Source organism: Simochromis diagramma, unplaced genomic scaffold (assembly GCF_900408965.1).
Source record: "Simochromis diagramma unplaced genomic scaffold, fSimDia1.1 OVJJ01000315.1, whole genome shotgun sequence".
In the NCBI taxonomy this organism is placed as follows: domain Eukaryota; kingdom Metazoa; phylum Chordata; class Actinopteri; order Cichliformes; family Cichlidae; genus Simochromis; species Simochromis diagramma.
In genome coordinates, this window is record NW_024386863.1 from 236,445 (window position 1) to 303,605 (window position 67,161).

The window sequence follows — 67,161 nt, forward strand, 5'->3', positions numbered from 1 at the left end:
CTATAAAGTACTTCCATAGATTTCATGGTGTTTTAGAAGAGTTCATTTGTCATAGTTGTCAAATGAAAATATTGACCTAGTTCTGTCCATTGATGTCATAAGATGGTTAGCTTAGCATGAAAACTTTAAATGGTAAACCTGCTATTAAATACAAGTACCTCTGTGAGGTCATCAATGAACACTGAAACTAAGATCAGGCGCAGCAATGCAAAGTGGGGAAAAGACTCAGTGAGAAAAAGCCGTTTGTTTTGTTTGTGTGCAGCTGTGATCAGCTGAACTCACGTCACAGTCACTGTCAGTTCAACAACATGTAAACAGATGTTACTTGAGCTCTGTGGCTGATATCCACACCCTGTAAAGCTTTGATGTCTGCTAACCTTGATGCACTCTGACCACGCTCTGCACCAGTCCAACATAGAGCACCTCTGTAACCTTCACCACAGTGTTGTAAACTAACCAGTTTGACCTGCACTGACCTGTCTGATACTTTCATGCAACCTTTGAAAAACAGATTTTACCCGTCGGCCTCCATTAGCATGGTGGTCTATCTGGGCCGGAACAGCCACTCAGGTCCAAGCCCAAATGAAGTGAATCGCACAGTGGTAAACATCACCTGCCATCCTGGATTCAACTCGTCGACTCGTGAGAACGACATTTGTCTTCTGAAGCTGTCGGCTCCTGTCAGTTTCACAGACTACATTCGGCCGATCTGCTTAGCCTCACAAAACAGCACCTTCAACAATGAGACCAGCAGCTGGGCCATCGGCTTTGATTTCATTGGTAAATCATAAAATGTTTATTGTATTTTACAGCATTGTGTTGGACTCTTTAGAAAAGCCTGATGTTTAAATTCTCTCCAACTAGTAATCAGCAATAACCTGCAGGAGGCAAAAGTACCAATAGTGGGAAACAGTGAGTGCAAAGCCAGATATCCAGGGGTCCCAGACAGCATCATCTGTACTGGAGAGACAGGTTCATATTTGGTGAGCACAAGTTTATTTCTTATAATCTGTTGCTGACAGTCACTGAGATAATCTCACCTTTAGTCACACTTTGGTTTGCTTGTTTTGCTGTAATGGACCATAAATATTCATATTCATGTTTATCAAAGGTTGTTTTTTCTAAAGCCTCTAATTTATTTGATGAAACTGATTCCTTTAAACGAGCTGTCTGAAACTTTCTGTCTGTGGAATCGTCACTTTCATTGCACCAAAGCAGCTGAAGTGGATTCACAGTGGTTCATGTTTCCTAAGTGGACAGACTGATATCCATGAAGTGTTACTGACTGTGTTATACTGGGACGATCAATTTATTTATTACTTAATTTATTTCAGCAGTTTGTAACAAAACTACCAACAAAGTTCAAACTTTAGTGGGTGACAAAGGTCGACCTCTAACAGTTACACATCTGTCCTGATAACTTTCATCAATGTCTTTCCACAGTTTAGTTTTGGGGCACCACTGATGACTCAGAGTGGATCCGTCTGGCTGCAGAGTGGACTTCTCATTGTGCCTGGATGCTCTGAACTTCCTTCAACCTACACTCCTGTGTCCCAGTACCAGCAATGGATCAGCGACACAGTTACAGGGACACCACCAGGCTTTGTTACCTTCCCCTCCCCAGACAGTTCATTACAAACCACTGCTCCTCCCACCACTCCTCCCACCGCTCCTCCCACTTCCCCTCCCACTGCTCCTCCCACCGCTCCTCCCACTTCCCCTCCCACTGCTCCTCCCACTTCCCCGACATGTGTGGCTGTGTTTTGCAGTGGTGAAAACCTGATCCACTTCACTCACTTCACCTCACTGTGTGTTCTCGTTGTGTTGCTCCATGTGTTTGCTGCAACTGTTGGAAACTAGATCAACACATTTACTCAAGTTCAAACATGAAGAACTTTACCTGACATGTTACTTTATAACTTTAGGAACCTTTGATTCCACCTTATTTATGCACATCAGGAGGGTTTTCTTATTAGCAAAGTTATTATTTTTATGTGATTATTTTCTCCACACATCTGTCTGTATTTGCTTTACTGTCATTATGAAATGAAGCCTTCTTACATAATTCTGAGCAGTGAGATGTGGTTATCACACACTTATTTCTGTTGTTTGCTCAAAATCTTAAACTAATCTATTAAAATCTTTGAAATCTTCTTTTGTGGTGGAATGTTTTGTATATTTCCCATCTGTCCTCAGACTGTGGTTAAAGGTAACTACACTGCCTATACCACATGCAAAGAAGGCAGGAAGTAGCACTAACAGGTCTAACAAGGCCACTACTTGTGCTACACCAGTGCTACACGGACACTGAGGGAGTTCTCTCACACACAGGTAAGTGAACATGTCTCGTTCCTCGCCCACTTAGAATAAGACACTGCCGAGACAGAGAGTGTAGTGGTAAAGAGAACGGCAGAGAGACGCTGAATTTAATCCTTTAAACGATCTTATGCTAAACACGCCACCTGGAAATAATTTAAATTTAAAAATAAAGGCAAAAGGTGATTCAAATGCTCTCCAGCTTCTTGGTGAGGGAACATTTACAAGGTTTATTTGCATGACGCACAAACAGACACAATTGAAAGGTACAAATGTGCATGACACTGATTCAAACGTGGTGCAGATGTGTGTCACAGGCTGATCTGGCTGTAGGCTGTGGCACTTGGCCAGAGGTGGCGCTGGTTGACTCGACTCCATGTTAGTGCACAAAGTAAACAGCTCGCTGTAGTTGTGAAGCAAAAACGCTGAAACCGGAGAAATAAACCGTGCGAGGGGAAGGATAACGACGACAAGAGTCTCCCGATCGTTTACTCTTGCTGTCCCGTGAACAACATCGGCGTGGTGTTACTTGTTTGCTGTTTTCGCGATCGCGTCGCGCGTGAGGATATCACCAGGTAAACTCGCCACATTTTTATACATTTTGTTGTTCAACAGCATCAAGACTGACGGAGTGTGTTTGAGACAACCTCACAAGTGTCACAGGTGACACATTTGGCGTTTTCTTGCTGGTTTGTCGGTAGCAGCTCCTGAAACGCAAGACTGCCACACATCTGTTCGACCAACGCCAGTTGATCTAAACGCCAGTAGATCTGGAACACCGGAAGTTACTAAACTTCATGAGTGTATGCACTCACTCCAAGAAGCGTATAATTATAAATATCCATATAAATATGCTACGATGAGATAGCTGACTTCATCTAACTAGCAAATGTTTTCCAGGCTACGCTGGGTTATGCATACACTCCAGCCAGCTGAGCCGCGCATGACTTGAGGACGCGGCCGGGAATCCCGTCCGGACCAGTAGCTTTGCGCGCGTTCACCTTCCTGAAGCACCTCCGCACATCCTCCTCAGACACAGTGTGCGCGCTGACGTCATCCGCGGTGCGCACACTGTCCGGTCTCATGGTGTTCGCTGCGTCGAATCTAGCGTAGAATACGTTTAGATCCTCACACAGAGAGGCCGTGGTCTGCGGTGTGCTGGTTTTCCCTCTAAAGTCTGTGATCGTGTTTAGTCCCTGCCACATACTCCGAGGGTTGTCAAACTGTTGCTCCACCCTGTCCCTGTACTCACGTTTGGCTGCTTTGATCGTCTTCCGGAGTTGGTAATGTGCGTGTTTGTAGTCCGATGTGTTCGCGGAGGCAAAGGCGGTGCTCCGTGCCGCCAGTGCTGTGCAAACATCTCCGTTAATCCAGGGTTTTTGATTTGGGAAGGATTTAACTGTTCTGGATGGGACGACATCTTCCACGCATTTCCTGATAAATCCACAGACTGAGTCTGTGTACTCATCAATGTCCCTAGCAGCCACGTGAAACATTTCCCAGTCCGCGTGATCAAAACAGTCCCGCAGCGCAGACTCCGATTGGTCCGTCCAACAGTGCACCGCCCTCCGGGTTGGAGCTTCCTGTTTCAGCTTCTGCCTATAGGCGGGCAGGAGCAGGATGGAGCGGTGATCTGATTGGCCGAATGGGGCGCGGGGGAGGGCTTTGTACGCATCCCGGAAAGAGGTGTAACAGTGGTCGAGTAGCCGGTTTCCACGTGTGTTAAAAAGGATGTGTTGATGGAGTTTTGGTGAGACTTTCTTCAGGTTTCCCTTATTAAAGTCTCCGGCTGTGATAAACGCTGCCTCTGGGTGTGCGGTTTCCTCACTGCTGATCGCGCTGTACAGTTCCCTGAGTGCTCGGTCAGTATCGGCTTGTGGGGGGATGTAAACAGCCGTAATAATCACTGCTGTAAATTCCCTCGGTAGCCAGAATGGCCGGCACTTAATCATCAGGTACTCCAGGTCCGGTGAGCAGAAGGATTTGACCGGGTGCACGTTCGCATAATCACACGAGCTGTTGTTGATCATGAAACACACACCACCGCCTCTGCTTTTCCCAGTAAGATCCTGTGACCTGTCCGCGTGATGCACGGAGAACCCCGGCAGTTGTATTGCGGAGTCCGGTACCTTGTCCGATAGCCAGGTTTCTGTGAGGCAGATCACGCAGCAGTCCCGCATCTCTCGCTGGAATGAGATCCGTGCCCGAAGCTCGCACAGCTTGTTCTCCAGAGACTGCACATTAGCCAGTAATAAACTGGGTAACGGTGGTCTGTAAGTGCGCCGTCTCAGTCGAACCAGAACGCCAGATCTTCTCCCTCTGCGTCGGCGTTTGCGGCCTCCAGGGCCAGAGAACAAAGGCGTCTCAGGTGAGATGAATGGGGGGTCTGCGAACGCAGCGTCCGTGTTGCAAAACTTGAACTCCGGAAAGTTATAAGAAAGACCGTCTTTTATGTCCAGTAAGGTTTGTCGGTCGTACACAAGGAGACAAGTGCTGCTCGTGAAAAAATAAAGGAAAAGTAAAATTAAACACAGAAGAAAGCCGTTGCTTGGGGGAGCTCGCGACGAGGCTGCCATACTCGGCGCCATCTTGAAATTACTATTCAATTCAATTTTTCAATTCAATTCAATTTTATTTATATAGCGCCAAATCACAACAAAAGTCTCCTCAAGGCGCTTCATAGATACAGAGAAAAACCCAACAATCATATGATCCCCTATGAGCAGCACTTTGGCGACAGAGGTGAGCCTGCCGGACACTGGCGCCACTGGGCCCTCTGACCACCACCAGTAAGCAAACATGGGGTTAGTATCTTGCCCAAGGATATTTGGCATGCAGCCAGGAGGCAGCCTGGGATCGAACACCGACCTTCTGATGAGTGGCTGACCTGCTCTGCCACCTGAGCTACAGCCACAGTACAATGTTGCTGTTGAGGGGTTTCTGCTGCTCCTGCTGCTGATAGTGCTGGAGGGCAGGGCTGTGTTGATCTGAGACTGTAGACATTAAAAAGTCCACAGGAGAGATGGTAGCTGATTAAACAAGTGTCATGAGATAATAACAAAATGCAAAGATTGGTGACAGCGCTTGGAACCATAAGGCAACGAAAAACTGTGAGAAATAATTTAGGTGATTCACTCTTTGCTTCTCTTCTTCCTTCCATCCCATCATTTCATATATCACTCTGCACTTGCTGTCTATCTGAGAACAAGGCACAACTTGCTATTGCAATAAACTATAATCTAATTATCCACACCTAACAACTCCAGCACTTAATCTATAATAAAATGATGACAGAAAAATGTTATAGCCCTGCCTTTAGTAGCCTCATACAGCTCCTACTGTTTCCTCCTCATGTCCTTACCAGCCATGTCTGCACAATGTTATATCATGAGTAATATTTTTTTTAAATCCAGCTAAATAAAACACACACATGCACACACGCACAGTGACATTTTAGACCTTCTTCAGAATACTGAATATACTATGGGCATCATGGAGCTGATCCAGAATCCTTACATTATTATTTATTACTAGAGCTACAATAATAAAGCAATGAGGAGGGGGAAGTAATAAATATGAAATAATGTCATTATGATGATTCCATTTGTTTCACTATCCACTCTGTGCAGGGCAAAGCTTATTACATGTTTAAACTGTAGAGATACAATCTTTTTACTGCTGTAAAATCCAACTTTTGTCTTATTTAAAATATAAATCTAATATAATCTGCTTCTTAATGTATGTTCTTTAAAATACAGCGTGTGTTTTTTAAAATATTATAATAATGCATAATTATGGGGACATGCATATTAGATCATTTTTTAGTGAAATATAATCCCTCCAGAAAGGCAGGAAAAGCCCGGAAACTTACTTTAAAACTAAATATGTTCCCTAACACGGTGACAGAGCTACAGACCCATGACAGCCTTACACAGGTAGCCAGCAGCTGTGACCAGCACTACCTGTGCAGTTAATAAAAGGACAGGTAATGTTTGTCGCGCTGTTGCACACACAGCACGCTCGTTTGTTTCAGTTCGTCAGTTGCAACAAGACAGCTTACCAACGTGTACGTAATAAGCCAATACTCCTGTGTGCTACACACTACAGTGTACGCTGTACACCTACTTACTGGTTTTGTCGCATCAGTCTGTGTCTCTGAGTTAACTTGTGTTTCTCCTACAGCTCCGGACCGCTAAAAATGCGCGTGCTCTTTGTGAGCTCGTTCCCGGCTCGTAACCAGCGCGTTCTGCCGTCAAGGGCGATCATTGGTTAAATGTGATCATGTGACTGATGCAAGCCAGATCCTTTTATTTAGCAAAACTGTGATTAATAGTTAAATATTATTGTTGAGGGGCACAGGCAGGACTCCGCACGCACACACACATTAAAAAATAATAATAATAATTTTTTTTTAAAAAAGTTGCCTCAACAAAAGGGCACTTTGGGCACCCATCAGGAAAGGGGCGGGTGCTCAAGCCCCTCTAGCCCCCCCCTCTGCACGTGCCTGTTTGAATGTGTTTTCCTCTCCCACTCTCACTACTGAGTCGTCCGCCATTTTTATGCGAAAAAGTATTCTTCTTGTTCTAAATTTACGCAAAACTACTGTCCTGTGTAACCCGCAATCAATTGTGGGATATGTTGGGCCACAAAGAATACACCAGACCCATCCTTTAAATCTGGGGAAAGGACACATCTGTCACCACATTGGGAGGACTCTTTGAATTAGGACGGTCTTCGTCGTGTCGCTGTGACATAATTGCCCACAAACGTGGCCTTCGAAGCATGCAACCCCTGAATTTGGACATAGCATGTGTATTCAGCCAGCGTCTCCCTCAGTCCTTTGTTGGGTCCTCCCTCATGGTTTTGTACCTCTCCCTGGGTTTCCCCTTGTGCTGTGATTTCACAGGTTTTGTCAGTCAGCAAATAAAAGTGGTTTTGAGTGTAACTCCTGTCTCCACATACGAGTCTGCATTTAGGTCCTTTTCCTGCACACAGCCAATTTATTACAGCAGATGCCATTTTTGTCACGTGTACCAAGACAGAGTAGAAGGCACTGACAACTGCTCTCTTTCATGGAAGTTCAACACTGTGACCCAAAGTGACTGCCAACACCCAACTAATTAACTAAGTAATTAATTACTTTTGAAAATAAGTAATCAATAAAGTAACGGTATTTCTTTTTTGGGGAAGTAATCAGTAATTAGTTACTGATTACTTTTTTCAAGTAACTTGACCAACACTGGTTCTGTTTATGCACGGGACCTGCTGCAGGACAGCAAGTCAGTGAAAGACTATGTGAAAGAAAGTAAACATCTATAACGACTGATAAATCAGTGTGGAGGAAGGTACTGTTCGCTCGCCAACGATCGGAAACGAACCAGAAACCAAGTTGAAAGTCTTTTGGATGAAATAGATGACGTGGTGGATTTTGATGAAGGAAACCACTACACCAATGAGGCGGCCCACAAGAAACTTGAAGAAGAAAGGCAAAAGAGGAGAAAGGAGGAAGAACTAAGAAAAAGGGAAGAAGAGTAGAGGATCATATTGAAGGAGTGGTGTACATTCCTCAGCCTTGCTTCCCTGGGATTATTTATTGCAGGAGCATACATTTGCTTAGCTAAACCGACTCCACTCCTCCTGGTTACACTATGAAAGCTGAGCTTTATTTTACTTGGTGGGATTTCTAGTTCTAATATGGTCTATGTACTTACTTACTTACTTACTTACTTACTTACTGAATGTTTGCTTATGGAGTTGCTATAAAACAAAAAGAAGCCCCCTTTCTGGTATTTTCAAAGGAAGGCGATTGTCTTATTCGTTCTGAAACTTTCTTTTGTCCCCGTGCTCAAAACCAAGAGAGAGAGAGAGAAAGAAAAAGATGGACTCTGCACCCCTGTGTCACGCTGAGGACAGTTTCTCGGACAGTTCCTCGGATGAGGGCACAATAGTACCCGACATGCCCGGTTACTATTGCCCATTGGAGAAGCAACGGAAAGACACCGAGCTTGAAGGGTTGGGCGTCTTCTTTATTCGTAGATACCGTGAAAACTGCGGTGTATCATCTACTCAACCTAGTGATCAACAAGTACCGAATGCAACGGGTGTAAGACCAATCACCCGTGCCAGAGACAACACGAGTGTCTGCTACTAAAGATGAATGCATGGACTAGTTTTTCCAGGTCCTGTTGAGACATCAGATCTTTTATCCTTGAAATATTCTTGAGGTGATAGTAAGCTGACTTTGTTATTGTCTTAATGTGTTTTTCTAAGTTTAGGTCTGCATCCATCACTACACCCAAATTTCTCGCCTGGTTTGTGGTTTTTAGATGTATAGATTGAAGTTCTCTGGTGACCTGTAATCGTTTTTCTTTGGCGCCAAAGACTATTACCTCAGTTTTGTTTTTGTTTAGTTGGAGAAAATTGTGGCACAACCAGTCATTAATTTCCTCAATGCATTTACCAAGAGCCTGTACAGGGCCTTGGTCTCCTGGTGACATTGTGATATATATCTGTGTGTCATCTGCATAGCTGTGATAGTTTATTTTGTTGTTCTTTATAATCTGTGCCAGTGGGAGCATGTAGATGTTAAACAGAAGGGGTCCCAAGATGGAACCTTGGGGAACTCCACATGTGATACTTGTCTGCTCGGATGCGAAGTTACCTATTGATACAAAGTATTTCCTGTTTTCTAAGTATGTTTTGAACCAGTTTAGTACAGTTCCTGAAAGACCTGTCCAGTTCTCCAGTCGTTTGAGTAATATGTTGTGGTCAACTGTATCAAATGCTGCACTGAGATCCAGTAAAACTAGGACTGACATTTTTCCACTGTCTGTATTCAGACATGTGTCATTAATAAAAGGCCCTGGGACCATTTTTTGGCTTTTGCATTTTTCAATTCCAAGCCATTTGCACTGTGTTGAATGGAATATAGCCAAATTTTCCAAAAAACAGTTTGTTAAAATTTTATTTTAAAATTTCAGTCTGACTTCCTTAAATTAGCTTCAGTGGCTAAGCTACAGAAACACATCCTCTAAAGTCCCTAGTGGTCGATTTGTGCCCCATTGAAACCCATTATAAACGCTATTTTTCATTGCACGATCATTATAACTAAATGAAGGGCCATCATCCAAGTGAAGGTGACATTTTGGAGTCCGGGCCTTAAAATTTTAATTTTTTTTATTTGTCCACCAGGTGGCGCCCTTTTTTCATTTTTGAGCATTGAAAAAACTCAAGATAAAAATTCACGTTTTGAGCGTGTCTTTCTGCTTTAAAAAGTGGGGAAAAAAGAGTGGTGTTGTGTATCACTATCGATGACCTTTATATTTTTTTTAAATATAAAGGTCTTTATGCCTTAAAAAAGAAAAAAAAAGACACAAACACACTTTTTTTTTCCAAATGTATTCAAAAGCTTTCAAAAGCATTTTCTCTCAGACGGCCACACTGCAATACGAACAAATTAAATATAAAAGCATGGACAAAAAACAAATTAAATTTTATTTTTCCCTTCAAAATCATTTTTTAAATACAGCTGCGGTTGAATGACCTATGACCTGGAAGTAGTCATTGATGGAAAGCTAAGAAACCGCGTTTCTAAATGGATGCGCATTGAGCAGAAAATGGAGCTTCTCTCATCTCACACTGTCTGGATCATGAAGCGACACAAATTATCTGCAAATTGTGAGTGAAGAGGAGATTGATGGGAACAGCCACAGGATGATTTCGACAAACTCATGGTCAATGACTTTGCTCCGGAAGCAGCGTACAGCCTCTGACTCACCGTGTGCCAAATGCGCACAGAAACTCCCCACGCTCGCTGTCGGAGGTACGAAAAGTGCTGATGTTTTCGTTTGAAAAAGTGAAAAATAAATATCGTTACATTACCATTGAGTTTGAGGGTTACAACAAAAAATGATATTTTTAAATTTTAAGTCGGTACGTTGACGACACGACGACTTCCTTCCGGTCTATGTGCCTTGTTGTTGCGCTCAAGTTGTTTACCTACTTTTGGGGATGTAAACACAGCGAAATTCTCTAGTTTTATAGTCAACAACAGCAGATCACTTCTAAACGTCGGTGATAAGGTTGCACATGTAATCTTGGAAACTTTTAAACCCGACCAAGCCAGCCCGCCTGTCCGTCTATTGTTGTTCCCCGCAGACATGCGGCTAATCGATGCGCTAAGCGCAGAAGCGCCAGGTGAAACGCGCTGTATTTCGGCTCTTTTTTGATAGATTTCAGTGCGTGTTGTACTTGTATAACTATGCATGTGACAAAAATAATAATAATAATCTTGATTCTTATTGTTCACACGTGCTATCGTCCTATGTGACCTGCCGTGCCAAATTAGATGGAACAAGTTTCCACTAGGTTGTGATTATGCGCAAAGTAGTATCTTTGTGTCAGGAATAACAAAAAGAGTGAAAAATTAGTGTCGTTACTGTCACAGGCTGGGTCTCTGACCCAGCACTCTGAGTTTTCTTTGTATTTTTCTTATTTTTTGATATGTTATTAGTTTTTGTGTTATTTCCTATCTGTCTTTAGTTTGGGTTGTTATTGTTTATTGTTCCTTGGTTTTCTATGTTTTGGGGTTTTGGTATGTATCATCATGTATTTAGGTCTGTTAAGTTTGTGTTGCCATGCTTAGTTTTAGTGTTCCTGTTTTATTTTGACAGTGTCTTGTGTTCCTTGTTCATTATAGTTAGCTTTCCTTTCTTGGTCCTGTCATTAGGGTTATGTCTGTCAGCTGTTCCCCCATGTGTCTCCACTTCCACTGATCACCTCATGTGTGTATTTAAGCCTTCTGTTTTCTGCTTGTCATTGTCGGTTCATCTGTTTACCTCACCTCAGTCATAGTTCTCGTCTGTTATTTCCACGTTAGTCATAGTTATAGTTTTTGGTCTTAGTACCTTTAGTGTTTTGTTTCTTAGTGTTTTGCCAGTTTGTTTTGGTTTCCTGGTTTAACCCTGCCGTCATTTAAATAAAGCCTCACCTTTCTGTTAAAACCTTACTACTCCTCATCGTCATCTGCTTTTGGGTCCTGTTTCCACACACATCGGCGGTGACAGTTACATTCAGTGTGAAGGCTACAGCAGAAAATTATATGCTTGTTTTAACGTAGTATCGGACGTGTCGTGCTGGAGACACCGGGACCCAAACACTATCCCACCGCTGCAGCTACTGCCTGCGGCTGCTGGAGCCACTGAGAGCCGCCGCCGGACGTACAACTTTCTCGATTCCCGGCAACATAAATAATCATGTTCATCCTTGTAAAATAAATGTTTTTCTGGTTCAAAGTGATCTTGTATTGTTATTTAGACTTTTTTTTTATTTTAGAACAAAACGAGGTAATAAGCATTTAGTGTAAGCAAAACATGATAAACCTGATATGGCACTATATGACATTTAGTGTGCTTCTGCCAAAAAATATTAATGTATCAAAATGAATGTCAGTGGTAATTTTAGGTCCATCTAAAGACCTAATTATAATAACAATCAAATATTACTTCAAATGTATTTTATGGAAAATATTTTGTTTTTTGTTTTTTTGGGGCTAAAAAAGCAGTGCGCTCATGTAATGAAACTGGGATTTAAAGGGTTAAAAACCCCGAAATATAATTAAAACTTTATATGAATATTTCAGGAAGAAGTAGTTTTAAAAGACTTGTCCTTTTCAAGATTGTCCTTTTTCAGTATAGGTTTAACTACAGCAGTTTTTAGTGGTTTTGAAAAAACTTGTTGGCAGGACATCTAAACAGCAGGAGGAGGAGTTCAGTTGACCTAAGATGTCCTCCAGGTCTTTGCTGTTAATAGGTTGAAACTGTTTCATGGTGTTTAAACAGTTTTTTGGTGGACACAATACATATTCTGGATCTGCTGTTGATGTACCAATTGCTTGTCTAATCTTTTGGATTTTTTCTGTGAAGAATTTGGCAAAGTCATTGCAGGCCATGGTCGAATGAAGTTCAGCTGCCACTGACACAGGAGGGTTTGTTAGCCTGTCAACTGTAGAAAATAAGACCCGAGCATTATGGCTGTTTTTAGTGATGATGTCAGAGAAGTAGGACCTCCTTGCACTCCTCAGTTGTAAATTATAATTGTGAAGTTTCTCTTTATAAATGTCATAATGAACCTGGAGGTTTGTTTTTCTCCATCTGCGCTCAGCTTTCCTACACTCTCTTTTCTCATTTTTCACCAGTGTGGAGTTTCTCCATGGAGACTTTTTCCTTCCAGAGATAACCTTCACCTTAATGGGAGCAATAGTGTCCATTACATTTAACATGTTAGCATTGAAGCTATTGACGAGCTCATTGACTGAACCTTTGGACAGGTCAGGTGTTAATGGGAAGACCTGGTTAAAGATCTCACTACTGTGTTCAGTTATACACCGTTTTGTGATCACTGTTGTTGACATATTTATGTGGGCTGAGATTTTACTTTCAAAGAAAACACAGTAATGATCAGACACGCCCACATCAGACACAGTAACCTTTGAAATGCTCAGGCCTTTGGAGATCAGTAGGTCGAGAGTGTGTCCTCTATTATGTGTGGCCTCTGTTACATGCTGAGTCAGCCCAAAGTTGCCCAGAGTGTTACTCAGGTCTTTAGTCCCTTTGTCCTGAGGGTTGTCCACATGGATGTTAAAATCCCCAGCAATAATTACACAGTCAAAATCAACACAGATCACAGACAGCAGTTCACTGAGGTCATTAAAAAAGTCTGTGCAGTATTTGGGAGGCCTGTAAACATTAAGAAACACAACTTTGGATGGGACCTTCAGCTGTAAAGCCACATATTCAAAAGACTGAAAACTTCCAGGAGATAGCTGCTTACATTGAAATGATTCATTAAATAAGACAGCGACCCCTCCTCCTCTCCTGCTCGCCCTGACCTCACTGATAAAACTGTAGTTAGGAGGGGTCGTCTCGATGAGAACAGCTCCACTGTTACTTTGGTCCAACCAAGTTTCAGTTAAAAACATAAAATCAAGGCTGTGCTCAGTGATTAAATCATTAATTAAAAATGTTTTCCCAGCTAAAGAACTAACTGATAGGTTTGTAGCTTAAACCTATTCCCTGGAATGTTCAATGCAATTCAGTTACACAGCAAAAAGCATTGAACACCAAGCAGGTAAAGTTCTTTATGTTTCTCATATACGAGGGAGGCCCGAGCCAAGTGTCGTTCCTTCCACTTGACATTGGTCGCTCTCATCCGCTCCCCCGTAACACTGCTCTTTTATTGAGGTTACATGAATATACATAGGTTCATTAACATATGACGTCTACATACAAAGAGTACATTGCCTGTGCACTGTGTAAGTATGTGTGTGTGTGTGTGTGTGTGTGGGGGGTGACCCCATAAAGACTTCCCTAAACCTGCTGGTCTGGAAGTCCAGCAGTTCATCTAAACAAAAGGCACTTAGACTAAAATAGATATAGATATGTTTATCCAGGGCTCTAGACTAACTTTTTGCCATGGGTGCACCGGCGCGCCTAACTTTTTAAAGTTACTCACATTTTTCAACCGCATTACTTAACACCGCAGTTTTACATGTGCACTTTTTTGGGGGGAAGTTGCAGTCAATACAGACAATATTCATTTCTAAATGATTAACTATCAATCTTGTTCTTAAAGTGCTTTGGCAATATTGTAAAAATTGTTAAACTTAATCATCATGTCGGCTCCTCTGACGACCTGTGAGAGAGGGGACACTTGGGCAGTGCATTTATTGCAGCATATAATGTGTTTCCTGGATACACTGGGCTTTTTCAGCATTCAAAGTTTGATGACACCATGTCAGAGCTGGCTATGAATTTCAGACAGATCAGGCCTTAACAGAAAAGTTAGCAATAGTTCTTTTCATCTTTTCTCATTACCCACAACTACATCCACTCTGTCAGGCCTAGGCTGCTCCCATTCGATTCCGGTTTTCAAAGTCCCGATTCGATTCAACTTAGCCTCAGACAGTCAGAAATATTATAATTCTGATCATTTATCAGTACTGACTTCATCAGAATTGTGAGCATCACAGCAGATGCCTTTGTGTGAAAGTAACTGAGAATAAAACACAGAAAAACATGAAGGAGATTTTCCCGGTCTGGCTTTTTATAGCAGATAACCTTAAAAATATTCTACAATGTTCTGCATATAAAGTTTACATTTCTTCAGTATTGAACAACAGAAAAAACAGGCTTTTTTTCCCGAGGTCATTTAAGTGAAAAAAAGAAAAAGACAGCAGCCACAGCGCTGTGAACAACGGTAGACTGGTGGGTAATAAGCGAATGAATAATACAGAAAACAGAGATTGGAGACGGGAAACTGTTCTTGAAGTACAGAGAGAGAGAGAGAGAGAGAGAGCTAGCTGTGCATGAAGTGTGATTTTAATAGTCGTGGAAGCAAAACAGCAAAATTCATGACGACATTGATCAAATGTGAAGCGCAGTTTGCTGCTTCTTTTGCTGCTGGCTCGGTGAATTTTGGTTGGAGAGACAAAACCTGCAGCTCAGAATCAGCGCAAAAAGACGTAAACACAGCGCGGACCGGACGCATCAGGATCGCTGAGCTCCGACAGCGTGTCCGTCTGCGGGCCGTCGGGTGAGAAAGCCGAGAAAGACAAAGCTGATTCTGATGCGTCGGCTCTGTGTTTACGTCTTTGTGTGGAGTCCGTGTGCCTGCTCTCATCTGCTGTTTGCTTGTTGTTGAAATGGTTTTGTGAGCTTTAATCTGAGAATCTGGCGTTTCTGGCAAAACACAGTTATATTTAAAAGTCAGGATTTAATGAATTGATATCGCTTCATTCAAGCTACTCACCTCCCACTTCCACCTGCACTTTCAACTGGACCACGGCCAATCAGAGAGGTCCCGCCCCTTACTATCTCTGATTGGTTTAATCAGAATCAGAATCAGAATCAGAATACTTTATTGATCCCTGGGGGAAATTATTTTTTGTTACAGTGCTCCATTTTAAACCAACATTAAGACAAGACAGACAATACACTAACTAAGAATAGTACAATATATACATATATACACATACATACTTCACTCATAAATAAATAGCTGGAAAAGAAACGTGTGTAGCTGTAGCAGCAAACAGTGTGTTAAGTGGATGCGTTGTACAGGGAACCACAGGCAGGAAAGATTTCCTGTGTCGTTCAGTGGTGCATCATGGGTAATCTCAGTCTCTCACTGAACGTGCTCCTGTGACTGACCAGCATGTCATGGAGTGGGTGGGAGGTGTTATCCAACATAGTCTTTATCTTGGACAGCATCCGCCTCTCCGACACCACCTTGAGGGAGTCCAGCTCCATCCCCACAACATTACTGGCCTTACAGATTAGTTTATTAAGTCTGTTGGCAGATGTTGAAGGACCTCAGTCGCCTCAAAAAATAGAGACGACTCTGGCCCTTCCTGTTGTGGAGCAGGGAAATTAATTTACTGCTATTGTTAAATAATCATCATCATTACTAGTGATGGGCAGATGAAGCCCCATGAAGCACTGAAGCTTTTCATCCAATTGGTTCGCCCCAACGCGAAGCTTCATGAAGCTTCATTTGCTCTAGCAGGACACCTACTGGACGTAAAAAATAATAGCTGGCATGAATATGAAGAGTGTGGCATTTTGCACACAGCCTGTAAATGTCAACAACAAAAGGAGTGTGTAAATCTCAAAACTGGATTATAGATGGCAGAGAGTTGGTGTCGTCTCTGCCATCTATAATCCAGTTTTGAGATCCCTTCCCAGACGCCTTAACGCCCACTCACATCCTGGGCCATCTGACCTCAGGAATTTGCATGACAAGGTGAGGCCAGGTTTCACAATGAACTCACCCGAAACTCTGGCTGATTGGGGCCCGCACCCAATTTCACACCTTGGCTCAGGTGATTAGAGGATCATCAGGGGTCCTTTTGTCCCTCTGTGGGGGGAAACTCCCACTAGGTTTATATCTGGGACTCTCCACCATTTGACCTTAGAACTGAAGAAGCTTCTCGGATGAGAGGTGAAACGTCTTCAAGCAACTTAAAGAAGTCCAGACGCTTTTCTTTGCAAGCTCCTTTGACTACGATGACCTGGATGACTGAGAACCTTCACAGACATATTGTTTAATGTTGGTTAAACAGTCAATCAGATTGGAGAGCTTATGAGCTTCAGCAGGCTTAAAAGAATAATATAGCTGAATATTGTCAGCAAAGAAATGATAAGATACTTAAGGAAACTGCTGTATTATCTGGCTTAAAGGAAAATTGTATATTAAAAACAGAATAGGTCCCAGTACAGAGCCCTGAGAAACTCCACACAACAACTCTATAGATTCCGACGTGATCTGGTTTGCAGACACACTAAAAGTCCTTTCAGATATATCAAAAGAAAACCAGTGTAGAACAGAGCAGACATCCCAACCAGGTCTGTCTGTCTGTTTATCGGGATGGTATGGTTGACTGTATCAAAGGCTGAGGTAAGGTCTAACAAGACTAGGACTGTGTATTCTCCGTAGTAACTTTCAGTAGTGCTGTCTCAGTGGAATGCAATTTACGGAACCCAGACTGAAAACGCTCATTGAAGTTATAGTTCTCCAAGTATGCTGTGAGGTGGACAGCTACTGCCTTTTGACATAAATGTGAGTTTGGAGATAGGTCTTAAATTTTGAAGTAGTGTTGGGTCCAGATTGGGTTTTTTGAGCCTTGGTTCCACAATGGCATGTTTAAAAAAGCTGGGGAACACCCCAGTCTAAAGAGAAACATTAAAAAGGTTCACAACCCAAGGACCAATGGTGTCAAAAGCATTGATGAAAAGCTTAGTGGGGATAATATCTGATGGGCTTGAGGACGGCTTCATTTTTTTCAACCAGGGCTGCTATTTCATCATATGTTTGTCAAGGGCGAGAATGCGGTGGACTCAAGAGCAGACTCAATTTGCTTAGAACTGTGTATAATTTATTGAAAAGAACAAAATGTGAACGGAACTGGGTTTAACAGAAACCATACGCAGAAACTAAGGGAAATCCGTGGGCGGAGAAACCGGCGTAGAGCACGGGGAGACTTCTAACGGGAACTTCTGTAAACACAGGAGAGAGATGTTACTGAATGGGGAAAAAACGAGTAAGGGACAGAGGTACGGAGTGCCAGTGGATAGTCTTGGGCTTACTTGGAGACCCTAGTTATTAGGCGGGGAAAAGGCTGCCGTGGGTGTATTCCAGAGAGGGTCAAGAGTGGAAAGTCCGGTCCAGATTCCAAGGAGGTGGAGAATACAGACTGAAGGGCAGGCTGAGGAGGAGTGGAGTATATAATCCTCGGGTTCAGAGCAGACGGAAGAACAGGATGGAGACCAAACCAGCACTACTGGTGAGTGCGATGGGTGGAGAATCTGAAGAATACAGGAAACAAAAACACATTAACCCATGGTCCAGATATACAGAGTCAGAGCTCAGAGGAGGCCGAGTTTACCACAGATGGTAGCAGGACGAACTGGCGAGGAGTGGCAGGCCGTGCTGGCTTAAAAACCCTCTAGGTGGAGCCCCGGAGATTGACAACAGGTGATGAGCTGGCCAACTCCACTCCCGGGGACAAATGACAGGAACCTGGACCACGCCCGACCAGACACTCCCACAGCATATGACAATGTTACAGTTGTAAAAGTCGAACAGGAGTACAAAGGGAGTGCCTGACTCGGAGAACAAGAAAACTTTGGGGAGATTTCAGCATTGATTTCTTTAATCTTGTCAACAAAAAAATCGGAGGAGTTTACTACTATCTACTTTAGAGTGTACATCTAAAGGTACCACATCTGGGGAGACAATAGCAGTAATTTTGTCAAAAAGAAACTTGGGATTTCTCTTGTTTTTTGATATGAGTCTAGAAAAATATTCTGATTTAACAGTTTTCACCGTGTCATTTAAGGAGAGCATTAGATCTCGAAGATGGAGCCTTTGTACCTCAAGTTTGGTTTTGCGGCATATTCTCCTTAAGTTTAAGATAGACTCATTTATCCAAGGGCATGTCTTCTTTTGTAAGGCCGAGCTTGTTTTAATAGGTGCCACTTGATCCAAAATGGATGTGCATTCCCTATTAAAAGACTGAATAAGAACATTTACATCATTTCCGGTAAAAAGTAGAGACCTGTCAAACATAATGGAGAACCTCTCAGCAGTAGTCTCAGTTATTATGCGTCTATGAGTTTTTAACTTCACAGGCGTTTGTTTGGAGCTAAAATTGAGTTCAACAAAGAGACAGTTATGATCACTCAAATGTACATCCTCAGCAAACACATTGCCAATTTTGAGGCCCAAGGAAATAACAAGGTCCAAGGTATGGCCTTTTAAATGGGTTGGACCGGAGACATGTTGGACAAAGTTAAAAGACTCAGATACAGTATAGATAAAAGTTCAGCTGCAGAGTTCTGGCATTCACACCCACATCCTGGAAGCATGGGAGAGGTCGTACCTTCTGTTATTGTTTCATGGTAGGATAAACATATCTATATCTATTTTAGTCTAAGTGCCTTTTGTTTAGATGATGTGTTAAGACGGTGTTAAGTAATGCGGTTGAAAAATGTGAGTGCGCCTAACGTTTGTGCCGGTGCGCCTAACTTTAACAAGTTAGGCGCACCGGTGCACCCATGGCAAAAAGTTAGTCTAGAGCCCTGGATAAACATATCTATATCTATTTTAGTCTAAGTGCCTTTTGTTTAGATGAACTGCTGGACTTCCAGACCAGCAGGTTTAGGGAAGTCGTTTATGGGGTCACACTCTGACCCCACACACACACACACACGCACACACGCACACACACATACTTACACAGTGCACACGCAAGGTACTCTTTGTTTGTATGTAGACGTCATATGTTAATGAACCTATGTATCATGAATGTTAAACTCCCCAAGAATTAAAACTTTCTCCAGCTTGATAATAGAAGATAAGAAGTCTATAAAATCCTTTAAGAACTCAGTAGCAGGGACAGGAGGGCGATAGACTAAAACACAATAAAAGATGTTCATAGAACCCACTTTAATTGTTTGCGACTCAAAAGAAGAATAGTTTTCAGTTTGCATACCTCTGCAGGTGAAACTGTCCTTAAAGACAACAGCAAGTCCTCCACCACAACGACCTAAACGGGGGGTCCGTTTAGGTCGTTGTGGTGGAGGACGGACCACAACGGACGATTTGTTTGCAATGGAGCGGGCATTCAAGTGCGCAATCCGATTAAAAGCTGGCAGCGCAGGTTTTCCACCAGCTTGTCGGGGTGGAACTGACAGCAAACACCGTGTCCGCACGCGAGGTCTCCAGCAGCGCCACGGAACCGGCGGGACCAACCACCGGTTGTGCGATGCAGGCTGTGAGGGCTCGTAACAACTGGATAAAACATTCTCATTACAATAGCAGAAACTATGGTGTGGTGACAGTTCATGATCTCTAATGAGTCTGACAGGCTTACCAGGTTTTTCAGGAATGATTTGGAGGTCTGTATACAACTGCAATCAGTCACCCGAGCTTCAACTTTTAAAGCCACAAACTCAACATCAGTTACATTATGGATGTGCTTCAATATCACTTTTCACACAAACAGCAACTCCACCAGCACCTCTTTTTGCCATGTGGGGACAGTTTGTGTAGAACGGGTGTTTTTTCCAAATGGAGACTCTGGGACCAAAGAGTCCCACAGGTGTGCTCCTGTTAGACTCAAACACCTGCTGGACACAGTTCATGGTGACTCTGGATGTCATTATTGTAGCAGCCAGTACCTCTGTGCTATGGGGAACAATGGTGGAAGCTTCTGACTGTTTGTCTTAGGAGCTGACACATGTGTACAAACTAACAGCTTCTGTCACGAGTTCATCACGTGATTTGATGAGCAAGCTCAGACTCATTCTAGAACATCAGGCTGTTGGCTGAGAGCACAACGGAGGTGAACGACACTTAAAGTGTTATTGATTTAAATGTGTATGTCCATATTTGTAAACGTTTTTAGGCATGTCATTTTTTTTTTTTTACATTAGTTTTCTTTTTCTGCTGGCTGTTATTTCTTACTTTTCTAAAGTTTCTGCCAATTGTTCTTAGTTGAACAACAAGTAGTTTTGAGGAAACCTCAGCTTGTTCAACTGTTTTCAGCTGGCCATTTTGCTTTTTCAGTATTTCTGCTAATGTCATGTTTCGGCTGTGTGGCAGGCAGGGATTGGACCCAAACGCAAACTCACGGGGACAGAACTTGAACTCAAAAGCACAGCTTTATTGCTGGAAAAATAGAACACAGGCAATACAAAACTAAACTGGGAAAAGCTAATCATAAAGTATACCAGGAGACACGGGGAGAATCACACACAGCATGAGGGACGACACGACACTGACTCAGAGAAACACAGGGTTTAAATACACTGGGAAGTAACGAGGGGAATGAGACACAGGAGGGCACAGCTGGGAGAAATCAGGACTGACGACACAAGCAAAGCAGGACACATTCACATAAGACACGGACCTTCAAAGTAAAACAGGAAGGATCACACAGAAACGCGAACTTGACACAGTGGAGACAACTAAGAAACACAGAGACATAAACCATAAGGCAGAGGACTCTAAGAACCGAGAGACACAGAGGGGAACTCAAACATGCAGACACAGACTACACAGAACAGAGGGGACATAGAGAAACATGAAGGGCAAGGGATCGAAACTAGAAGCCATAGAATAACTCACACAAGTACAATAATACAAACATCACAAAGAACTAAAAACGCTGGGTCAGGAGACCAAGGACCGTGACAGTTAAAAGAAAATTTTCTGGTGATTTTTGCATTCACACATCATTTTTGCAGAAAATTGAAATTTTTTTAGTTATAGTTATTATAATAACTCCATATATACTGTCACAGCATGAGATTTATAGAGTACTTGTATATTTTTCATATACAAGTACTATATGAGTAAAATCTTCAGTGTGACATTAACAGGATGCAGGTAAACAGACAAACAGCTGAGAGTTTGAGTCATTTATTCTGGAACAATGACCTCCAGTAAAAATCTGTGATCTATGGTAATCAGATGAGCAGAAACACCCCAATCATTCAGAGACATGGATTACATGGATTACATGGATTACATTACGTTGATTAAACAGCAGAGGTAAAGCAACAAACAGCAGAATCGACATTGGACCTGATCCAGGATCATCCTAGTGAAACCATAGCAACCACCAACAGCAGTGAGATGGTCCTGGATCAAGTTCAGAGCTCAGACAGTGATCATCATCATCCTCAGTCTGAACACATGAAGCAGCTGCTTTTACAATTTTAGACAGAACCAGGACCAGGATGCAGACTCAGTTAGTGGGAACCAGGATACGACCTGGAGAAAGAAGAACAGACAAGAACACAGTTCAATTCAATTCAATTCAATTCAATTCAATTCAATTTTATTTATATAGCACCAAATCAAAACAAAAGTTGCCTCAAGGCGCTTTATATTGTACAGTAGATCGCACAATAATAAATACAGAGGAAAAACCCAACAATCATATGATCCCCTATGAGCAGCACTTTGGTGACAGTGAGAAGGAAAAACTCCCTTTTAACAGGAAGAAACCTCCGGCAGAACCAGGCTCAGGGAGGGGCGGGGCCATCTGCTGTGATTGGTTGGAGTGAGAGAAGGAAAACAGGAAACAGACATGCTGTGGAAGAGATGCAGAGATTAATAACAGATATGATTAAATGCAGAGAGGTCTATTAACACATAGTGAGTGAGAAAGGTGACTGGAAAGGAAAAACTCAATGCATCATGGGAATCCCCCGGCAGCCTACATCTATTGCAGCATAACTAAGGGAGGATTCAGGGTCACCTGGTCCAGCCCTAACTATATGCTTTAGCAAAAAGGAAAGTTTTAAGCCTAATCTTAAAAGTAGAGATAGTGTCTGTCTCCTGAATCCAAACTGGAAGCTGGTTCCACAGAAGAGGGGCCTGAAAACTGAAGGCTCTCCCTCCCATTCTACTTTTAAATACTCTAGGAACAACAAGTAGGCCTGCAGAGCGAGAGCCAAGTGCTCTAATAGGGTGATATGGTACTACAAGGTCATTAAGATAAGATGGGGCCTGATTATTTAAGACCTTGTATGTGAGGAGCAGGATTTTGAATTCAATTCTGGATTTAACAGGAAGCCAAAACAGGAGAGCTCTGCTCTCTCTTTCTAGTCCCTGTCAGGACTCTTGGTGCAGCATTTTGGATTAACTGAAGGCTTTTCAGTGAGTTTTTAGGACTTCCTGATAATAATGAATTACAGTCGTCCAGCCTGGAGGTAATAAATGCATGAACTAGTTTTTCAGCGTCACTCTGAGACAGGATATTTCTAACTTTAGAGATGTTGCGCAAATGGAAGAAAGCAGTCTTACATATTTGTTTAATATGTGCGTTGAAGGACATATCCTGGTGAAACATGACTCCAAGGTTCCTCACAGCGTTACTGGAGGCCAAGGTAATGCCATCCAGAGTAAGAATCTGCTTAGATACCATACTTCTAAGCTTTTCAGGGCCGAGTACAATAACCTCAGTTTGATCTGAATTAAGAAGCAGAAAGTTAGCGGCCATCCAGGTCTTTATGTCTTTAAGACATTCCTGCAGTTTAACTAATTGGTGTGTGTTATCTGGCTTCATGGACAGATAGAGCTGGGTGTCATCAGCATAGCAGTGTAAATGTATGCTATGTCTTCTAATGATGCTGCCTAAGGGAAGCATGTATAATGTAAACAGAATTGGTCCTAGCACTGAACCCTGTGGAACTCCATAATTAACCTCAGTGTGTGAAGAGGACTCTCCATTTACATGCACAAACTGGAGTCTATTAGATAGATATGATACAAACCACTACAGCGCAGTACCTGTAATACCTACAGCATGTTCTAATCGCTCTAATAGGATATTATGATCAACAGTATCGAATGCTGCACTGAGGTCTAGCAGGACAAGCACAGAGATGAGTCCACTGTCAGAGGCCATAAGAAGATCATTTGTAACCTTCACTAAAGCTGTTTCTGTGCTGTGATGAGCTCTGAAACCTGACTGAAACTCTTCAAATAAACCTCTGCAGATGATCTGTTAGCTGTTTGACAACTACTCTTTCAAGGATGTTTGATATGAAAGGAAGGTTGGAGATTGGCCTATAATTAGCTGAGACTGCTGGGTCTAGAGATGGCTTTTTGAGTAAAGGTTTAACTACAGCCAGCTTGAAGGCCTGTGGTACATAGCTGATTATTAGAGATAGGTTGATCATATTTAAGATCGAAGAATTAATTAATGGCAGGACTTCTTTGAGCAGTTTTGTAGGAATGGGGTCTAAAAGACACGTTGATGGTTTGGAGGAAGTAATTATTGAAGTTAACTCAGAAAGATCAATTGGAGAAAAAGAGTCTAACGTAACATCAATGGTACTAAGAGTAGCTGTAGATAATATTACATCTGTGGGATGATTATTGGTCATTTTTTCTCTAATGATAAGAATTTTATTTGTGAAGAAGTTCATGAAGTCATTACTAGTTAATGTTAAAGGGATGGTTGGCTCAAAAGAGCTCTGACTTTTTGTCAGCCTGGCTACAGAGCTGAAGAGAAACCTGGGGTTGTTCTTATTTTCTTCAATCAGTGATGAATAGTAAGATGTTCTGGCTTTGCGGAGGGCTTTCTTATAAAGCAGCAAACTATTTCTCCAGGCTAAATGATGATCCTCTAAATTTGTGACACGCCATTTCCTCTCCAGATTACGAGTCATCTGCTTTAGGGTACGTGTTTGAGAATTATACCACGGAGTCAGGTACTTCTGATTAGAGACCTTAGTTTTCACAGGAGCTACAGTATCCAGAGTCGTACGTAGTGAGGAGGTGAAATTATTAACAAGATAATCGACCTCTGTTGGGGTAGCGTTCAGATAGCTGTTCCGCTCTGTGTTGGTACAGGGCATTGGAGATGATAGCAGTGGGTGGATTATATTCTTAAACTTAGTTACAGCGCTTTCAGAAAGACATCTACTTTGATAAAGTCTACTCTTCACCGCTGTGTAATCAATTATTGTAAAAGTAAATGTTATCAGGAAATGATCAGACAGGAGAGGGTTTTCAGGAAACACTGTTAAATGTTCAGTTTCTATGCCATATGTTAGAACAAGATCTAGAGTGTGATTAAAGTGGTGGGTGGGTTCTTTTACATTTTGAGAGAAACCAATTGAGTCTAATAACAGATTAAATGCCATGTTGAGGCTGTCATTTTTAGCATCTACATGGATGTTAAAATCACCCACAATAATTATTTTATCTGAGCTCAGAACTAAATTAGATATAAAGTCTGAGAAATCAGACAGAAACTCTGTGTAAGGCCCAGGTGGACGATAGATGATAACAAGTAAGACTGGTTTCTGAGTTTCACAGCTGGGGTGGCTTTCAAATGAATTAAAGGCCTGTCTGAGTCTTTTGTCTTCCACAGTGGAAAATGGCTGAAAATAATAAGGGGCATCACTTTATCCAGCTGATAATGTTATGCTCAGCTTTGCAGTCTCCAATATCATTGCAATGCAGCCAGATGTTCATTTCAGGTTTTTTGCTAATTTCTTCACTTGTTCCTAACATAGTTGCATTCAAATCCAGTTCCCAAACAGGAAGTGACACATTGCTGTGCTCTTTTCTTTTTTAAGGGGTAGGCGTCCTGAAGAGTGGTACAGGCAGGTACACAGAGAAACCGGTTTGTTCTGGTACGCATCACACTGCCTCCACTGGGTTTTTGGATCATGAGCTGTTCCACACCTTCTCCATACCTTATTCTTCCATCATTCTGGGAGATGGTGATCTTGGTTTCATTTGTCTAAAGCATGTTTTTCCAGATCTGTGCGACACACCTTCCTGCTGGAAAGTGTTGTTCACTTGGTTCATCCACCGCTGTTGTTTGGTCGTTTTTTTGTCGGCGAACTTAGACAAAATACTGTTACTGTTAATTCTACTCTCTGCAGTGTTTAAATGCTTACATATACACACAGTTACTGTCCCTCCACACATACGACTCGGTTCTGCTTCTATGCCCCAGCTTTGTTTACTTTTTCCCACCGAGGCTTCTAGACTTCTGATTGGCCAACATTTCTACACGGTTAGGAATATATTGTTAATATATCTGTTGCTTTGGCATGTCCCTAGCAGCGTTTTCTTTCATTTTTGCGTTTATGTGTGGACAGGATTATTTTTTAAAACGAAAACGGAAAATCTCCGTTTTCAAAAGTACCGATATACGTGTGGACGTAGCCTCTGAGCACTCAACGCACTTCATACAACTTGCCTCATTCACAAAGGCACCTTTTTCTATGCTCATTCTCTGTAAGTGCTTTCTATCTAACATTCACAAACATTCACACTCTGATGGATGCATCAGCAAGCAACTTGGGGTTAGCATCTTGCCCAAGGATATAAGCCATGTAGACTAGAGCAGACGGGGATCGAACCCCCAACTTTTTGATTAGCAGGTCTACCACCTGAGCTACAGCCGCCCCAGATGTACAGGGGCTCTGTATTTCTGTCAAATATGCTGCCCACCACAGCAGCTATGGTCGCTGCAACAGGAACTGCTGTTGTGTGCATCATAGGCTAGACCAGCGGTCCCCAACCCCCGGGCCTTGGACCGGTACCGGTCCGTGAGTCGTTTGGTACCGGGCCGCGAGAGTTGAGGCTGAGGTGTGAAATGTATAGTTTTCAGGGTTTTTATCGGTTTTCAGCGTTATTTTGTTATTGTTTTTATCGTTTACTCGGTTTTCCTGGTCTTTTCACGTGTGTTATGAATAAATTTATTTTTTCCGGTACCCGTGCTAGTTTCATTTTGTTGTATTTATCCGCGACACCTTGAGGGCCGGTCCATGAAAATATTGTCGGGCATAAACCAGTCCGTGGCGCAAAAAAGGTTGGAGACCGCTGGTCTATACCGTCCAATTTAACAGCCTTGCACTTCCAGTCTTCACAGGTAGGCAGGGTCCTCCGATGCAGCCCCTGAATATGGGCACTGCTGATTAACGCCCCACTAAACAGAGGCATATGGAACCTTAGGTGTACAGAAATGTAATTTAAATAACAAAACAGAAACAACACAGTGTAGTTTGGAGAAATTTCACCACAACTCACTCAATGCATCACAGCACTAGTTTTGCTAGGCTAATGTTTCTGGCTAGCTTGATGTTCATCGTTAGCCTGACTGACGTGTCCTTGTTTCTCTGCGTCCTGTTACAGTGGCTCAGAGGACGCTTGTAGGGCAGAGCTGCCATTTACTTTTCACGTTCACATTACTCTTAACGTTTGCCTTGTTGGCAGGAAGTCCAGGTGTTTGTTAGTCAGCTGATGTGGTCTTATTTCAGCTGGTTTGCCGGCTCTCTCAAATTCAAATTCAAATTTTATTTGTCATGTAGACAGTCATACACAGTACGATATGTAGTGAAATGCTTGGACAACTGCTCGTGACCTAAAGAAAACAAAAAAGGAAAAGGCTATGAATAAGATAGGAAATAAATATGAAAAATTAAAAAGGGTAAATTTAAGGAATAAAATATAAATTAAGGTTAAAAATGAAATAACTGTACAACAAAATACACAATACACAGTATAGAACTATATAAGAATGTATGAAGAAATATAAATAAATATATACACAACAACAGCAGCTGTACAAGTATTAACTGGAAATGAAGAATATGGTGACCAGTGTTGTGCAATCCACATTATGTCTTGTGCAGTGCAAATATGCTTAAAGTGATTTAAGTGATGAGGTGAAAACAATGTCCAGAAAGTCCAGTGTGTGTGTAAGAACTGTATGTGTGGGTCAGGACTGTGTGGTGGTGTGATTGTGATTGAGAGACCGTATCACCTGCGGGAAGAAGCTCCTCCTCAGTCTCTCTGTGTTGGTCTTCAGGGAGCGGAATCGCTTTCCTGACCTCAGCAGAGAGAACAGTCTGTTGTTGGGATGGCTGAGGTCCTTCACCATCTTCCTGGCCTTGGTCCAGCACCGCCTGCTGTAGATCGAGTGCAGGTCAGGGAGCTCGGAGCGGATGGTGCGCTCAGCTGACCGCACAACCCTCTGTAGAGCTCGTCTGTCCTGCATGGTGCTGTTCCCGAACCAGGTTAAGATGTTTCCCGTCAGGATGCTCTCTATGGTGCAGGAGTAAAAGTTCCTGAGCACCTTGGAGGGCAGTTGGAAGTCTCTCAAGCGTCTGAGGTGGTAGAGACGCTGACGGGCCTTTTTCACCACGGTGTTGATGTGACAGGACCATGACAGGTCCTGCGTGATGTGAACTCCAAGGTATTTGAAGCTGTCCACTCTCTCCACTGGGCACTCGTTGATGACGGGGGTCTGGTAGTTCCTCTCCTGCTTAGTGCTGAAGTCCACTATCAGCTCCTTTGTCTTACTGACGTTTAGAAGGAGGTTGTTCCTCTGGCACCAGTTCTCCAGATTCCTAATCTCCTTCAGGTAGGCCGTCTCGTTGTTATCAGAGATCAGGCCCACCACGACGGTGTCGTCAGCAAACTTGATGATGGTGGTGGAGCTGGTAGTGGCCACACAGTCATATGTGTACAAAGAGTACAGCAGGGGGCTCAGAACACACCCCTGGGGGGCTCCAGTGCTGAGAGTGGTGGAGGCTGAGACCCAGATGGTGCAGTGGACACATGTGTGACTGCTGTGATTAAAGCATCTTTCTTTCAGCTTAACGAGTGAACCGTCAGCTCGTTCAAACACACGTTAAAGTCCGTTTGGCTCGACACCACCGAACAGAGGCAGCAATATAACACAGCTCACATTAACAGTGCAGTGAATCCTGCTTGTGCCGTGATGTTCAGGACTGCAAACCGAGCAGCATCACTGACTTTCATCGTGTTGTGTTTGTGGATATATGACTGACTTTAATTATCCACAAAATCATCACATCTCTGTTGTCATGGTCCTGGGCCATGTGGGCCCAGTATTCTTAGTTCCTTGTATTTTTGTATTTCGTTCCTTATTTAAGCCATGCTTCCTGGGTTGATCTGTTACGTTGTTCCTTATGTGTTTTCCCCTTGTGACTTTTATCCCCTGTGTGCCCCTCTATGTATCTGTGAGCCCTCGTCTCCCCCCCTCGTGTTTCATTCCATGTTTCCCCAGCCTACTATGCCCGTGCTCTCTCTCTCCTCCTGTCTGAACCTCTGTACTTCCTGTTTTACTTTGCCCGTCTCCCATCAGTGTTGCGTTCACTCCTGCCGTGTCTTGTTATGATTATCAGTGTCACCTGTGTTCCCCGTGTGCTCCCACTTCCCTCGTTAACCCTCTGTGTATTTATGTCTGCGTCTCCCTCAGTTCTGTGTCGCGTTCTCCCTCATGTTGTGTGTGGTTCTCCCCGTGTCTTCTGGTATGTGTTACTATTAGCTCTTCCCAGTTTAGTTTAGTTTTGTATTGCTTTTGTATCTCTGCTATCGTTTGTCACCTGTCAGCAATAAAGCTGCATTTTGGGTTCAGTTCTGTTTTCCGTGAGTTTGCGTTTGGGTCCTCATCCTGCCTGCCACACAGCGATACATGACAGAAGAACGCGACCATTACACGGACCCAGCAAACCGCTCTCAGCTGTATGAGCGCCGGGAGGCAGCCCTCGCCCAGCTGGAGGAGGAGCTCCGCTGGAAGCCGTGGCGCACTCCGGATTATGAGCACTTATTCCGCGGAACTCGGCTGGCTTTTGGAGGTCCCCGAAGTTGCCAAAGGCCTCCGCCTGTTGCCCCACTCGCACCCAAGCCTCGGCCGCTTCAGGTGGGAGTGCTCCGTTTTTCTTCGGATGCTCACGCTCCAGCCTCTGCATTGCCATCCCGCACGTCAGAGGCTCAGCTGTATGCCCCGTCAGCTTCCTCACCTCAGAGGAGGCGACGCTCACGCCGCCGTCACTTTTCACATGTTAAGCAACTCCCGGTGGTGAGTTACACTGATCATCCTTCTTCCGCTTCTCTGGACATCAAAAACAATAGACGCACTCCTGATCCTGTCGATGTGTCCCTTTTGAACGATGACATAGACTGGGAAAAGTTTTTTTCATTTTGCTCCCTCTGAACAGGGAGAAATCAAAGACAATAAGCGCTCTCCAAAGGCTGTAAATGCGGTTAAAGGAAAAACTGTGAACACTTCTACCAGGTCTACAACACTCAGTTCAGGTTCTGTCAGTTCAGGTTTTGTTAAGTCTGGTTCAGTCATCCCCAAGTCAGCTCATTCTACAACTGTTAACCCAAGGATTTTGAAAACTAATAAAACAAGGACTGCTAATACCAAGACTGCAAAACATGAAGTTCATTTTTGATAGATCTGTTTTTGTCGACCCAGTACATGTGGACCCTGAGCCTGCCGTTTCTCGGCCTGTTTTTTCTGAGCCTGCTCCTTTTCATGCTCGTGTTTCTCCTCCCGGGGCAGCTCGGGCCCAGCGTACCTCTGCACCCGTACTAGTTCCTCGGGTGGGGGAGGCTAAGGCCCAGCTGGTCCCTGCTCTGGTTTCCAGGCCGGCTGAGGCTCTGTCCATTTCTGCACCCATACCAGCTCCTCGGGTGGGAAGGGCAGTTACCCAGCCGTTGCCGGTGCTTGTTCCGGTCCCCAGGGTGAGGTCGGCCAGGATACAGCCCGTCTCCGCACCCGTACCTACTCCTCAGGTGGGAGTGGCTAGTGTCCGGCATGTGCCTGCACCCGTCCCTGTTTCTACTGAGGGCTCAGGAGAATTCAGTCCACAACCATCACCACCTTCACTACTGCATGCTTTTCGGCCAGGTTTCATGGACTCTGTGTGCACTACGTCTCGGACTACATCCTGTACGACTGTGTGTAGTGTTGTTTCTCATCCAGGTCATCCAGATGCTGCTTGTGTGAGTTCTCCAGTACCTGTGGCTGCTCCTAAACTGACCCTTTCTAAGACTGCTAATTACACTGAACAAAAATATAAACACAACACCTTTGTTACTGCTCCCATTCCCCATGGGATGGACGTAGAGACCTAAAATTCATTCCAGATACACAATATAACCATCCCTCCCAAACAGTGGTCACAAATCAGTCCAAATGTGTGGTAGTGGGCACATCTGCCATATTGAGGTAATCCATCCCACCTCACAGGTGTGCCACATCAGGATGCTGATCTGACATCATGAGTAGTGCACAGGTGTACCTCAGACTGCCCGTTGCTTGAACACATTTTGCAAAACTTCGCTCATTGTGCCAAATCTCTAAACACAAGTAAACATGACACAACACTGAGAAATATACCATTCACATCTGTGCCAAATTGAAACTCTACTCTCAAAACCTAACATTCCTTTGTCAAAATGTAACTCTGTTGACAAAAAGACACTATACTGTACACACAAAAGATCATGACAATTGTGCATACGTGGGCTCTGGCCACAGGACCTCATCGACATCGCAAGCAGTGTCTTCTCCAGGTAAGTACAGTATGTGTAGCACATACAGAGCCCTCACCCCTCACACAAGTACCTGTGTAGCTCTCAGGATGGATCCATGTGGTACTGATATGGTACATATTCAGCTGCTACTGGATTTCACCAATACTGTATTGTCATGTAAAGGACAGTTACACGTACCCGTACATATTCAGCTCGGAGTCCTTTGACCCCGTCACTGTTCCTCTTACAGTTTTTTCTGAATGCTTAAACCCTAACTGTGATTCCTGTAGCACAATCTCTAAAACTATTCAGACTTATAGCAAAACCACTCACTGAGTTTGCAAAACTAAAAGCACAAAAACTGCTTTGCACTCAGTTTGCAATTTTGTAACACACACTTTGCAAAACTGTAGGCACAATTCACTGCACAACACTCAATTACCAAATTTCCAACACACTCCTAGCAAAAGTATACACATGTATGGCTATCATTAACACTAATTTGCCAACTGTCTGGCACACTTTCACATGTGAAAACTTTTTTAGATAATTAGTTCACTTTGCAATCAGCCTAAGCACTATAATACAGGTAAACTGTGTGTGCGGAGTACAATGGAGGGAGCAGGAAGAGTGAGAAGTAGAGGAGGCCGAGGAAGAGGACGTGGAGGTGAAGAAGTAGGATGAAGAGGACGACAAGGACGACAAGGACAAGGAGGAGCAAGAGGAAGACGAGGAGGGGGGAGAGGACGAGGGGGGAGAGGAAGATGAGGGGGGAGAGGAAGGGTAAGAAGAGTAAGAAATAGAATTGCTGATGACATCAGAGCTACAATAGTGGACCATGTCATCAACCGTGGAATGACCCTGAGGGGAGCTGGCCAACGGGTCCAGCCTAACTCGAGCTGCTACACTGTAGCAAGCATCATAAGGACATCTTGAAATGAGAATCGGTTAGTACAGTCACTTTGCACAAAGATTTGTAGCACTGCCGTATGCCAATGAGAAACACACCAATACCATTGATGTAAAAATACTGAAGTTGTTACTGTACAGAATTGCTAGATGACCAGATGCTGGGGCAGAGGAAGCATGTTCACTGCAGACCAAGTAACCCATATAGTCATTATGGCGATTGCAAATAATCCTATACTTGGTGTTGAGACTAGTAGTTAAACATATGCCATTTTATGACCAGAAGTCAATGTAGTAAATTAGGTTAACAGCTGCAGGCCATATATTATTCTTTAGTTCTGATGGTGTGCTATGTATGTAGTTTAGTCTTCATTATACTCTTGAATAAAAGAAACATAATAATTTTGTAGTTCATTAGATAAAGTGTGCATCACTCTGTATCCTTGATCGGCTGTGAATGTCTTACACTGTTTTCTTGAAAATGTTTTACAGTTTTTTACAGTCGCTAACAAGCGTTTGTCCAAACAGTTGTCACATTTGCAAAACTCTTAATACAATTAGCAAAGGATCGGTCTGTTGTGGCCATACCATTCACACATTTCATGTCGTGTTCACCCAATATGCAGTCAGTGAACACATTTCCACAATGCTTACATTTTCTTAACAGATAAGCTATACCTCCCAACAAAACTATGGACTGTTCTTGTAGTATCTACGAATGTTAACACACAACATCCCACAATAGCAAAAACAATATTCCAAACCGTAGATACAGTATAAAAACCTCTGCCCCTGCAATGATATCAGTACAAAAACAATATCAATATCAAAAATATATCTCAGCTGATAATAAACAAACAATTGAATAATTGACACACAGCTGATTTATGTTGGGTAAATTGGGCCAACCACAGCTTCTTCCATTCTGGCTTAGACTCAGTGGGGTTCATAAGGCAAGACCTTGAGGAGTGATGTTTTTGGAAACAAAAAAAAAGACAAACACTGTAATGTCTGGTCGAGGAAGAGTAAGAGCAAGGGGCCCAGGGAGAAGAGCAGGCCCAAGGAGAGGGCAAGGTAGAGGTGTAAGAATGCGTGGTGGTGGCATTCCAAGGGCTGCAAGAACAGTAGTCAGTGATGAAATTCGTGCCACTATCATTGACCATGTAATCGACCATGGTCTTTCACTAAGAGAGGCTGGTGAAAGAGTGCAGCCCAATTTGAGGCGGTCAACGGTTGCCTCCATTATACGCACCTTTCAACAAACCAACAGGTAAGTATTGCATTTTACATGGATTGTTCCTATTCTCACTTGACATGTCAATATGGTCATACAGTAATGCATATGTTGAATTGTCTGTCTTTCTAAAGAATGCAACGTCTTCCACCCTCTGGGGGAAGAGGAAAGCTCCTCAGTAATGATCAGGAGCTTGCCATTGTGGAAATGGTTACTGCAAATAATGCAATAAAACTGCCTGAAATTCAAACTAGAATTGTGGCGGACCATGAGGTATTTGACAATATCGATAGAATCAGCCTCACAACCATTACGCGGACATTGTCTAAACACAGAGTGCGGATGAAGCAGCTCTACACTGTTCCCTTTGAGAGGAACAGTGAGAGGGTCAAGGAGCTACGACGACAATATGTCCAGGTACAGTGTATATTCAATCCAATGTCCAGTTCTATAAGCTTTGCACTTTGCAAGTAGGTAACCTACACAATACTAGGTTACAGTACAGTATGGTATACAGTACTAACATGACTTACATAAACTTTGTTTCAGAGAGTTATGGAATTGGAGGCCAACCAGGCCCCTCATGAATTCATATACATCGATGAGGCAGGATTCAATCTGGCCAAAAGGCGTCGACGTGGATGGAATGTGATTGGTAAAAGGGCCACAGTTGATGTGCCAGGACAGAGAGGGGCAAACATTACCATGTGTGCAGCAATTGCAAATGCAGGATTACTCCTTCACAGATGTCAGGTTGGACCCTATAATACAGAGCGCTTGCTTGCCTTTCTCAATGATCTCCACCAGCGCCTGGTTCCAGAGCAGGGTCCGGAGGGTGAAAACATGAGGACCTTTGTAATTACCTGGGACAATGTGGCTTTCCATCACTCGCAAGCAATAACAACATGGTTTGAAGTCCACTCAAGACTGGTGAGTCTCTTCCTTCCACCCTATTCACCTTTCCTCAACCCCATAGAGGAGTTCTTTTTTTTCATGGCGGTGGAAGGTTTATGACCATCAGCCACATGACCAGATGTCCCTCCTTGAAGCCATGGATGCTGGCTCCAGGGACATCACAGTTGACGATTGCCAAGGGTGGATCCGACATACCAGGCGGTTTTTTCCCAGGTGCATCGACTTGGCTGACATCAGATGTGATGTTGATGAAAACATGTGGCCTAACCCTGAAGATCGCAGAGATTAGATGCAACTTTTTTGCCTTTTTTTAGCCCCCCTCCCCCCCTTTTTATCTTGGCTTTTTGCTGTTGTTTTTTTGTTCAGAATGCTCTTGTGTGTTCCATGGATATTTTGTTCACTGTAAGCAATACTGTGACACTTTCTCTGCCCTATCATACCGTGTTTCTACTGTACCTCCTGTAGTAAACAGTAAAGACACAGAAACTTGTTTGCTTTTTACTGGAATGCTTTTGAATGTGAACATTACTGTACATGTGGACATACAGTTACCAACCAAGACATTTCTGGTGTCAAAATGGTGGATTGCATGTTTCGCATGCACATACCTGTAAAACTGAAACATAAAAGTCTATGCAGTTTTTGTAATGTCAATAATAGCCAGTATTTTGACACCTGGTGTACTTTGATTGACTGCATGTACCTTGTGAAGTGAAGACAAGTGTTATTCTTTGACAGACTAATTTCATTTTGAGTCAGATTTATAGTGTTTTTGTACAGTTAGTGTGTGCAGAGAAAGATGTGTTCTAATTTTGAAATGAGGAGTTAGTATATATTTAACAAAATGTATTTTTGGGAAGGATATTATCCATTTGGCCAATTGTGTTTTGTAGGTGTGGGTCTGTGTTAAGAGTTTAGAAAAAGTATCTGAATTATGGGTAGGCGCTTGTTAGCGACTGTAAAAAACTGTATTGCTGAATCATATGAAGAAGGTTGTAAGCAGGAGACTTGGTGTCTGGGGAGAGGAGATAAAACCACATTCCTTACCCCCTTCCTACTTTCACACAGAAAAACAGGAAGGCAAGGTCAGGAGCCAGTCTCACTAACAATTAGAAAAATGTGAAGATGCCGCTTTTATGACAAGAAGGGGGGCTGTTACTAGCTATAAAAGTCTGTGAAAGTTGTCACCATTTTGAGAAATGTTGCTGACCATCGGCAGACATCTCTTCAGTCCGGACGTTGTAATGCTCTGATTTGTTGGATTGTATGGAAATAAAGAATTGTTGATTGAGCATTTATACACCGAGTATTGTCCTTCCTTCAGCCCAAAGATTCAAAGAATTGGGAGATTTTAACATTGGAAATAAACACTTGTGTTTGTTTTGATGTGTGTGAATAAACACCAGTACTTGAAGTTTGGATCCCTCTATGCTTATGGATCTATGACAGAAGTATGAGCTCAAACTGACATGGCCTACCTTGTGCACAGAGGAAGCAAAAGCCAGATGTGTTTTTTATTCATACCATCAGTGTGTAGTTGGCGCATTGTGTGCTTAGTAGATGATGGCTTGTGTGTACTGTTTGATACGGAAACACCATTTTTACGAAGGTGTGACGAGTTAATCTGGCTGTGTTTGCTTTTGCAAGAGAACTACAATGTTTTGATGATTGGGTGACAGGTTTTCTTATTTGTGTGAAGAGTTTTGCAAAATTAGCCAATAGTTACAAAGAATGTGCTCAAGCAATCAGAAAAAACTGTAAATGGGACTCTGTAGAGCTGCTTCATGGTGATGCTGTGTTTTCTCAAGATGCGTCTGATGGTGGTGATGCTCACATGGTTTATGTTGTTGAACACTTGCCTGTCTGCAAGTATTTGCTTTCGTAGCTGGTGGAGACGGATAGCATTGTCTGCCCTCACTAGGTCCACGACGGCAACTTCCTGCTGTTGTGTGAACAGGCGTTGGCGTCCTGCCCCAGAAGGTCTTCGAGACATTCTAGAGAAATACAACCACATATTGTCATCGCTTTGCTTATTTTTCTTACAGTACTTTACTGTATGTACTGTGTCATCCACTGTACAACACTGTACTTCAATATAAGTAATCATGGTATGTTTCACAGAAACTACCACTTTGGCTGCAAAAGGAGCATTAGCACCCTGTAATACCCTGCACACTTGATATGGTAACTGTAGAACAGTACTATAAAAACCATCTGAGTAGAGTAGAAGGCAGTGAGATGAAGACAGACCTGTTTTCTAGTCGGAATGTTCGTATTACAGATGCCACTGTGAAGCGGCTTAGATGTGGGTGGACTCTCTGCCCAGCTTCCCTCATAGTCAGGCCGTGGTTGATGACATGGTCCACCAAAGTTGCTCTTATGTCATCAGAAATATGGGTCCGTGCATGGCCTCTTCGGCCTCCTCCTCCTCTTCCTCTTGCTCTCCCTCCATCCATGCTTGCAAAGTTCTTGAAATGGCTAAACTGAGGGCTTTTTGTGGTTGGCTAATTGGTGTTCAGTTTTGCAAGTAAGTGCCTTCAGGTGTATATTTGAGTGGTTGCAATTACCCGATGTGTTTTGTATTTTGGATACATGTGTTTTCCAAATGGCACCCTGACATTTCATTTTTGAACGAAGTGTCTTATGTATGAAATAGAGTGTAGTATGCAGGACCATGTGTGTTGCATAAAGGAGTAAGTGTGTTGCATAATTGCAACCAGGGTGCAAAGCAGCGCTTTTGTTTAAGGCAGGGGTGTCAAACGTACGGCCCGCGGGCCGGATCAGGCCCGCAAACGGGATTAATTTGGCCCGTGAGATGAATTTGTAGAGTATAAAAATGAGCAGCAATTTTTCAGCTACCTCATTGCTAATGAAATTGCACTAGCTTCAAAACCATTTAGTGAGGGTGAATTTGTAAAAACATGTATGATGAAGGCATCGGAGATTGTGTGCCCTGAAAAGCTCCAGGCCTTTGCTAATATCAGCCTGACAGGAAACACGGTTGCCGACAGGATTTCTGATCTTTCAGCGGATTTGGACAGACAGTTGAAGCAAAATATAGTCATTTATTGTGTTTTCAGTTGCAACTGATGAAGGCACGGACATTACAGATGTTGCACAACTGGCAATTTTCATCGGCGGAGTTGATGACACATTGACCGTCACCGAGGAGTTTGTGGAGTTGGTACCGATGACAGATACAGCGACCGCAGCTGATATTTTCACCGCACTCGTCAGCGCGCTGGACAGGGTCGGAGTGGACCGGTCCCGCGCTGTCAGCCTGGCTACAGATGGTGCGCCCTCAATGATCGGGAAGAAAGCAGGCGTTGTAAAAAAGGTTCAGAGATAAAGTGCAATCTGCAAATGGAGGACATGGTTTTTGGACTTTTCACTGTACTTTGCACCAGGAGGCTTTGTGTTGCAAGTCACTGAAAATGGATAACGTCATGAAGGTGGTCATCCAAACTGTTAATTTCATCCAGAAGCCTCAATCAGCGTCAGTTTGACAGTCTTCTCAGAGAGAAAGACCACATCTATGGCCTGCCATACCACACTGAGGTAAGATGGCTGAGCCGAGGTGCTGTGCTGAGGCGTTTCTTTGATTTACGAGAAGAAATTGAACAGTTCATGGAAGAAAAGGGCAAATCAGTGTTAGAATTTCATTCTGCAGAATGGATGCAGCACCTTGCATTTATGGTGGATGTTACAGAGCACCTGAATAACTTGAACAAACAGCTGCAAGTTGTCACGCAGGATTATGACAGCATACGTTCTTTCAAGTTGAAGCTGTCATTGTGGGAGACGCGGCTCGCTGGTGGTGATGCAGCTCACTTCCCCTGTCTGAAAAATGTGTGCACGATCCAAAGTGTGGCGTATATGAAGCAGTTCAAAGATAAAATAACGGGACTGTTACTAGAGTTTGAGCAACGATTTCAGATTTTTGGTGAGCTGGAGAAAGACTTCAAAGTTTTGTGCTCGCCGTTCACCGTGAATCCCTCTGATCTGCCCGTCCGGATCCAACTTGAAATAATAGACTTGCAGTGTGACTCGGATTTGAAGGGCAAATTTGCCGCAGTTGGCTTGAACACATTCAGAATCTCTTGCCAGGTTACCCCAACTTTACAGCCCTCGCTGCAAAACTGTTGTGCATGTTCGCAACCACGTATCGTTGTGAGCAAGTTTCTCTGTAATGAGCATAAATAAAACAAAACTGCGCTCAAGGCTCACGCACAGGCACTCGAATCACATCCTGAAGTTAGCTGCCGCTCAGGATGTGAAGCCTGATATTGATGAGCTGGTGAAAGCTAAAGATGCCAGGTATCAGGAGTCAAACTATGCAACCCCACTGAAAGGCACTGTGTGTTTGTGTGTTCTTTGTCCTCAGAATTTTCCAATAACTTGAGATGTTTTATGATTAATAGTAGGGGCGGGTTTTTATAATCGATTCATCGATTAAAATCGATTCTGGCTTGGACAACGTAAAATCGATTCATTAATCCTGAATCGATTTTTTAATATAAATTTATTTTGCCCGAAATGCCAGAATCTCTGGTGACATCTCACAAAATTTCAACAACCACCAAACAGCTAAGACAGTAAATGAGAGCAGGTACACGGATTCTGCACAGAGACTTAAACACACAGCGCGACCTGCGGATCAGAATCAGTGAGATGTGACTTTCTCACAGTCGGGGCTGAAAGCCGACAGCTCGCTGATTCTGATGTTTCGGCGGGTCGGCGCTTTGTGTTCACGCCCTTTATGCACTGATTCTAAAGCTGTTAGTTTGATCTCTCTCCAAACATTATTGACCGAACCAGCAGCAAAAGAAGATCCAAACTACGCTTCACATAAACATCGTCATGGATTCTTTTACTGTTTTGCTTCCACCACGATGCACAGCTCTCTCTCTCTCCCTCTCTCCCTCCCCCCCCCCCCCCCTCTCTCTCTCTCCCTCCCCCCCCTCCCCCCCCTCTCTCTCTCTCTCTGTTTTCTTCATTATTCGCTTGCTTGTTACGCACCAGTCTACTGTTGCTTACAGGCTGTCGGCCGCTGTTTTTTTCCCTTTTACATTCTTCCGAAAAGAAAACCTCATTTCTGCTGTTCAATACTGAACAAATGTAAACTTTTTAATATTATTCAAAATGCAAAACACTTAGCCGTGTCTCTAATAAAACCGCTGTAACGTCAGAGGTAATGTTCATTAATTAATGGTTTTCTTTCGTTTTTGACGTAATGCAGAATATTTTTATAAAATCCAGGCCAGGAAAATCACCTTCATGTTTTTCTGTGTTTTATCTTCAGCTACTTTGACACAAAGGCATCTGCTGTGACGCTCACACCTGTGATAAAGTCTTGCGTGTGTCAGCTTCCTTTTTATAGGTACAAAAATATGTAAATGTTCTGATCTGAATTATATTTCTGACTGTCAAAATTTCCCAGATTTAAATCGAATCGAATCGAATCGAATTAAATCGAATCGTGGATCGAATCGATTCGGGACCTTGTGAATCGGAATTGAATCGATTCTAGAAATCAGTGACGATACCCAGCCCTAATTAATAGCTATGTTGTGCCTGTACTACTTTGAACATACTGTCCACAGGCTCTAGATTTATTTTTATGTTGATTGTATTAAAACAAAGAAAACAATCTGAAGTTGTTGTTTTTAAGTTATATATACAATGATTTTACCAGTCCGGCCCACTTGAGAATAGACTTTTCTCCATGTGGCCCCTGAACTAAAATGAGTTTTTTGGATTTTAGTGCTGCATTTGATTTGATAAATCCTGATCTTTTGATAGATAAACTACAATGTTATGGATTTTCACCAGCTGCTTTGTGCTGGATGGAAAGTTATCTGTCTGGAAGAAGGCAAAAGGTTTATTATAACGGTTATTTCTCTGAGGGCTGTGAAATGAACTGTGGTCTACCCCAAGGCAGCTGCCTCGGTCCACTTCTCTATTCAGTCTTCACGAATGATTTGCCGTATGTCCTGGATAAATCTCATCTTGTAATGTCTGCTGACGACTCCACCATGTTTTATTCAGCCAGTAGCTACTCTGAATTGACAAGCATGTTACAACTAGATTTGCTGAACGTGTTTGACTGGATAAGTAAAAACAACGTGATTTTAAACGTGTCTAAATCCATGTTAATAGGAAGTAGAGGACGCTTAGTCAACAGCTCACAGCTAAACCTTTCCATAGCTGGATCGGCATTAGAACAGGTCACCCAGATTAAATTACTTGGTGTTACCATAAACCACCACCTTTCATGGTCTCAGCACATCAACTCTGTTATTAAGAAAATGGGACAGGGCATAGCTATAGCTAGGAAATGCTCCTTTTATATCACTTCTTCAATTATGAAAGATGTCATTAACGCACTAGTATTATCTCATCTAGAGTGCTGCTCAATCATTTGGTCAGCAGCTAATAAGACAGATCTGAACTTCAGTTAGTCCAAAATAGGGCGGCCGGATTAGTGTTAAGCTGTTCATATTATACAAGTATTGATAAAATGCGCGGTAAACTTTCTTGGCTTTCTGTACAAGCTAAATTATACTATGGCTTACTTGTATTTTTAAAGAAAGCAATACTGGTAAACACACCACACTTTTTTATGCTCAGCTGCAGCATCCAGATGAAATACATAATCATGCTACACGATTCTCAACTAACCACAATTTAGTAACTCCTCGAGTTAAAAGTAACTTTTTGAAAAACTCTGTTATATTTAGAGCATCTTTTCAGTGGAATAAGTCGCCTTATGCAATTAGAGAATTGGCTTCTATTCATAATTTTAAAAATCACCTAAAAGCCTATTTAGGCAGTTTGTAATGTATTTGTAAAAATTGTAGAGGGTAATGTCACTTGTAATGGAAATTGTGTATTTTGTTTGAGTGTTTTGTTTTGGTTTTTTTGCTTTTTTATATAATTTTTAATATTCACATGTTTACATTTTCAGAATTGTAAAACCTTAATGTGGATCTAAGAGCCAAATTATGTGGACAATTTGCATCCAACTCATTGTGTAACATTTTATTTGGTGGTATTCGATGGTTTGGGCCCCAGGAAGACTAGCAACCACTGTTGTGGAAGCTAATGGGGTTCCTTATAAATAAACAAACAAACAAATAAACAAACCCCTGATGTACGGTCTCTCACATGTCCATAACGTCATTCCTGTGTTATCAGACCTTCCCTGTATGTTGTATGTGATGCTGGTGATTGTTTACTTTAAAATATGGAGTTTGCAGCAGGCAATTAGTTATGAGGATTAATAAAATACCGATCATAGTTCGTCCGGAAGTATCGCGTTCCTGATTGCCCTTCGCAATAAGAGCATGACAGCAGATTATATTGGGGAAGCTTTTATTTTGTATTTATTATTGTGAAGTAGTTCCTATGTACCGACGGTAACTTAACCTCGCACTAATGCTGTTTAGTTGCATAGTGTGAGCAGTTTGAAGTGTACTAAATTGTTCTGATCTATATATGTCTATATCTGAATATGTCACTTGTCTATTCTCTTTATTTATCTTCTATTTGTATTGTTTATTTCCTTTGTAGAAAACCACACACATGTCCACGCAAATGTGTTTACAGCCCCAGGAATTGAGTTGTGACAATAAAAGTGCCTCAAACCGAACCTCAAGCTACTTCCTCTATACTCTGGGACAATGTGGCCTTAAGTGGTGTTCTGGCCAACACACCGGGATTTTGTTACATCATTAAAATCTTCAGTATGCCATTAACATGATGCAGGTAAACAAACAGACAGCTGAGAGTTTGAGTCATTTATTTTGCAACAATGACCTCCAGTAAAAATGTGTGATCTATAGTAATCAGATGAGCAGAAACACCCAAATCATTCAGAGACGTGGATTACAGGGATTACATCACATGAATTAAACAGCAGAGATGCACAGTGAAGCACAGCAGGGTCTACATTAGACCTGATCCAAGACCATCCCAGTAAAACCAAAACACCCACCAACAGCTGTGAGAGGGTCCTGGATCAGGTTCAGAGTCTAGACTCATCTTCATCATCAGTCAGCTGAACACAGGAAGCAGCTGCTTTTATAACATCAGACAGAACCAGGACCAGGAACAGGCTCAGTTAGTGGGAACCAGGATACGACCTGAAAGAAGAAGAGACAAGGACACAGTCACCAACAAACACATCATGGACACTGAATTTAAACTGATCAATGCCAATGATTCAGTAAAGTTTCATGTTTTAAAAACCTGTGTTTGAAACATTAATCTATCTAACAGGGGTCTGAAAAACAGCAATGGTCTAAAATTGGGTGAAATGTTAAAACTTCAATATATAAAAAAAAACACTGACGTAAACCAGATCCAAACCAGTTTTAGGTTAATGTAATGTGGTTTTACTTTTGGACTGGTCTAAACTGGTTTCAGGTATGAACTGGTCTGTGAGTGAGAGTCCTGCTCTGACCTCGGGCCTTCCTCTTGTAGTAGATGAATCCAGCCAGAGATAAGATCAGACCCAGGATCAGTCCTGAGGCTCCGATGGCGAGCTTGTTCCTCTCTGACTCAGGCATGGACGAGTCTGAGGAGGGATCTGAGTCACACAGGTGAGAGTCAGACAGGTAGGTATGTACAGGTGTGTACAGGTGTGTAGATACAGACAGGTATTTACCCCAGTCAGTGATCAGAGGTTTCTCCAGGCTGGCGTGCTCCACCTTACAGGAGATCTTCTCCCCAGACCTTCAACACAAACATCACTGACTCTCAGATCTTAAACTTTTAAACTTTAGTCTAGACTTCATATCAAAAGTCTGTTTCTATGGATTATGATGCTCACCTGGGTGTGTACTCCAGGTGTGAGTGGGTCTGGTAGTACCAATCACCATCTGCCATCTCCTCAGTGGAAGTGACATCAGAGGTGACTTCCTGTCCATCTCTCAGCCAGCTCACTTTGATCTTACTGGGGTAGAAGTCATAGACGCTGCAGACCAACATGGCGGGATGCTGACTGGAGAGAGGCGTCGTGGAGTGAAGTTTGACGTACGGCTTAACTAGAGGATATTATGAGTTTCTGTTATTGTTATTATCATATCATCAGGGATGATTGTATACATGTGCATTAATAAAGATACTGTCAACAGCAGAGTCACATATAAGCAGTCTGACATCAGATGATGAATCAGCTGTGAGGAGAAACATCATCAGGCTGTAAACATTATTATTATAAAGTAAGACATGCAGAGCTGTATGTGCTGGAAATCTACCAGACTCGAACCTGGATCAGTTTTTATTAACATCCAGTGAAGCGCTGACTCAGAGTGACATCAGTGTGAACCATCAGTGAACTGATCCTTCTGCAGATCAGCTGCTGTGGTTTGAAAGTAAAATCTGACACATGGAGACTTGATGATAAACTATCGCTATAGATCATCCACACATAGATGAACCCAGCCTGCTTTCACTCAGTTTAATATCAACATCAAACTAAAGGACTGAATCCACAGCTGGTTCCAGTTTGAATTTCTGCTCATCCAGCTGTTTGATTCCTGAACAGAAATTATGAAGTAAAAATGATTTATTATTGTTAGATACACTTTTTTCTTTTTACAGTGTTTTTTGTTGTTTGTTTTTTAGAACTATCAACAAAATCAAACTCAGAAACACTGCGAGCAGCTGATGAAAGAATGTTTTACACTGGGTGCTATTTTATTACACTGGGGAAAGCTGGTGATGAAAATCTGTAGGCTGAACAATGATGGTGGAGGAGATCATGATGGTGGTGGTGAGCAAGGCCCTGATGGAGGGGAACTCTGATCAGACTGTACCATCCAGAGCCTGAAGGGGTCACTGTGACTGTTTATTAGATCATATTTCTAACCAGTCACACACAGATGGGTCACATAAGAGCTGCTGGAAACCTCTCACACATGCTTCCTTCTCTAAGGTAACACCATCTCACAGAAAGGAAGTTACTGCTTTAAACAGCCTGCTCATCGACACATGGTTCAACACTCATGATGCATTTAGGTGCAATTGTAAATATAACCATCTAAGACTCTAAAGCAATAAATGTAGAACCAGACAGCTGCTGCTCTCCACAGGAGGTCTGAGCTGGTTCTCCTCATGTTTCTCTGAGCTGCTGCTGCTGGAAGCTGATTTCATCCATAACATGAGGAAACACTTTATAATCTGTCTGTTGTTAATTTAATCAACAGAAAGCTATATTCTGTACACAGGGCACAGGTTGTGTGTGACATACAGAGCTCACTGTCACTTTAAAACAACCACAGCTAACAGAAAGTGCTGTACATCAGAACAAATAATAAAAATACATAAGATATGAATTTAAAAAAAATAAAGTTAATTAATTAAAAGAAAAAGCTATGTCTGGCAGTCTGGCTGAAGCTCAGAGCCAAAGAATAAAAATGAGGTTTAAGATGTGTTTTAAAAGTGGACAGTGAAAGGGCCTCTCTCATGTGCACACACACACACACACACACTTTAAATAACAGCAGCTGAGCTCTGTGTTTGTCAGTTTGCCTGTCTCACCAGCAGGGAGCGCCACAGACTGAGGTTAGCTCTGTGACGTTATAGCCAGAGCTGTGATCAGTGATTTATTACAGTTATTGATCACCAGAGTCTGACCTGCAGCTGTGAGTCCATCATGAATGATTCAGAGTAACATGAACAGCTGATGATGTCACACAGACCAGCACACTCACCTGATTTAGGCAGAAAGTTGCTGTTCCAGATACCAATGTTGTGTTGGCAGTACGTCTCCTTCGCAGCTCTCCATGTAGCCAGGATTGCAGGATCTTTGTTCCAGATGTCTGCGTTATGCACTCCGTACTTAGTGAATCCAACATACTCCCCCACGCTGCTGCTGAACCGGGCGTACTCGATCTTGTTGTAATAGTAAGAGAGGGTGAACTCGATGTCCTTCAGCTCAGTGGAGTTAAAGTCACAGCGCCCCACATAATACTCCATGAATCCATCTGAGAACAAACAGAACCACACAGAACATCAGACTGTGGCCTGATCCCTGACCAGAGTATTGATCAGTGATCAGTGTATCGATCATACCTGTTGTGCTGAGGCTGATGAAGAGGAGGCTGAGGCAGAGGAAGGATGAAGCCATGTTCCTGAGTTCTCCTGACAAACTGACTCAGTCTGACTGAGAGCTGCTCTAAAAACAGAGGACAGGTCACATGACCACAGCGTCATCTGTTACCAGGAAGAACTCTGTGACACCAGCTCACACTCTTCATCATTGTGTGTGTGTGTTAGAGTCCATTAAAGCTTTAAAAGCAGACAGCAGCACTCTGAGACATCATCAGCACATTTCCTCCTTGCTGCATTCAAAACCTTCTGTTTTCATTTATATTTCAGTCACAGTCTGCACTCATGGATAAATCTAGAATAATTATCTGCAAACACTAAACCAGCTCCTAACATCAGCACTGCTGTAATAATAATAAAACATCTGTTCATAATTTCCTCCTGTTTATTAATCAATAAAACAATCCACTCTCTTTCAGTACTTTTCAGTCCTGCATCACACTGTTTATACTAACACGTCCTGTGTCTATATTTAAAATTAAAAGGACAGAAACACTCTCATTGTGAAGCATTTCCATGGATTTCCCTGCGTGGGCAGCACAGATCTCATGGATATGATTGAAATATGTCTCAAACTTGAAATTAGGCATGTATTCAAATTAATGTGAAGTGTGATGTCATCATGTAGAGATCTTTACAGCAGCTGAATCATATTTCAGTTACATTGAGAGTAAAGGTTCAAATTAGCTTTAAATGTTTGACCTTTTTCATACTGAAAAATTCATATTCAGCTAATAGATGCTGATTATTAGTGAGCAGATCATTTTTAGAGTAAATGTAAATGTTGTTTCAATCATTTAAATGTCAGATATTAAAACATGTTACAGCACGAGTATAAACATGTTAGCTTCATTTAAATAAACATTCATTGACTTTTAATTCAACTGTCTGCATCAGCATCTTTATCTGATATTTAGTTTTACATCTTTGCTTTGCATTATGATCAGTCGATGAATCTCTGCATTTCAGCATACAGATGAGTTACAGCTCAAAGTCTGATATCGCACACACACACCTGAAATCTTCCTTAAAAGCTGGAATTTAGTAACACCATCAGTGACCAATGTCACAGATGGTGTTACAGGATGATTAACAAGAAGCAGATCCTAAACACATCAACCCACAGAGACACACCTGACTCAGCTCTGCACTGACTCAAACCACAGAGTGAAATGGATCCATGAACATTTATAAATACTTAAGTGCAGAGGTCTCCAACCTTTTCTGCGCCACGGACCGGTTTATGCCCGACAATATTTTCACGGACCGGCCTTTAAGGTGTCGCGGATAAATACAACAAAATAAAACTAGTACCAGTACTGAAAAAAAAAAAGATTTATTCACAACACACGTGAAAAGACCAGGAAAACCGAGTAAACGATAAAAACGATAACAAAATAACGCTGAAAACCGATAAAAACCCTGAAAACCAAACATTTCACACCTGAGCCTCAACTCTCACGGCCCGGTACCAAACGACTCACGGACCGGCACCAGTCCGAGGCCCGGGGGTTGGGGACCGCTGGTTTAAAGAACAGCCTCACACAGATTTGTGGGTTTATTACTCAGATGTTTTATTGATATATGAAAATGTGAAACAGTTTGATAAACAAAGAATCATTATAGCAGTTTATGAACACACTGAGATCTCCTGACACCGAGTTCAGATAAAACTGATTTCAGTCTCATTGTTATATTTTGACTTTGTGGAGCTGTGGTGGGAGAGCGGCTGAAAGAAGCTTTGATTTTAATTCCAGAGTCAAACTTTATTGACACCTATGATGACAGACAGAACAGGTGGGGTTCTATTATTAAAGCATGTCAGATGAACAGGTAACAGGAAGCAGACAGAAAAGAGGAATCAGATGTTCACTACAGGTGAACTCTCTGTACACACACATACAGCACAGTCTGATTATGAGCTCATTGTAGAACTATGTGAGCCAATCAGCTGCACTCGTTTCCTTTGACGAGGAAGAAGGTTCCAGCAGCCACACCGACCAGACCGAGAGTCAGACCCACTCCACAGAACACAGAGGGTCCAACACCTGGATCAGACTGACCAGATGCCTCCACCTCTGGAGACAAAGAGGAGAAACTGTGAACCACACACATCTGTCTCATCTGTACCTCTTTCAGTGGTCTCTGTTTAAGTTTTTCTCACCATAGAATTTGGTTGCTGGTTCAGTCAGGGCCAGATGTTCCACTTTACAGCTGTACACGTCTCCCTGCTGTGGGGTGAAGTCCAGTCTGGAGATCTGGGTGAAGGTCCCATCTTTGTTGATGTAGGGAACATTGATGCTGGATCCTTGTGTGACTTTCTCTTTGTTCTTAGTCCAGGAGACGTTGACAGGAGCAGGATAGAAACCAGTCACATAACAAATGAGATAGTTCTTCTCTCCAAACTCCACCTCATCTCTGGTGTAGATCATCACAGCTGAAGGAGCATCTGTGCACAAACACATCAGGCAGAGGACGATCAATTTAACACAAATATGAACATGTCAGGTGGAAGTTTCTGTACACATAGTCTGAATGTGGTTAACGTGGAATAATCTCATATATTTAATCTGTTTGAATCTTGCTGTGTTTGATTGAACAGAATATATCAGTGCTGATGATGTCATCAGTGTCTTACTTAACAGAGCGTGCAGGTAAACACAGGTGAGGTCAGACAGGTGTTAAAAGTTTTATTTACCACGTTCTAGAGGGAAGTCCTTCATGCCTTTACGACTGTTCTGCATGTTAGCTCTGCAGATCTGTTGAGTAGCCACAGCTTGTTCATAACCTCCTGGGTAAGTCATAGGATCAGCAAAAGGAGGCTGAGGGTAGATTTCCTCCTGTTTGTTGAAGTCTGCGTAGGCAAGCTCTTCACCATCCAGTGTATACACGTCCTCTCCATAAGAGTCTGAACAGCCAGCGATTTTAATGTCACCGTGTTGACCTGAAACACATCAAACACTGATCAATAATCTCACCAATAACCTGGTGACAGTTTGCAGAGACAAACTCACCGTCAGCAGAGACACAGAGGACACAGGAGAGGAAGACGAGCAGCTCCTTCATCTTCATCAGCAGCTCTCTGACAGTTAAACTGTGAGTGAGTGAGTGTGTGTGTGTGTGTGTGTGTGTGTGTGTGTGTGTGTGTGTGACTGAAAGTGCAGCTGAGCTCTAACACACAGCAGCCAATCACAGAGCTCACTCCCCATGATGTCATCAGTGTCCAGGCAGACAGCGGCTGAAGGAGAACACGGTATGATACAGACAGCTCTGATCGATAATCAATATTTATAGATTCTCCAAAATAAATTTCCTCTGATTGCTTTCCACTCTGAGGATTTTCAAAATAAAACAACCTTTATTTTAATAAAAATGATTCAGTTTGTTTACAAACACTGTGAAATATGAGTTGATGTCTTATTTAATTAGTTCCCAGTTTAAAACACACCTGAGTTCATGTGTGTTACTGTGGAGCTGAGAGTCACAGCTGTGTTTGTCAGCAGGAAACTCCGTAAAACTTTTACAAACACAAAAACTCCATCATATGTTGTAGAGGCATCCATCAGCCTGGATCGGAGTCTTTGCTTGGCTGATTCTGGCCCCGGGCCTTATGTTCAACACCTCTGATTTAACCTGATCATCTTTCAGAGATTATCCAGAGATTATTGATCACAGGTACAGGATCAATAGTTAACATTTCAGAGGAGCAGCTGAGTTAGAGCTGAGGAGGAGTTTAAACTTTTTCCTCTGCTGTTTAGCAGCCAATCAGCTCTTTGCTGTCACACAGCTCACCTGTGCAGGTGAGTCAGTCCATCTCAGATCATTGTGGTTTTTCTACATCACTGATTTCATGAAAATGTGATGGTCATGTAAGATATACGTTTAAAGATAAGATACTTATTTAAACATGTAAGATATTTATGTTTTAAAGTGGTTGTCGACGTCCAGCATGTTTATTGTTCACACACTGACATGTTTGAGCATGAATATCTCACATGCTGTTAAAGATAAAAGCCTGAAACTTTCCTTCATCGTTCTTAACATCTCAATGAACCAGGACCTGTAACATCAAACAATCTGTATGTTACAATAAAAAAAAATCAAGCTGTCCTGTAAAGTCTCATGTTTGAAGACTCAAATGGGCCTCCAAAAACAAGAAAAAGAACTTAATACAAGTTATTTTTTGCTTGAAATAAGTGAAAAAAATCTGCCAATGGAACAAGTGAAAATTCTCTTGACAAGATTTCTTGAAATAAGACAGTGAATCAAGCCTTACGAGATCTTGAAATTAGCTGGAAAAACTCATTCTTAGCTATATTTTACTAGTGTTGTGAAGTTTTTGAGTCTCATAATGAGTTTGTGGTGCTCAAAAGTAGTATTTTCCCCTCAAAAAAAACAATTTTTCTATAAACCTCCCAACATCATCCTCATTATATATAACTTGTTTTCAGTTCTAAAAACATGACACCCATCTAGATTTAAGTCCAACACCTTACTTGAAATAAGATTAGAAATTGGCATTTCGAGACAAAATGTACTAAAGTTAGCATTCTTTTGCTAGTATTAGGCAATCTTTTTTGTAATAATTCTCTATTTCTAGTGCATTTACCCCATATTCAAGACTTTTACCTACTGCTTATGAGACAAAAAAACTGAGAACTATAGACTTCAAAAGCAACAACTTTATTGATAAAACCCCATAAACAGAGGGGACTACATAAAAGAAAGCCATTTTGCAGTGACTTTTTCCCCTGCCCAATCTAACACTAAGCACACCTGTAACATATGTGCATTGCACAGGCAAAGTACAGACAAACACTGCTAGGCTAAAACTCCTCAACCTGTAACGTTTATTATTACAAAGTGCTTTTAACATTAACATTTGACCACATTCTTCAAACAATACCATAACATTATCATTAAGGATGCACAGTATTTGATTTTTCAGCTATATCTAATATTTTACAGTTGTACTAGCCAATACACAATAAAGCAATTCTTACTTTTATACCAAACTAGTCAGTCTCAGCTTAGTCAATTTACTCTTTCACAGTAGAGCCTATTTTCTGAATAGTCCTCTGTCTAAACTCAACATTAAAAAAAAAAATTTAAAAAAAATAAATCTTAAAATTAACTAAAAGCGAGGCTGTCTCTGCACTGCACAAACCAAACACAAAATGCCGGCATGTTAGCCAATATTATTGTGCACCCTTAATTATAACACTGGACTAACCTGGCCAAATTACAAACGAAAATCAATCGCAACCAACATGGACTGTAGTAGCCGTGGAAGGAGAGAGGAAGTGCTTTCCTATAGTCCATCTGACCATATTGGCTTTACTGGCCAATAAAAGCAGTCCACTCAGCCATGCTCTTCTTGTAAGATGATGTGAGATCTCTCTCATGGATTTTGTCCAAGAGAACCTCCGTCTGTATGACGGAAAGCAGAGTGGCTACACACTTTGGGTATGTAAGGTGAAGGGTGTAATAGTAGGCCATAAGGTATAAAGCACCCTCGGTAACCAAGTCTTTTGGAAACGTGGTTATTGGCACATCTCCTACCGCTAGGACGCAGTTGGATGGACTCACAATCAGGACTGGGCAGGAGAGAGGACGTTTCATCAGATAGGTATTAGGGTCTTCTTGGTCCTTTAACACATAACACAGACATACTTTTGTAAGGATGATGCACTTTTGTTTCAAACACATAACTAAAGCTAAATTACAACAAAAGTTGAGGTTCTGAGAAAACACATCTGAAATTGCTACTTTTAATTATTCTCGATGGAATTACTGTTCACATCTGTCTAGCCTTCCTGAAAAACAGAAAACCAAGGCTACATTTAATTAGGTATCATTGAGGTGAGGTGTGCTACCACGTAATGCATCCATGTTTGTATTTACTGGTCACAGAGATCTAACCTGTGAGAACCCTCATTCCAAAAATGTGTTTTAGGTGCCTTTTGAAGGCTTAGAACAAATAATATGTGAATATAAAATACTTTGGCACTCATCAGAAGAAGCATTTTTTTAATACTGTTGTCCCAAAAAGAACAAAAACAAAAAACAACTGCTACATTTTACACAACTCACCTCAAGGACATGCACCAGAGCCTCACTCGCATCCCGTGCCCTCTTTGGAGGAGCAGAGGTGGATGGGAACAGTGATGGCAGCACATGTAGGATCTCAAGAGCCTGTTCAGCTATACAGAAAAAAGAATCATCATCTCATTACCACACTTAAACAAAATCCTCAAGATCAAAAAAAACAAAACAACAACAACAAATATTTGGCCAGTGACAACCATCGTGGATTGAAAAGGTGAACAACAACACACTAGCACATGAAAGTTAAAGCTGTAATCCATAGTTTAAACTTGTCACAGATTTCTAAAAAAAGCTAAATGGTGTAGATAATTGTTGTATACTGTGTTTACAGTAGGCTAATATGACTTATGCTTGAATGCTAACTACACCTACATTGACTTACATTGCATTAATGTCAGTCTGTAAAACTTAATGCTGAGGAGGGGAGGGGGAACAAAAAGGGATTTATCTTACATCGTATGTTGTGTAGTGAGCCTACACAACAACCTTTTCCTAAACTGGCCTGTTGGTTTGTATTTTTAGCCTTTTGTAGCATTGAGTCTGTTTTCCCTGCGCATAACTAGTAAAGGTGCGGCTTTCAGCTCCTTCAAGAAGGAGAGGGGGGGTGGGGGATTAGGCCTTTAAAATTTCAAATTCTCCTCCTCCTGTCCTCAGTGACATTACTTTACAGACTACTGCTTTAACATGCTTAAAGATCCAAACTATACTCTGATGACCAATAACACCAAAACATCATTGCTTACCTTTATCCATTCCCATTGGGGGCTTCAGCGTCTTTTTCCATACACCAAAAAACTGCACCTTCTGGCAGAAATCTTGCCATCTTCCCTTCAGTTCATTGATGAAGTTGGCATTTTCTTTATCCAAAATGCGATGAAGCTCCTCCATCACCTATAAAATATTCAGCATACCAATACAAACATGTCAATGCATCACTGAGGAGCAAGAAGTTGGTATGATAAACATCGTTTGGCTTGAATCACGTGGATTCAACAATGACTTACATGTCCAATGTCCTTGAAGCAAGGATATGCTTCTAGAACCTTTTTGTGTCTGTCCTCCTCGCGAATAGTATTTGAATCAATGAATGCTCTTCTGGCTGAAAATTCCAAATCCAGGAGCTGAGAGACATCCTGCTGGTTTGGGTTTTTTCTTTTAAACAAAGTTCGTAAGGTCTTGTAGTGTTTGGCCAAGGTTGCTGGACAGTGGGTGTCTGGACTGTTGATATCTGCAGGCTTGTTTGCTGCAAGACACAAAATTACATAAATAATGTCTCTGACTTTAAAAAAAAAATCTGTCATTAATTATGTCATTAAAATGACAAGTGTCAGAAATCTGCCATAAAAAAAATATAGACGATACTTTAATGGAATTAAATCTTTAAAAAAAATAAAAAATACAGCTCTGAACTTAACTATTAAATACTTATTCATTTTTCAAAATATTTACCATGTAAATGCCAATTTACATATGGTCATGCAATCATATACAATTATATGTAGGCACACAAGTGCACCCCTATAAAGATGTGCCCACACACACACACACACACACACACACACACACACACACACACACACACACACACAGCGGCAGTTGGATGGACTCACTATTAGGACTTGGCAGGGTAGAGGGTTCTTCTTCAAGTCGGTTTTGTGCTTTCCTTTTTCCTTAAAGACATAGCAAAGAGATATTTTGTGTCAGGGTAATACACTTTAAAAATTAGTTTGGAACCTAAATAAAAAAAACAGTTAAAAAGAGAAAAAAAAAAGCCTCTAGTGAGGCACATTGTTTTTTAAAAACATTACTTTACATGATATACTGAGTGGTTAGAGACAGTGATGTTGCACAGACTTATACTATAAACACACCACAGTACCCAGCTCTTTAAATTTATAATATACTGGCTTTTATTAATACCAATACTTTATTAACATTAATTTCCACAGAAATGTTAACAAACTGATGATAAAACAGGAAAAATGTGATGTAGTTATCATTTTCTGATGCCCATTTTAAAGCCTTTTACTTCTGTCATGTCAGGACTGTCATGTTGACTCAACATGCAGGTATATTTGTTTTATTTTTTTATGATGACCACACAGTTTGTAAATGTAAAGTTGAAACTCACCTTCTAACTCACTTGTTTTACTGGCCGACTCTGGGCTGCTCCTCCCTTCTGTGGACAGATCCAGAATGATTGTTGAGTCACTTGAATCCATTTCTTCTACGTCACTTGGCTGATCAAGACGTCGCCTCTTGGCAGAGCTGCGAAGATTAGTCAGTTAATCAATTAGTTATCAACTATAAACTCAATCAATTCATATCTTTATTGTATACTGTAGCCATTTTCATATATACAAAGTGTAACACAAAGTGCTTCTTCCTTTCATGCTAAAACAGGTGAGGAAACTAAAAGCAGGTCACCAAATACTTGATTGATCACATTGGATCACTTCTTTCTTTCCTTAATAAAATGCCCAAACATGATTTTAGCTTTTTTGTTTGTCCTCTACCGTTGAAATTAAAATTGTCAGGTTGTGGACAAAAGAAGACTTTTGGGGAAAAACTTTCACAACTTTCAGACATCGTACTGACTAAACAACTTATCAATTAATGAGGAAAATGAATAACAGAATTATCATAGTTAAAATTATAATTAATTAGTTGCAGCCTTACCTCTTTGAATGTCTCCCATCTGGAGTGGCTTTTTGGGGGGATCTCACATTTTGCAGTCTTTTGTTTAGCTGTGTATACACAGTAACCTGTATAGGACATTTAATACATTTTTCCAACCACTACTAAAATGTCCAACATGAAACACTTTGGTATTGAAGTGGATGCATTTCACTTACCCATGTATTCTTGATGCCTTGGTCCTGTAGCATAGGGTAGTACTGCACTATTCTCTTTGCCATTGCTGTAATTTCTGGTTTTGATGGGTATCTATGCGATTCTCCATCCCCTTTTGCCCTCAGGATTGCAATCATACTAGTCATGGTGTTTCGGATGAGCCGACATCTGAGCTCCTTTGACATTTTGCAGCTGCGCTCTTCACCTTTCTTTGACAACTCAAAGTATTGTTGGCGGACTTGCTCAAGCTCAGTGTCAGTGTGCAATACATATTCTGGATAGAATAACTTCACAACCTTTTCAGAACTTGTGCATTTTGAAGGAGTTGCATTTACAGTAGTGGATGTCTGTTGCTTGGGTGACTCATTAATGGAGGAGCTGGTTGAAGATTTTGAGTCATCTTGGCCAGATTCCTATAAAATAAATAATAATGAATAAAAGCAAAACGCAATTTTGTGTGTGTGTGTGTGGGAAGAGGGGGGAATAGTGAAGAGCCATTCAACTCTGCCCGCGGTTAAACTAGTTGTAATCGGACAAAAACACGACGATGCCAATTTTAAGTGGTGGTGAGTGACTGAGAAACTGACCTCCAGTACATCCTGACAGGCACACCAGACAGCTTTTCTCCGTAAAAAGTTCTCTGGGCCTGGGAAAAGATCCTGCAAGTCTTCACGAGACAGGGTGCCCATCATTCCCTCGCTGATGTTTGCAGCTATGAACACATTGGAAGAAAAACATAGCAAGATGAAATTATGCCCTACAAAGGAAACTGCATGAGAGATGAGACTATGAAAGTTGACACTTCATTAAAATTGTGTTGCTATTGCTAACTAGTTTAGTATAGAAATGTGGATACCTCATTGTCTGCTACTGTTTTTTGTATAGAGCTAATGATCAACATGCTAAAAAGACTGTACTTAAGTAAAAGTAGTGGTACTTCAAAATAAAATGAAGTAGAAGAAAAAAGTATTCTCCTCAAAAAAATTACTTAATTAAATTAAAAAATATATATCTGCTGGGCTAACTGCTGTGGAAAAATTCTGTTTACAGACAAATTGTCACAACTTTAGTAGCATTGTTGACCTCATTTTTTATATATTGGACACTGAATTTTTATCCAGCTTTACGTATTATTAAAGGAACTGAGCTTTTTGGAATGTAGTGGAGTACAGTTACTTCTTTACAAATCTACTCAAGTAAAAGTGTAAACTATAGTGCAGTAAAACTACTCTTAAGTACTTTTTTCCCCCAAAAGTTAATCAATTAAATGTAAATTGGTAAATGTTACTGAGAATTATCCACCTCTAAGGATGAATAAATACACTTGCATAAGTAAAACAAATAACTACAAATGTTCCTAAAATGAGGAAATGATCACATGAAATGGAAGGTAAAAAAATTACTTAAACATCATCAACGACATTATTTATAAAATAATGTAATTTGCACACTTCCGTGTTCATACACCTATGTAAAACATAAGTCCATTTAATCTGTTTAAAAATAAATTTGCATACATTACCCTTTAAAACCGACACTGTGACCTCATCCAGTCCTTCCATGCTGTTAGCCTACTTAGCACACTAGTTAGCTTTTTTGGCGTTAGCTTGCCTCGTCCAGTCACTGTTCGGCTGCAACGTTACACAATATAAACACACCAAAACATTTAGAACTTTCGAAAGGAGTGTAATATGTACAAAAAATGAGCACTGTATAATACATTTTAACTTACTTCCAATGAAACGCGAATGCAAAGAACTCTGGGACAGTAGTGGCAGGTACGTGTCTACATGAACTTAAGATGTCCACCAGATCATTCACGACAGCCAGAAACGAAGTTCGTCTTCAATTTGCCTGACATTTCTTTGGCCCAAAAATCCTAAAAGGATGATTGATTGGTTTTTAAACCAAACAACTGTCTTTGTGCATTGCAAATAACGTTAATTATTATAGGTTAATAAAAAAATTTTTACTTTATCCCCCACATTTACGACAATTTAGCAGGCGCGTTTAACCATGGTAACGAGTTATTTTACGGCACAACTGCAGCCCGCGCTACCGAATGAAACATACTAGCTTCCAACATGACTTGGCGTTGCTTTATATGCTACGTGTTTGTAGCATTGAGTCTGAGACAACTTTTGAGTCACATTAATACCATGCACAGCCGCAGCCCTGACTTTCGCGTGGTGTGTGGAATTAATGGCTGTCCGAGTGAGTACAGAGTATATAACTCTTTCTACTATCACGTAAAGCGGACACACGCGCGTCACCTTCTCGGAGTGGAAGCGGATGAGGAGGATGGATCAACCCGCCACGGTTTACCTGGAGCAGGTGAAAGGACGGCCCCAATCAACCAAACTAACGCCAGTTCTTCAGTAACTGACGAGGGCTCAAGCATCCCCGCACTAACGGTAAGTTATTTTAACAAAAGCCAGAGAAACGAGCTGCAGAAGCTGTAACATAATGTTAGCATTTACTCCGGCTGATCCAAGTACGTCCATTAAATGTGTTGTTTTTGACAGACTCATGTTGTACTTTTATTTTAACAATGATGAGTGTCGAACTAGTTGTTTCGCTAAATTAAGTAACTCACCTGAAACGTAAATGAGAGCTGTAGCAGAAACGCAAAGCTGCAGTCTTGTCAGACTGTTTTTGTTTTCAGTCATCCCTTCGTTCGCTCCGGTGAATGCATCCAAACTTTGCAGAAAGTCCTATTAGTTTAAAAAAAGTTGATATATTGTTGAAATACGTGTTGAAATCAGCTGGTAAAAGCCAGTCAGCTAACTGAATAGGTCGCTATCATGTTTACATATGTGTTCAAGGTCAATTTAAGCCATGTCCACACGTACACGGGTATTTTTGAAAACGGAGATTTTCCGTTTTCGTTTTAAAAAATAATCCCGTCCACACGTAAAGGCAGAAATGAAGGAAAACGCTGCTATGAACATGCCAAAGCAACAGGTGGCGATATATTCCTAACCGTGCAGAAATGTTGGCCAATCAGAAGTCTAGAAGCCTCGGTGGGAAAAAGTAAACAAAGCTGGGGCATAGAAGCAGAAGCAAGTGGTATGTGTGGACGGACAGTAACTGTGTGTATATGTAAGCATTTAAACAGTGCAGAGAGTAGAAGTAACAGTATTGTAGAAATTCATTTCACCGAAATAATAACGTGGCGCACAGTGTGACGTCAAAAAATGAGCACACCTTTGACACTGCGTTTTCTCCATTTTTCTGTCCACACGTAAATGCAAAAACGGAGTTTTAGAAAATATCCACCCTGGCCGGAGTTTTTAAAAATCTCCGTTTTCAGTGACCAAAAACGCCGTTTACGTGTGGACGAAAGGTGCAAACGCATAGAAAAATCTGCGTTTTCAAAAATACCCGGGTACATGTGGACATAGCCTAAGAGAATGACTATTAGGCAAAGCAAACCAAAATTACATGATTTGTTCAGAGTTACTGTCAAAAAAAAATTTAAACACACAAAAAAATACTCATCTTCACATTAATAAGAGCATTAAAGTCAATATTACTTTTATTGTCAGTATTGGTCATTTTTTTTAAAGGTGAAACTACTAAATATAACATATTTCAAATTGTCAGTAACTTGTGCGACAGTAAATAACTGACATAACTAATTACTTTCATACAAACCAATCAGTAAGTTATTTTGTATATTTTTTAAATGAGTAATCAGGTATAAATAACTATTTGCATTTCTGAAGTAACAGTAAGACTGCTGACAACATTAACTGTTACTTTTTTTTCTAAAACTATCTTTTGTTTTTCTTTTCTTTACCTTTTTTTCTTAGTAACTCAGGAGGTTATGTTTTTGGTGGCATTTGTCTGACTGTTAGCAAAATAACTCAAAGTTATGGACAGATTTTAAATTTTCAGGAAATGTCACAAATGGGCCAATAAACAAGTAATTCAATTTTGGGGGTGATCAGGCATGATCAAGGAATTTAAACTATACTGTACTGAACTCTCCATGTGCTTTGCTAGTCTTATTAATCTATTATCAAGTACTGCTTTGTTTGTCATTTTAGTTGTCATTTTAAAAGCTCAAATTAAAGACATCAGTCAGTAAAAATACATCTACCTTGTACCTTATGGGCATGAATCTAGCTAACTAATGAATGCAATATTGTTTGGTGATTGCTACCTATCAATGCAATTATTTATTTCTGTTTCAATAGATATGTTTTTGTTATTCTGTTTCAGAGTGGATTTCAAGAAGATGGAGAGGGTCACCTGAATCTTGACATTTATAAACATGCAACTGCATTTCTTCTTCAAGCCAAGGAAACCCATCGACTGACACAGGTAATTTATGCCATTAATTTTCCATTGAATTGTATTTCATTGTTAGAGAACCTAAAAGCAATATGCTTAACTTATGCTGAACAGTGCTCAAGCTATAACTTGGGCACTGTTCGGACCTGGCATCTTGAATAGATCATTCAAGATGTCATAAATGGACAGCTTTAGGTATGTGAGTGAAACACCTGACATTCGAATGTGTCTCCATGTACTTCATGGGTGACCACTCAGATCTCACTCCCCCACTATATATGGAAATAGACATGTATGTTGCATCCAAAATCTGCCTATCACTATATTTCCTTAGCATGAGCTAAGAATAGAGACAACATAATACACACAACACAAATTTTCAATTTGCATTTCCACCTATGATCCGATTCCTCAAAATGCATTATAATTAAGTGAATACAAGGTTTTAACGTTGCATAAGGCAATATTATTCTTTACAAAAAAAATTGGGTGGTGGGGGTAACTTATTTTGCTCATTGCATCGCACTAACTTTATGTAACTGAAGGTTTCCTTTTTCAAAAATTGTGTCTCTGTGAGTTTGCATGTTGACTGTGTTCTCATATGAATTTTGTAATTAAGGATTTTCCTTTGTTTTTTCCTCTTCCACAGAGAGCTGTTAACCACATCGTGAGTGGAATCCAGCAATATCAGGCCGTATTATTGGAGCACCTAAAACAACAAATGAGTGACATGATTGAGAGACATTCTGGGGACCTGGATCAACTAAAGAGTGATGCAGTGGGGGTATTTGACCAGTTTGTTGACCCTTTCACTCAAATTGCTTCCACCCATTTGCAGGACAAGACCATCAAAGAACTGTTAAAACCAGTTGAACCAGAGATTATTGTCACAAAACAAACAGTCTGTTATTCGAAGCGTGGAGACTCCAGAGTTCTTGCCATTAAAGACCATTGTTTTCATTACATACCGTTGGTGAAAAGTTTGGAGCAGCTGCTATCACATCCAAGAATGCTTGCAATGATTGATGAGAGGCCAAAGCCATGCAAGGATGGCTTTCTTCATGATTTCATTGATGGAGACATTTTTAAGTGGCACCCACTGTTTATTAAAGTCCCTACAGCATTACAGTTGATTTTATATACAGATGAAATTGAACTATGCAATCCTCTTGGATCTCGGCAAACAAGAACAAGCTGTTATTGATTTATTACACCTTAGGTAACATCAGCCCTAAGTACAGATCAAGACTTCCTGCTATTCGTCTGCTTGCCATGGTAAAATCAAAAGATCTTTCCCGTTGTGGTATAGATGAGATATTTGAGAGGATTAACCGTGACTTAATTGAGCTGTGTGATGGTGTCCAAGTTGTCACTGCAAGGGGTGAGAGGACAATTCATGGGGCACTCATATCTGTGTGTGGAGACACTCTAGCTCAGCATGAAGTGGCTGGATTTAAGGAAGGAGTGGGTTTTGCCTACAGTAAATGCAGGCACTGCGAATGCCACTTTGAAGACATGCAGGAAAAATTTAATGAAGATTTTTTTGTTAAAAGGACCATGGCCAGTCATAACAGGCAATGTAATGACATTGAGAAGGCAAGTACGGACTTTCTGAAAGACAAACTAAAAATAACGTATGGTATAAACAGGAGAAGCAAGTTAACAGAATCTCCTCACGTTGATATAATCAATCAAACCCCACAAGACATCATGCATGTTATTCTTGAAGGCGCTGCCCCATATGAAATCAAATGTGTTTTAAAGAATCTTGTGCTTTCAGGGCAAATGAACTTAGATTCATTCAATAGTGCAATTTTGTGTTTCCCTTATTCTCCTGTTGATGTGAGGGATAAGCCTTGCCCCATATCTGTCAGTACGCTGTCATCAAATGACAATAAATTGAAACAGTCAGCTGGGCAGATGCTGGTTTTGTTGAAGATCCTTCCATTTCTTATGGACAAAATTGGAGAAAATCATTACACACAAATGCTACGTAACATGTTAGAGATCATAAAAATTCTGTTTTCACCTATTATTGCTGTCTCAACTCTCTCCAGATTGAAGCTTTTAATAGAGCAGCATTTAAAACATTTCAAACAACTGTTTCCAGATGAAAATATTATACCTAAACAGCATTATTTACTGCATCTTCCTTCTCAGATTAAGGCTCTTGGTCCTACAGTGAGGCATATGTGTATGCGTTTTGAGTCAAAACATTGTTTCTTCAAGCAGTGGGCTCTGAAAAGTAGTTTTAAGAATATTTGTAAATCTCTTGTGAAGCACAACCAACTTTATGAATGTAGTCAGAACATGCATGAGAAACATACCATTTTTTCAAGTGAAGTCGACATGGGTCCAGCCAAAGAGGTGAAAAATGTTCATTATGTAGAAGGCAAGATTAAAGACTTCATTGAGCAAGTTGAACATGTAGTTTCTGTACAGTGGATTATGCTACATGGAAATATACATTCATGTGAAAAATCTTTGGTTATTTCTGATGTCATAAATGATGCTCCAGAGTTTGCACTTGTTAAAAACATCTATATTGTAAATGCATCTGTGTATTGTTTTGAATGCCAGCCTCTCTCTACAGTTGGGTGGAATGATCAATATTTAGCTTATGAGGTAGAAGTTCCCTGTCTAGCTCAGGCAAATATTTTTGTGGATGCTGGAAATCTTGTTGATTATACAGCATACCACTATGTAAACTTTAATAATAGCAAGTACATTCCAGTGAAGTATGATCTAACTGACATCATCAAACATTATTCTTGAGTCTTTTGTGAATATGTGGGCTGAAATAAGGTTTTTAAAGACTGGCAAAAAAATTGTTCTATTTACTTTTTATTTTACTTTTGGCGCAATCTGTTCAGTGAGGGAAACAATTTCAGTGTTTTGCCTCTTTTTCAATGTCACATTGATATGGTTTGACTGATAAATACACTGTGCTTAAGATACTAAGACTCATAATAATGCAATGTTGGGCATGATATTAACCTGCAGTTCTCAATAAAGTAGATTTGATGTCCTGATTCAAGTTAGGTCTATTTCTTGAAACAAGATGATACATCTTTTACAAATAACACAGCAGCTTAAAACGTTTATGAAATGCCAAAAAAGCTTGTTTCGTGTGAGATATGACTCAAAACAATATGTTTTCAAGAGTTTTTCACTTAACAAGATATCCAAGATGCACTGTCTAAAAACAAGTTCCTATATCTCACTGAAACGTTACTCTTTAGCTGATTATGGCTTATTTTAAGTGTGATTAGATATTTTGACTTGAAATAAGACAAATATACTTGGTAAGATTTTGAGTTTTTGCAGTGAAGAAAATCTAATTTTAATTAAACTTTCATGCTGAGCAAATATAAAAGTAACAAAAAGCAAATCATCAGCAGATACTCTGATCCACAGAGAACAAAGTTCTGCTGCTCGGACAGTAACCCTGAGAAAAATATTTAGTTAAATGTGTGAATATTTATGATCTTTAAGATCATTTCAGAGCCTGCTGACATGGACGAGTCTGATCAGGGACTCTGAGTCTCAGCTGTTCTCTCACTGGGAAACTGGTGCTCGGTTGGTGAATGTGGAGGTTTGATGGCACGTGTGAGCACTGTAAACTATATAAGATATGTTTGCAGACATCATGTGAGAAGCAGCTCTGTTGGTCGTCCCTCTGTTTGAGTCCTCTGTGCTCCCACAGCAGGTTCAAGTTTTCTATAACAGTCAACTCAGTCACCACAGACTGATGACAGTCAGGTGTGTCAGCTCATCAGACTGAAATGTCCCACCACTCAGCTGATAAACAGCACTGAGATGAACGTGTGGCAGGACTCCAAACAGATGCAGAACAGATCAGAACATCTGGTTTAACAGGTCAGACTGTGGATTTAGGAAATCATTGAGCAGGTTTTTCATCTCCATCCTGTTGCTGGATGAAGTCTTCAGGTTAGGGTGAGGCAGCATGGATTGAAGGAGAGAAGACAGTGTCACAGGCTGGGTCTCCGACCCAGCACTCTGAGTTTTCTTTGTATTTTTCTTATTTTTTGATATGTTATTAGTTTTTGTGTTATTTCCTATCTGTCTTTAGTTTGGGTTGTTATTGTTTATTGTTCCTTGGTTTTCTATGTTTTGGGGTTTTGGTATGTATCATCATGTATTTAGGTCTGTTAAGTTTGTGTTGCCATGCTTAGTTTTAGTGTTCCTGTTTTATTTTGACAGTGTCTTGTGTTCCTTGTTCATTATAGTTAGCTTTCCTTTCTTGGTCCTGTCATTAGGGTTATGTCTGTCAGCTGTTCCCCCATGTGTCTCCACTTCCACTGATCACCTCATGTCTGTATTTTAGCCTTCTGTTTTCTGCTTGTCATTGTCGGTTCGTCTGTTTATTTGACCTCAGTCACAGTCATGGTTTTCGTCTGTTATTCTACGGTAGTCATAGTCTTTGCCTGTTATTTTCCACCACAGTTATAGTTATAGGTTTTTGGTCTCAGTCCCTCTTAGTGTTTTTGTCAGTTTGCTTTGGTTTCCTGTGCCGTCATTAATAAAGGATCACTTTTCTGTTACAACTTACAACTCCTCGTCCATCATCTGCTTTTGGGTCCTGCTTCCTCACACATCGGCGCACCCTGCCATGACAGACAGGTTGGATCAGCTGTGCTGTCATGAACAGCCTGCTGTGGGTGGAGGGTGAGGTGGAGCAGGATGCTGTGGAGGAGGTGAGGCTCCGATATTCTTGAGCTCTCACCTGGAGGGGAACAATTTCCCTTCAGGAGCCTGATGGAAGTGAATTACTTGGAGATGGAGACCAGAGGCTCCTCCAGTAGGGAGACTTAGTTGATACTGAAAGCTGAAATACTGGATGAGAGTGAGGGGTGGAGTCAGGACTTCTCCCAGTGCTTCATCTTGTGGTCCTGAATTTAGATCCTGCATCTGAAGCCTGGCACTGGGTTGGTCCTGACCACAGGGTCAAGATGTTTTTAGCTTCACTGAGGAGTCCAGGAGCTGTTTGCCTTCTTCAGTCTGGTGCAGGGTGGAGGTCCTTGGTTCATTCATGGATTTTTCAGCTTAGACATTTGTGTTTGCTCTCAACAGGAACAAACTTTCAGCCTCATCATCAGGATAAAAACACCAAAATAGCAGCAGTCAAAATACATCTGTTCATTTTAACACTTTAATAAGAAACACAAGGATTTAAAACAAATGCTAATGAAGTCATCCAGAAACAGTTATTTAGAGTAAATACAGGAGCCACAGTCAGACCAACATGTGCTGGTTTTTGATATTTCCAGAAGCTTCCTGCTGTATCACAGTTTCTCCTGCATGCAGCAAATATCTGTGCTCACTGAGAGCTTCCAGTCTTATAAAACATTAATATGTTCAGTAAATGTGATTATTCTTCATACACTGTTTGTGATGTGTGGAGGGTCAGTGCTGCAGCTGCAGCAGGCTGTGGTTCAGTCCAACCAGCTGAGCCTGTGACACACGTTTATTTTCACTTCATAGGTGGATGATGTTCTTAGTTTATCAGTGAAGTAATTCAGGTTCACTTTAACTGCTCGAAGATGAATCAAAATCTTATCAACTATAAACACATGAATGTGAACTGTGGATTTATAAATGTGAATATTCCTTTTAAATCAAGTAGGAAAAGTCCACATACTTCACTCAGGTACACATGCTTGTGTTGTGCAGCAACAAGCAGCTCTTTGAAGGACATCCCTATCAAAGCTGAGTGAACCTGGTGCTGTATGAACATAATAGTTCAATAATATATTTGTATAAGGGAACAGGAACTGTTCATGTTTGTGTCTCATCTCTACGTCTTCATATCAATCATGTGTGATAAACACTGATACAAACTAAACAGCTGTATTTATGTGTTGTTGTTCCTCCATTTGTGTTAAAATGAGTCTAATAACTAAATACAAACTAAACCCACACATGTAAACGTATAAACAGTGTGGGTCAGGAACACGCTGCACCTTCATGAGGCTGAGCACACACAGGACTGACAACCTTTACAATTAATTCATCGTTTATTTCAAGCACATTTGTACATAATCAATGATTAATGAGCAAACAGCAGCAGCCAGTGAAGATGGAAATATGGATAATATGAAGCTCGATGTTTGGATCCTGCCTTCAATACAAGAAACAAACTGTAGATAAAGATGAATCATCAGAGGCTGGATGTTTCTGATCACTTTCATGATTTTATTGTGACTAAAGAACATAAAAGGCTTTTAATCAGACAGCAAAACGGTGGATGTATGCATGATAGATGGATGTTTGGGTGGATGGTGAAGTGGAAGTGGAGCCAACTTTAGCCTCTTTCCACTGACGACTCTTTTCAGTTCCTTTGTTTCCAGAGGTCCTGCAGCAGCTTTATATCATCTTCTGTTAAAGACTCTGCAGGTTCAGAGATGTCACAGTATTTAACTGTTTGTGTCTCTATGACTAAAGTCTGAGATTATCACACACGTGCTGGATTCTGGGTTCAGTTCTGGCTGAAGCTTTTCACTGATCTTGAGGACCCAGAGTTCAGAATCAGAATCAGAATGGGGTTTATTGCCAGATGTTGAGGTTTACAACATTAGGAAATTGCTGCGGTGCTTCAGTGCAACCAATAAGAATTAAAGTGCTATGTAGAAAGAAAGATATGTGCATGAGATATACATGAGATATATACATGAGAATAAGAATTATGAGTGCTACATAGAAAGATATATACATGAGTGCAGGTGGTGATCAGTGCCAAACATGTAATGATGCAGTGACACAGCGTAGGGTCATGTGTTAGTGGTGGGAACAGTCATATGGTTATTGTTCATGTGTCCAACAGCAGAGGGGAAGAAACTGTTCTTATGGCGAGAGGTTCTGGTGCGGATGGACCGGAGCCTCCTGCCTGAGGGGAGCAGGTCAAACAGACTGTGTCCAGGGTGAGAAGGGTCAGCTGAGATCCGAGCTGCACGCCGCAGTGTCCTGGAGGTGTACAGGTCCTGCAGAGATGGGAGTCTGCAGCCAATCACCTTCTCAGCAGAGCGCACAACACGCTGCAGTCTCTGTTTGTCCCTGATAGTGGCTCCAGCGTACCACACGGTGATGGAGGAGGTGAGGATGGACTCGATGATTGCAGTGTAGAACTGCATCATCGTCCGTGTTGGCAGGTTGAATTTCTTCAGCTGCCTCAGGAAGTACATCCTCTGCTGGGCTTTCTTGATGACGGAGGTGATGGTGGGCTCCCACTTCAGGTCCTGGGTGATGGTGGTACCCAGGAAGCGGAATGAGTCCACAGAGGTGATGGGGGTGTCAGTCAGGATGATGGGGGGGGGGGCTGTGTGCTTCCTGAAGTCCACAATAATCTCCACTGTCTTCTGGGCATTCAGCACCAGGTTGTTGTGGCTGCACCAGGTCACCAGACGTTCAACCTCCCTCCTGTAGGCAGACTCATCCCCGTCCGAGATGAGCCCAATAACGATGGTGTCATCTGCAAACTTGATTAGCTTGACAGACTGGTGGGTGGAGGTGCAGCAGTTGGTGTACAGGGAGAAGAGCAGAGGAGAAAGAACACAGCCCTGAGGGGAGCCGGTGCTGATGGTCCGGGAGTCCGAGACATTCTTTCCCAGCCTCACATGCTGCTTCCTGTCCCTCAGGAAGTCGGTGATCCACCGGCAGATGGGATCAGGCACATTCATCTGGGAAAGCTTGCCTCGGAGATGGTCTGGAAGGATGGTGTTGAAGGCAGAGCTGAAGTCCACAAACAGGATCCTGGCGTAGGTTCCTGGGGAGTCCAGATGCTGCAGGATGAAGTGTAGGGCCATGTTGATGGCGTCGTCTACAGACCTGTTGGCTCTGTATGCAAACTGCAGGGGGTCCAGGAGGGGGGCCGTGAGGGTCCTGAGATGGGAGAGAACTAGGCGCTCAAATGACTTCATGACCACAGATGTCAGAGCCACGGGTCTGTAGTCATTTCAGTTCAGTTCAGCAGTTGTTGAAAGTTCGGAGGTCAGACTGGCTGCAGAACAGCGAGCTTCATGAAGCTCAGACTCAGTGTTGGAGAACTGAGTCACATGACGTAAAGAGCAGCAGCGTCTCTGAGGTTTACCATCGGTCACCTGAACTCTCAGAAAGTCCCCGCTCTCTCTGTGCTTTCACTTCCTGTTCAGCCAGCAGCCAATCAGAAAAGCAGCTGCTGCTGTGTCAGCTGTTACTACAGGCAGAAGACTGTATGTGAACAGCAACAGAGACACACAGTCAGGCGCCCCCTGCTGGATCCACACTCAGTCAGATCAGTCAGAGTTTAAGGCTGGAATGTCCCAAACCAGTTTAACCAGTTTAACCAGTCTGACAGTCTGAGTGGAGTCTGCAGGTTTGAGTCACATCAGTAATAATCACCTGTCCACACAAAGTCTGAAAAAATACATAAATAAAAACTTAGAGCTGATTATTGCAGCAAGCAGCCAATCAGAAGCAGCTGAGTCATCAGTTACCAGGTAAAGCTGAACAGCAGCAGAAGTGTAATGAAATAATGTAATGTGTATGTGTTAGCAGCGCCCGGGGAGCAGTGTGTAGGGACGGTGCCTGCTCAGGGGTGCCTCAGGGTAGCCGTTCAGTGGAGTTGAACCCCGACCTTCCGATCATGGGGCCACCACTCTACCTACTGAGCTATCCCTGCCCTCACAGTGCTCTGATCCTTCACTGCAGTACGGTAACAAACAGACACGAAGTCCTGCATTAGAAACAAATCGACTTCTATTCTTACTTTATTTTCTTATTGTGAAGCAGTGACAGGGGGGAAGAAAAACTCCCTTTAAACAGGAAGAAACCAACTGAACCAGCCTCAGGGAGGGGCGGGGCCATTGATATACCCTCATGTTAGCTAGCTGTCTAACTGCACGTCCTATAGTGGATTTATTTCTACCTCTGAACTGTCCCACCATCATCACTCTGCTGGATTCAGTGTCAGTGATGTTCTGCTTCCATGGGCAGAAAAGGAGGTAGTCAGCCCCCAGTGTTCTCCC

General features: G+C 41.7%; 5 protein-coding genes and 1 long non-coding RNA gene across 14 annotated transcripts; 3 read left to right on the forward strand and 3 right to left on the reverse strand.

Moving 5' to 3' along the window:
* The first annotated feature begins 63 nt into the window (after positions 1-63).
* LOC120733277 lies at positions 64-9,585 on the forward strand. Its single transcript, XR_005695773.1, has 3 exons — positions 64-478; positions 3,217-3,226; positions 9,570-9,585. It is a non-coding gene; the product is annotated as an uncharacterized LOC120733277 (long non-coding RNA).
* On the forward strand, positions 471-2,154 carry LOC120733265 (chymotrypsin-like protease CTRL-1). 4 transcript variants are annotated; one of them, XM_040031348.1, is made up of 3 exons: positions 471-786; positions 868-983; positions 1,444-2,154. In XM_040031348.1, the coding sequence occupies exons 1-3, from the start codon at positions 492-494 to the stop codon at positions 1,858-1,860; spliced, it is 828 nt and encodes a 275-aa protein (XP_039887282.1). In that variant the 5' UTR covers positions 471-491; the 3' UTR covers positions 1,861-2,154. The 4 variants fall into 4 exon arrangements, with proteins under 4 accessions (XP_039887282.1, XP_039887283.1, XP_039887285.1 ...); XM_040031349.1 differs by having other exon boundaries at positions 471-780; positions 865-983; XM_040031351.1 differs by having other exon boundaries at positions 471-772; positions 872-983.
* An 11,696-nt stretch (positions 9,586-21,281) lies between the features above and the next one.
* Positions 21,282-44,961, reverse strand: LOC120733268 (H-2 class II histocompatibility antigen, E-S beta chain-like). 3 transcript variants are annotated; one of them, XM_040031365.1, is made up of 6 exons: positions 44,843-44,961; positions 44,482-44,754; positions 42,597-42,810; positions 42,432-42,499; positions 42,228-42,353; positions 21,282-21,651 (listed from the first exon to the last, which is right to left on the reverse strand). In XM_040031365.1, exons 1-6 carry the CDS (start codon positions 44,895-44,897, stop codon positions 21,626-21,628), a joined length of 762 nt encoding a protein of 253 aa, XP_039887299.1. In that variant the 5' UTR covers positions 44,898-44,961; the 3' UTR covers positions 21,282-21,625. The 3 variants fall into 3 exon arrangements, with proteins under 3 accessions (XP_039887299.1, XP_039887300.1, XP_039887298.1); XM_040031366.1 differs by lacking the exon at positions 21,282-21,651 and adding an exon at positions 41,548-41,907 and having other exon boundaries at positions 42,228-42,341; XM_040031364.1 differs by lacking the exon at positions 21,282-21,651 and adding an exon at positions 41,548-41,907.
* Positions 44,962-46,431: 1,470 nt separating this feature from the next.
* LOC120733275 (H-2 class II histocompatibility antigen, A-U alpha chain-like) lies at positions 46,432-47,953 on the reverse strand. The gene is made up of 4 exons (XM_040031376.1): positions 47,893-47,953; positions 47,577-47,822; positions 47,043-47,327; positions 46,432-46,956 (listed from the first exon to the last, which is right to left on the reverse strand). Exons 1-4 carry the CDS (start codon positions 47,948-47,950, stop codon positions 46,826-46,828), a joined length of 720 nt encoding a protein of 239 aa, XP_039887310.1. The 5' UTR covers positions 47,951-47,953; the 3' UTR covers positions 46,432-46,825.
* A 1,494-nt stretch (positions 47,954-49,447) lies between these two features.
* Positions 49,448-55,765, reverse strand: LOC120733263. Of its 4 annotated transcripts, none has more exons than XM_040031346.1 (10): positions 55,572-55,765; positions 55,362-55,470; positions 54,427-54,551; positions 53,666-54,252; positions 53,130-53,254; positions 52,597-52,656; positions 51,991-52,229; positions 51,730-51,877; positions 50,972-51,081; positions 49,448-50,527 (listed from the first exon to the last, which is right to left on the reverse strand). In XM_040031346.1, the coding sequence occupies exons 5-10, from the start codon at positions 53,206-53,208 to the stop codon at positions 50,216-50,218; spliced, it is 948 nt and encodes a 315-aa protein (XP_039887280.1). In that variant the 5' UTR covers positions 53,209-53,254; positions 53,666-54,252; positions 54,427-54,551; positions 55,362-55,470; positions 55,572-55,765; the 3' UTR covers positions 49,448-50,215. The 4 variants fall into 4 exon arrangements, with proteins under 4 accessions (XP_039887280.1, XP_039887277.1, XP_039887279.1 ...); XM_040031343.1 differs by having other exon boundaries at positions 49,449-50,527; positions 53,118-53,254; XM_040031345.1 differs by having other exon boundaries at positions 49,449-50,527; positions 53,118-53,254; positions 55,362-55,450; positions 55,483-55,765.
* Positions 55,766-55,797: 32 nt separating this feature from the next.
* On the forward strand, positions 55,798-59,342 carry LOC120733280. Its single transcript, XM_040031378.1, has 3 exons — positions 55,798-56,253; positions 58,067-58,168; positions 58,788-59,342. The coding sequence occupies exons 1-3, from the start codon at positions 55,924-55,926 to the stop codon at positions 59,340-59,342; spliced, it is 987 nt and encodes a 328-aa protein (XP_039887312.1). The 5' UTR covers positions 55,798-55,923.
* Positions 59,343-67,161: the final 7,819 nt, after the last annotated feature.

Coding starts and splice junctions, on each gene's coding strand:
- LOC120733265 (XM_040031348.1), top strand. CDS start 492: ATGCAACCTTTGAAAAACAGATTTTACCCGTCGGCCTCCATTAGCATG. Junction 787..867: donor CTTTGATTTCATTGGTAAAT/CATAAAATGTTT, acceptor TCCAACTAGTAA/TCAGCAATAACCTGCAGGAG. Junction 984..1,443: donor GAGAGACAGGTTCATATTTG/GTGAGCACAAGT, acceptor GTCTTTCCACAG/TTTAGTTTTGGGGCACCACT.
- LOC120733268 (XM_040031365.1), bottom strand. CDS start 44,897: ATGGCTTCATCCTTCCTCTGCCTCAGCCTCCTCTTCATCAGCCTCAGC. Junction 44,755..44,842: donor CATCAGCCTCAGCACAACAG/GTATGATCGATA, acceptor GTTTGTTCTCAG/ATGGATTCATGGAGTATTAT. Junction 42,811..44,481: donor CAACTTTCTGCCTAAATCAG/GTGAGTGTGCTG, acceptor AATATCCTCTAG/TTAAGCCGTACGTCAAACTT.
- LOC120733275 (XM_040031376.1), bottom strand. CDS start 47,950: ATGAAGATGAAGGAGCTGCTCGTCTTCCTCTCCTGTGTCCTCTGTGTC. Junction 47,823..47,892: donor CCTCTGTGTCTCTGCTGACG/GTGAGTTTGTCT, acceptor GATGTGTTTCAG/GTCAACACGGTGACATTAAA. Junction 46,957..47,042: donor ACCAGCAACCAAATTCTATG/GTGAGAAAAACT, acceptor CTTTGTCTCCAG/AGGTGGAGGCATCTGGTCAG.
- LOC120733263 (XM_040031343.1), bottom strand. CDS start 53,208: ATGGATTCAAGTGACTCAACAATCATTCTGGATCTGTCCACAGAAGGG. Junction 52,230..52,596: donor TACCCTGCCAAGTCCTAATA/GTGAGTCCATCC, acceptor TGTGTCTTGCAG/CAAACAAGCCTGCAGATATC. Junction 50,528..50,971: donor CTCTGGTGCATGTCCTTGAG/GTGAGTTGTGTA, acceptor TATGTGTTAAAG/GACCAAGAAGACCCTAATAC.
- LOC120733280 (XM_040031378.1), top strand. CDS start 55,924: ATGACTTGGCGTTGCTTTATATGCTACGTGTTTGTAGCATTGAGTCTG. Junction 56,254..58,066: donor CAAGCATCCCCGCACTAACG/GTAAGTTATTTT, acceptor ATTCTGTTTCAG/AGTGGATTTCAAGAAGATGG. Junction 58,169..58,787: donor AAACCCATCGACTGACACAG/GTAATTTATGCC, acceptor CCTCTTCCACAG/AGAGCTGTTAACCACATCGT.